Here is a 68,862-nt window from a genome sequence, read left to right on the forward strand (position 1 = left end):
AGAAAGCACCGGATCTGGCCCGCCGGCGGCAACGCTTGGGGTACGCGGCCCAGGTATGCTCGGGGAAGACGGGCGGACTGCCGGCGTGGGCGATGGCACGGGCGGCGGGGGTGGCGCGGCGCGTCGAGCTGGCGCGGCCAGGCGCGGCCGCGGGCGCTGCCGGCCGGGGCGCGAGCATGGCAGCGGGGCTCCTATCACGAGCAGGGCGGCGGGTCAACGAGCCTTCTCCGTCAGCAGCTATAAGTTTCAGACCTTATTTTCATAGACAGACAGCCCTTCCAAAGAAAAGAAAACATACGCTAACTACTTAGACGCTGCCAGAAAAAAGAAAAGGGAAGAAAAGAAAAGAAGAAAAACTTACATAACTACCGCCGATGGAAATCAATCTTGTGACCAGCGTGTAGCGGGTCTGGCTGTATCGCGCGGGAAGTTATCGCTGCCTGAATGCGCGTGAAACAAAATTATATTTAATTCACACGGCTTGTTTAGTTTCTGAGAAAAAAAATTCACGACACTGTAACATTTTCGTTTGTTTGTGATAATCATTGTTTAACCATAAACTAATTAGGCTCAAAAGATTTGTCTCGTCAATTCGGACCAAACTGTGCAATTAGTTTTTATTTTCGTCTATATTTAATACTCTATGCATACGTCTAAAGATTCGATGTAACGGAAAATCTGAAAAAATTTGTAAATTTTTTTGGAACTACGCAAGGACAAGGCCGCAGTAGGAGATGGCAGCACCTCTGGCAGGCAGCACCAATCACATCAGCACAGGCCCGGTTCACGCTGGCAGTAGCTCTGGCAATATGACATCCATTCCAGCTACCACTTGCAGTATAGCAGACGGCAGCACTCGCAGTGCAGAGAAGGAGGCGAAGCAAAGAGGAACCCGCCATGATGCGGGGCGGAGAACCCTAATCCGCTATGGATCATAGCGGGGTACACGTCAGCAGGATCTGCTGCCGCATGCCACGTGGCAGCTTTATCCCGCCGCCGTGCATGGCGGGGTACAGTTCATTTGCCTCGCCATGCATGGTGGCGGGGCCAAACGGGTTAGTCTTAAAAATAATTTTGAAACCTGGTCAAATTTGAAATATATTTCGAATTTGGACTAAAAATAAAAAAAGTTCACCGAATTTTCTCCTAAATAACAATTTGAAAAAACAAATGTTAAAACCTAGGGTATTCATGTTAAAACCTAGGGTATTCTTAAACTTTGTAATAAATCCCTCCATGGCTCCATTCACTGAAAGTAGGTTAGTATGGTAGTTTGTTGGAATTTGAAATAGAAACAAGTCAAGCCGTCTATACAAAGTTGGCAACAAGCAATTAAGAAATAGTTTGTCATTGTTGTATGTTTGCTTTATGGATTTTGACATCTTCTTTTAATATAACTTCTCCATATCTGAATGTAATGTTGACCTTTACTTCTGCTTTTGCTGCAGGACCGACTGGTAGACATCGATGATGGGCCACGGGATGCAATGATCTTGGCTTGGACTGATTTATTCCCCTTCAATGATGAAGTAAGTAATTGTTTTCCTTTATTTTGGAAGTTTATTTTATTTTTCACCCAAGAGATTGTGCTCATGCTATCAATTAAAATATTGCAACTTATGTAATATTGTAATGTCAGCATCCTACTAAATTTTCCCTTGCATGACTAGCGACATATGTATTTATTTGAGTTCCAAAAAAATGTATTTACCTAAAACTTTTGCTGTTTTGCATTCCACATATGGCATGTCATACTAGGATGAGTAACTCTTTGATCATTTATGACAGTAAATTCTACATGTGCATTAAAAATGTCACCTTTATATAAATTAGCATCTCCATAGGCCTATTAATTTATGTGAAAGCATTTAGGCCCCTAGTGAGTTTCGGTGATTAATGACAATGTTGATTACTATGACTAACGTGTGATTTGCAGCGGTAAAATCATTTGAGTTAGGTCATGGTATTGGTGATCGATGGACTAAGTTGTTCATGCCGACTTAATGGTGGAAAATCGTTTTCGGTTTTCAAAGGATTATTGGACATCGTCAAGACTAGACTAGGTCTAAGTGCCATTTGGAGTTGAAGAGCACTTAGAGTAGTTTAGGACTTTGTTTTTTCTTTAACCGTACTATTAATGGGGGCATAGAACGGGAAGCTTGACCTAGACAAGGCTTTAGGTTTAGGTGTGGTGCACACTTGATGAATCTAGCACTAGGCAGCTCAGAGAAAGTCCTTAGATCCTGAGAATCAAACTTCGTTTTGAAAAGTTCGTGATTCGACGAAGTATTGGTTGAGGAGAGGCACCAGACACTAGCACCGGATGCTGCAGTGTCACTGTAGGCACATCCCGTGTATGCAGGTGTTGAGCCAGCGTGTCGAGAGCCTAGGGTTAGGCACCGGACGCACGCACCGGACCCTACGGGGTGCGTCCGGTCCCTTACCCAGAGAGGGTGTAAAACTAGTTTATCATCGGACGTGACCCTGGTGAGGACACCGGACGCTTGAAGAACGTCCGGTGAGGGGAGTTTTACAAAGTACAACTAGCCGTTAGAGTTACACCAGACTCTTTGCGGAGTGCGTCCGATGCAACATAAAGTGCGTCCAGTGCACGCGATTTTCTGTTGATTTTGTGTGGCCGACCCTTGGACTTGATGAGGAGTATTTATACTCCTCCACCTCATCCAAGGTAGGTCTCTTGCCTATTTGTTCAGTTGAAAAACACCTTGTGGTGCAAAGAGAGAAGCAAGAGCCTAGAGATGATTGAGAATTAAGTGATTTCTTAAGAGATCCTTCTCTAGTGAGTTCCAAGAGTTCAAGTGTGCATCCACCACTCTCTAGTGCCTTGTTTGGGTCAAGTGAGAGTTCTTTGTTTGTTACTCTTGGTGATCGCCATCACCTAGACGGTTCGGTGGTGATTGGAGGCACGAAGATCATCCGGAGGTCTTGTGAGTGGTTCATGTCAAGCTTTGTGAGCGGTTGTGGGCGATTCACCGCAATGGAGTATCAAAGAATCAGCCCGTAGAGAGCATTTGGTCCTTACACGGGCCAAGGGGGAGCAAGACCCATGTGTTGGTGCTCCAACGAGGACTAGTGGAGAGTGGCGACTCTCCAATACCTTGGCAAAACATCGCCATGTTTCTCTTCCTCTCATCCTTTACATTCTAGCACTTACTTTGAGTACTTTACATTCTTAGAATTGCCATGCTAGAATAGGATTGGAACTAGGTTGCAAAACTTTTATTCGGTAGCTCCCTAGAGCACACTTAGCCACAAGGATTGAATTGAGGCTTATAGGTTGCTTAAATTTTTAGAGAAGCCCAATTCATCCCCTTTCTTGGGCATCTTGATCCTTTCATTATGAAATGCTAATAAAAAATATGTATTTTTCTTATTTAGGAAACTTCAAAATTTCTATCTAAGGTTACTGATACAGCAGTGATGGGCCTCTTAGCTCTCACTACATTCAGTGAGACGTATCTACTATATTGAGTGAAACCAAGATCTGTATGCATCCCCACCACTACTGGTTCCCTAGGCAAGAGCAAGACCCTAAGCTGGCAGCGTATATTCTGTTTGGTGTGCTTCCATTTGTTGTTTTCCCACTCACCGTTATCCTGACGGTCTTGCGAGAGGAGCTAAAAACAACAGGCATGCCCTAAGCTTCGTTGCCACGCTCTGCCTATTAGAGATCATGTTTGCCCTTATTGTTGGTGGTGGAATGACAATCTGCATGGGAGGACAAAGTGTTTTTGCCAGACAGCTGAAGCCCCACCTGGTCGGGGAGAAGATGGTTTACTACCTGTTTGATCACTAGTGATAACGAAGACATGATATCATAGATAGGCCATTTCTTACCTGACAGTAACAGATAATCGTGGTAATTCCAAGGAGTTATTATCCCTCGATTCGTAAATTTCCTCAATGTTCCTTTACACTTTGTTAACTGGACCAGTGTTGCTCAAATGGTTGATCCGCATGTCTGACTATTGTACTGTGGATCAAAGAAAAATTGTTCTGAGAAGGCACAGGGTAGATGAAAAATTGTTCTGAGAAGGCACAGGGTAAGGGTAGATGAAAAATTGTTCTGAGAAGGCACAGGGTAGATGACAGATGCTGAAACGGAGGAACCAAAAACCATGAAAATGAAAAATCTGCAAAATATGCATGATTTCCATCTGTGTGTTGCAGGTGCAGATAATATACCATGCCTAGTTCATTTAGAGGCATTTAGTATATCTTAGATCATCCAAGAATTCATGGAGTCAAATATTGTCTTTTTGCATCCTGAACTGATGAAGCAAATAGTCTATTGGAGGTTTAATGTAGCATATCTTGGTTCTTTTTTTCTCCTCCTTGATTTGCAATCTTTTGTTGATGTAAATAAATAAATAAATAAATAAATAGATCTTGTTATGATCGATGCGTAGTAATTTCACCATGCGGTACCATACTCGGTCGGCCGATCAGGTCTCGCGCCATACTCGGTCTCTATTAAGGAAGATTGGCTTGCGGTACCATACTCGGTGCATCAAGTATGGTACCGCATGGTACATCCTCCCATGTCGGCCCCGTAGTCCCCGTCCTTCGCAGGCAGTGCTCGCAATTGCAACAGCATGCACCCCCTGTTCTATTATGCTTTTGTCGCCTAGTCTTACTACGCAGATGTCTTGGAGCCTTTTCACCATGCGGTACCATATCTTGATCCGTCTGATCCTTCTTACTGGCTTGAAAAGAAACATGCCATCAGCATCTCCCCCCAGATGGTAAGAGCACTCTGCAATGACATCTTCGATCTCATAAGCAAGACTCTATGGCCTCATCGATGTCCCTGAGTCTCTTGGCGGCACACAAGAAAGCTTGAACATTTTCGAGCTCCCCCTTCACATCTCGTATTTCATGAAATAGGCCTTTTAGGGTATAGCCCTCCACCTCAAAGAATGAATATGCAACCTCAATAGGCATTGTTGATGGGGAGAGGACGCTGCAGACGTCAGCAGCAGACGTTCGACGACAATGATCGTTGTGGGCACCATGAATGTCATGGCGGCAACTAGAGCTCACGCCTCATCCGGAGCCTGTCACGTGCGCCCAAGGGGCGGGAGTAGGAGCGTTCAGAGTCGAGGCATGGGTCTGCCGGCACCGGAGCCCCGAGCACGGAGGTCGCCACACCCTTTGGACAACGTTGTTGCTGACTGTGGCACCTGCTTCTATGCCCCAAGTGACCTTGCGGATGACAACATCAGGGCCAAACACTTGGCGGCCCGGGGACTCGACAGCAGCTCGCCACAACCACTGACCCCGTCCGCCTGAGGGATGTTCCTCGATGGTCCCATGGTCAGAGCAGAGAGCGAACGCCCTACTGCAGGCATCACATGCACACGCAATCAGATCGACGACCTAGAATAGCGCATTCAGAGTCCCCAGCAACATGCATGCGCTGCAAGTCGCCTGACTTCGGAGGTGACACTAGCAACAACCATCGCCGAACCCCCAAGGTGCGTGCAAACCATAATCAGCTGGATGATTCGGTCGTGATTCCACCACCTGCAGCCTCTCCAACCTGGGAACCAGCCCCCCAACATGACAGCTTGTCACACAGCAACACTAGCCTGATTCGCTGTCGGCCACTGCTCTTATCTTATGCTCGTCTGACCCAGACAGCGACCCTCACCTCACAGCCCCCTAAGGGGGAACACAACAGCGCTCCCACCTCGTGCTAGAGCGGTGCTTCCGCCCAGGACGTGTCTACTCTAGGTGGCTTCGTGCTCCACCCCCACACCGACCAGAAGCGCAACCAGAGGGGAACGTGCAGGTGGTGCGGTTCCGTCCTGGATTCATCTACTCCAGATGCTGCGCTCAAGGCCCAAGCACCACCTGCTTGTGTCATGGGCACATGGCAAACGAACTCCAGCAGTAATGTCTAGAACAGGCCACCACAGTATTGGAGGTATAGGCTGCTATTGGCACTACGACTGATGCTACAATGGACGTGAAGGGGCTCTTACATCCTCTACCCCAACCCATCTTGCAGGTTCCACCGCGTAGAGCCAGCCTACCACAGTGACACAAGAAGGCCGTGGCTTCAGCACGCAGGAGCGTGCACATAGCAGCCATGAACTGACCCAGAGGTGACACTCAAGCAAAGGCTCGACAAGTGCTCATGAAAAGGTTGGGCATCCTCGAAGATGAAGGACTTAGCAACGACAATCTGCTGCTGAGCTACTTCAACTTGTTCAAAGGGCCACTCACCGATGTTATCATGAAGGCTCTGATGGCTTTATGCGGCCTCGACACAGCCGCTGCAACAGCCACTACACAGGTTTAGAAACCTGGTTGCCAAGGGTCACCCAATGTAGTCTTGGTGTCGATTACTTTGCAGGAGGTCATCTGGAGTTAGCATGTTGAATTTTTTTTTTAAAAAAATAGAGCGTTTACATTTTGCACTGTAATCTAGCCATGTCCCAATTCGAGAGGAGGGAGAAGGCGAGGAGCATGCCGAGAGACTTATCTCATCACACGTAATAGCTACTAGCAATTGGAGCACCCAATTCGCCATGCAATTAGGGCCTTGTTTAATTCTAAAAACTTTTACAAAATTGATAATGTAGCACTTTCGTTTGTATTTCACAACTATTATTTAGTTTAACTGTAATTTGTAACACTATACTATAATTACATTCTTTAACATGAGAAAAGAAAAAGACGAGCAAAAAAGGATTTCACCTGTAGAGGCGCAAGCCCCTTCTGGTAAAGAAAAAAAAAAGAAAAAGGATTTCACATTCCAGCCAAAAACCCTCGCGCGGTGCGTGTGTGCCGTGCCGGCCTGGGTGTCGCGCCCGCTACGTTACCTGCTGCGGTCGCCTCCCCACTCGCAGCTACAGCTCCCCAGCCTCCCACGCGTGACCGTGAGAGGGGGGGAAGGGGGTATTTAACGGACGGCGGGCCGAGGATGCGAGCTCTCGCGGCAGCAGCAACTGCAGTGGCGGCGCCTACCCCCGCGCGCCTCCGTTTCCGTCTCCCGCTCCTCCCCCGCGCCCCGCGCTCCGGTGAGTTCGCTTCCCCCTTCGCGCTCCTCCTCCCCGAGCCCGCTGCTCCGACCGCCTCCGCTCGCCGCGGAGGAACAAGGGGGAGGGGATTTTAGGGTCGGTCTGGGTGTGAGTGCGACGCGCGGTCTGGGGTTTAGGGTTTGGTGGTCCGGGTGGCGTTAGATTCCCGTGGATTTTCGAGAGGGCGCTCGGGAGTTGGGGGTTGGGTAAGGTTGGGGGTTTATAGATTTGCTCTGTGTTGGGGCTCCACCCTCTCATTCCCGTTCGCATCAGCGGGGATTAGTGTAGCGTCAGTACTCACGTGCGTTTCTGGATGTGTAAATTGTTAGGTTCATCACCAACATTGCTTTAAGTTATTAATAACTGCTGAGGGCGCTAGATTTGGATTGAATCAGCTGATTAGGAACATTGAACTTGTCACGCTTTCGGTTTTGGTTACTTATGCTCATTTCATTGCTTAATTAATTAATTAATTTGGACTTGTTTTGTCGTACGGTATCGGTTACTTGTGCTCATTTGATTTCTTAATTTGCTTCACATTAACCAGTGTGGGCACTAGATTTCAATTGTTAGTGGATTGGGATTCGCTGTTAGGAGCCCTGCACTTGTTATGCTTCCTCTTCAGTTCAGACTCACTGCATTGATTAATTGATTAATTTGGACTTGTTTTGTCATTCCGGTGTTGTCTACCTAGCCAGGTCATTGTAGAGCTGCTTCTTCCTCCAGGCTTGTGCGGTTCTCGTACAGTGCCACCACCATGGGAGATGAGACCTCGACCTCCATTGCTCCCCAGGAGCAGGAATCCACCGTGGTGAGTGCACTGAGTAGGCTGCTGCCACTGTGGTGAATTGCATCGCTTAATTCCTTTTCCAGTTTCCCTGCTTGATTTGGGTCTGACTGTGCAGCGGGCTGGGAGTGTCAAGCAACAGCTCTCCAGGCTTGTCCTTTCATCCCTCCGGGCTACCGTGCCTGATGTGGAGGTAGAACCCATGGTTGAAGTTTCAGCCAAGTTTGCTGACTACCAGTGGTACGTTGTTTGCATGTTGCCTTACCTGCTGCCTGCATCAATCCCTCATATAATCTTAGTATCTGTTGCTCCTTTATTAGTTGTTATTATAATTAGTGTTTCTTCCAAGTTCTCATCAATGGATTCTTGCTGAACCATGTGCAGCAACAATGCTATGGGATTATGGTCAAAGGTTAAAGGATCTGGAACTAGTTTCAAAAACCCTAATGCCATTGGGCAGGTATTTGTCTATCTACCTTTATTCTGTAATATAGACTTAAACTAAAAATTTTGTCAGAAGATTTGGAACTAATATTTCTTTATGACCTGCTTCAGTTTTTCATGCATGCTCACGCTCTTTTACCTTAACAATATACTGTTCTCTTCACATTTTCACAGGCCATTGCTAAGAACTTGCCTTCTTCTGATATTATTGAATCCACATCTGTTGCTGGACCTGGTTTTGTGAACATTACCTTATCAAACCGCTGGGTTGCACAGGTTTGACTGAATTTTTTTATCTACAAGTTATGCTAGCATTAGCAGTGCCATTGTCTATTCCCGCAAATTGTCAATGAGCTACATTATTGCAGAGAATACAAGACATGCTTGTTAATGGTATCAAGACTTGGGCACCAACTCTGCCAGTAAAGAGGGCAGTGATTGATTTTTCATCACCTAATATTGCAAAGGAAATGCACGTGGGACATTTAAGGTCTACAATTATTGGAGATACATTAGCACGCATGTTTGAGTTCTCGAATGTTGATGTTCTGCGAAGAAATCATGTGGGAGATTGGGGTACACAGGTAACAGGCCTTGTGTTGAGCGCTAAACATTTTATTACTTGCTTTCAGTGAAACAAAATGTTTTTACATATTTGTTGAGCTGCTTTAGTACTTGATTCTTGTGGAAAATACTTCTTCTGGTGCCCAACCTTTTCTATACCTACTTCTACAGCCTACAATTGCTTAATACATCTACAATTTTCTGTCCTCATTGGCCAAAAGGTTTAGTTGGCATTGGTTCTGCTGGTGTTGTGTTAATCACCTTCTGTTTTATAACTGGATACCCAGAGTCTGTTTCCACTTTGTGATGCAATTTATTTATTTCTATGGAAGCACCACCACACCTTCCTTAACATTATAATTACCTTTTTTTATATGTGTAGTAATTGCCATGTAGTTTCTGTATCCAGGCTTTCCTATTAACACATTTTCATTTTGTAAGAAGTAAAATCATGCTTAAATTAAAAGATTTTGTGTGTGGCTATGCTGTTGGAGAAGTTTGTGCCTTGGTTTCCTGTAGGTGCCCTAAAAGATTGAGACTGTTTACTGCAACACATGCAGCATGCTAACTAATGTTTCTGTTCATGCAGTTTGGGATGCTAATAGAATATCTTTTTGAGCAATTTCCTAATTGGAAGGAGATAGGTAGCCAGGCCATTGGGGACCTTCAGGTACACATTCGATGCAATGATGCAATTCTTTGCCACTTAGCTCTCTGCATACAAAACATGCAAACATGAAAGCCAAATTTGATACCAAGTTGACCACTAAGTTTTATTGTCATAAAAAATCATTAGGATAAAATGATAAAAGTATTTCTGTGAAATATTAACTCAAACCATATCCAATCACTTAACAATAGATCTTTGGTCAAAATTAATAGGCTCTGACTGTATTCGTGGTAGCACTTGTGAATACCACACCCAAATGCTTATTCAACTTTTATGCACAGTATTATTGCTGTGGTGGCTTATGCCTTGTCAGTGTCATAAATTAGTAAATTACTGTTGTGATTGTATTGTGGTGTCAAGCTAAAATCCACTACATATTTATGTCCTCAACGTGTGTATCTGGGTTAGCACATTGGATTTATCTTTTTGTTGGTAGTTTCTTGTAATAAGTTGAGCATCCTTCTACCTACTTCATAGTTGGTTGCCTGTTTTCCTTCATAGTACATTAAAGCATGTGTGTTCAAAATCAATGGATCCCTTAAAATAAGTTCTGGAAATTGCCTTTTTTTTTGCCATGACAACGTGTCTTATTCCTGCTATTGGGACTGACATTTTAACTTTGGTTATATGACACAGATTTTCTATAAAGCATCCAAGCACAAGTTTGACAATGATCCAGAGTTTAAAGCAAGGGCTCAACAAGGAGTTGTTCGGCTACAGGTGCATCATTTTGGATGTCGACTCTGGGAAGGTTGGCATGTTCTCATCCAAGTGTTGTATTATCTGTAGGGAGGGGAGGAAAAATATCGAGAAGCATGGAAAAAGATTTGTGACATTAGCAGGAGCGAATTTGACTTGGTCTACAAGCGCCTAAATGTGGTGCTTGAAGAAAAGGTACGATACATTGTAGTTGAAACATATATTTTTGATGGAAAGGTTGGTTGCCAACAGAATTTAGGTGTGAGGTGAAATTACTCTTATGGATATTTTAGGCTTTGATTCACATCTAAATTTGGGTTTCTAGCGTTGTCTTGGCAGCGTTCCTGTTCACATCAACTTCTACCATGTTCAGTTTTTCACAAAAAAGTACATGCATATCTGTGTTTTAACTGGAGCATTTGTATCCCTTGTTAATCAAAGTTTGATCATTTGGTATTGTTGAATGTTTATGCTATGTTGTCTGCCTCTTCAATGAAGCAGCTGACCAGGCCATTGGTTTAGGCTAATTAATCTAGCACCTTTCAGGGGGAGAGTTTCTATAATCCTTATATTCCTCAAGTGCTGGAGGAATTGAATAACAAAGGCTTGATCAAGGAGAGTGAGGGTGCCCGAGTTATATTTATTCAAGGTCATCAAATCCCTTTGATAGTGGTTAAGAGTGATGGTGGCTTCAACTATGCCTCAACAGACTTAACTGCTCTTTGGTAAGTGCTTGTGCTTTTGAGGGTTCATTCAGTTGTAGAACGTAAGCCTCTGGACGCAGTACATTCTGGTCAACATAAACCTCTCAACAGACTTAACAGGGAGTCGTTGAAGCAAACAGAATGTATTTGTGTAATTGATGCATCTAGTGTGGATTTAATATTTTGTGTCCATGGTTTTATGGAGGTATCGGCTCAATGTTGAGAAGGCAGAATGGATCATATATGTGACAGATGTTGGTCAGCAGCAGCACTTTGACATGTTTTTCAGTGTAAGCATGGAGTGGCTCCAATGTGTTTTCCATTTTCTGTGCTTTTATTGAATCTTCTACTGTCTTTCTACAGGCTGCAAAGATGGCCGGTTGGCTCCCAGATCCAAGTGAAAAGAAGTTTCCAAAAACAAGCCATGTTGGATTTGGTCTTGTTCTTGGTTCAGATGGCAAGCGGTTCCGAACCCGCAGTACTGAGGTTGTTCGATTGGTAGAGCTACTTGATGAGGCTAAATCTCGGAGCAAATCAGAACTACAACAACGGCTCACTGAAAATGGTAAATTGGACTATTTTTGGAACCTTATTGTTATCCTTCAGGTAAATATGATCATTATTTTTGTTCAGGCAAAATTGTTGACTGGACGGATGAGGAATTAGAGCAAACTTCAGAGGCAGTTGGATATGGTGCTGTGAAGTATGTTCTGGATTGTCTTGTTTTAGAAAGATGCATCTCTTGATTTGACTAAGATATGCCTAAGTATTTTAGGGATAATCCAATTTATCATAATGCATTTCTGTAACTTTACTACAGGTATGCTGATCTCAAGAATAATCGGCTGACTAATTACACATTTAGTTTTGAACAGATGCTGAGCGATAAGGTGCCAATCAGACTATTTTCATAGAATGCACTGTGGGAATTTTGTTAACATGATCATCATTATGCTCATGTTCATTCTCTATGTGAACAGGGAAATACTGCTGTGTACCTTCAGTATGCACATGCTCGTATTTGTTCCATTATTCGGAAATCCAACAAGGATGTGGAAGAGCTGAAGATGGTAAGCTTTATGTTTTACTCGTGCAGATACTGTCATTAATTTGGTGAAGGTTTAGCACCAATTCTCTTGGCTATAAGTTATGAGCTGAAAATTTCATACTGTTTTCCTCTAGAGCGGAGCCATTTCTCTCGACCATCCAGATGAGCGTGTGTTGGGGCTATATCTTATCCGATTTGCAGAGGTACCCTTCCTCACTATTAGTGAATTTTATTTTACATAAATTTGTGGAAGTCAAGATACCAATGCCATTGTTGAGTCGCTGGTCAGTTCTAGTTTTGATCTGAGAGCATACATGGAGGCATTCTTGGGTGTTGGGAATCGTTTTGGCTTTTTGCTGTATGTTTTTCCTCGTTGGATACTGCAAGAATGTTTTTTCTTGTTGTATACTCCAAGAGCAATTTTCTGTTTGGCTTTAGGTGCAATCTAATATAACTGAAATTACTACAGTTTTCCCTTTCTGATTGCCACTTCAATATGTTTCAGGTTGTTGAAGAGGCCTGCACGAATCTACTTCCAAATGTTGTATGTGAATACTTGTACAATCTATCTGAAATGTTCACAAAATTCTATACCAACTGCCAGGTATACTTCTTCCCATTTGCATCACTCTTACCCTCTTCAAATAAATCTTGTATTGTTTCTTGGGTATTTACTATTTAGATTGACATCAGCTCATACAAACTGCAAAAAGACCTGCTTATTTCCATACAACAGTAATACTCTGCTGATGACCTGATGCTATCTAACCACTCTCACTCTGCATTGATCCCAACAGGTGGTCGGGTCACCGGAGGAGACAAGCCGCCTGTTGCTTTGCCAAGCGACTGCTGTTGTCATGCGACAGTGCTTCAACCTGCTCGGGATCACACCAGTCTACAAGCTTTGATCGGATGCATGTTTGATTTATACATTCAACATCACTTTACGTAGAAACCCCAATTCATCATGGTTGCAGTTTTGGTCTTGTAACCTAGTTGAGGCAGTTAACATACTGTAATCCACTGTCCTGTTTGAAAACAGAAGCAACTCAAAAGGTTGTAGCGAAATCTGGTTGCAGATTTCCTATTGATCCCATGCGATATGTATTTTTGTGTTGTCTTGCCTGGTGGTAGCTCATCAATCAATGCTGTAAGGCAAGTTTAAGTTCTAATCCTAGACCACAAACCCTAATCTTAACGTTGTCTACTCCACCCTTGTTTTGTGTGCACCCAGCACCCCTGTTCAGGTAAAACAGGGTTTGGCTACTCCAAATTCTTCAGAAGACAACATGTTCACATTTCAGATTCCCTACAATATTCTCTATTCAAGTTGATGAACTCTGGTAGAGAATCAAAGAAACACTAAGAATAGCGGATTGGGGGTCTTTGTCGTTGCCAGAATGGGGATATTTGTGTTCCTCAGTGTTGAATTGCTATTATGATATCTGTTCTGTTCCTCGTAGTGTTGGATTACTGCTATGGAATAAAACAGCAAAAGCTAGTTGGAAGTTTCACTTTCACCTGATGGCTGTAACTTGAACCTGAACCTGCTGGCCATCTGGACCAGGACCTGCACATATATAAAAGGCTTGATTCTTTCTCATTGCATTTGCCAGCCACATTGCATATCTCTTTTGATGTTATCAATTCAAAATGGTCATTGTGTCACTGTAAACCATGGAAAGTTAGCACTTTCGTGGAATGTTTGTGTAGCTATTCAGTCTGACTAAGGTAGTGATAACCACGGTCAGTTGTCTAACGATTATGAATCCAACACAGGGTAAAAATGGTCAAGATATGAATGTCCAGAGAATTATTGGTAGCTTGCTATGTACCCATTTTAAATGCAATGAAACAATCTAGTAAGAACTAAGGAGCTGTTTTATGATAGTTGAACAGAATTCATTGAAACCATCTCGTACTATTTTTTTTAAAAAAAAACATGACACTAAAGGGTGATTAAGCAAATGTTGTCCACATTCTCAGTCAAATAGGCAACAGAATATAAGAAAATTGTCCGACAGAAGTGAAGGGAAATTGCGTAGCCTAGTAGTAAAATCGTTGTCGAAGTGAAACCATGCTACTTCCGTTAAACCACTGTACAGACAATTTAACTGCTTTAGAATAAAACAAAGAAAACCATGGTGCACAGTAAATGCTATTTACAATAAAATAAAACCAGTGTTTTAACTGCTTTAGAATAAATCGAATAAAACCACGGTGCACAGTAAATGTAATTTAGAATAAAACAAAACCAGTGTTTTCACCGTACACAGTTAATGCAATTTAGAATAAAACTACTCAGCTAGTGACTAAGATAGAACAACGTTGCCTTGCAATCCATCTTAGACACAAACTATTCATTACAATTTGCTCCCCCAAAGAAAAAGAACGTTGATCACAATAACAGCTAATTTTCTGGAGAAGGTTCCCTGTAAGTACTACCCAACTCTATTAGTAAGAACTTGTGACAAAAAAAAAACTCTATTAGCAAGAACTAAGAGCTGTTTTGTTATAGTTGAACAGAAGTCACTGAAACCATCTCGTGCTATTTTGTAAAAAATGAAACAGTAAGAGGGCGATTAAGCATTTGTCCGCATTAAGAGAGAGAAGCGAAGGGAAATTGCCTAGCCTAGTAGTAAATCGTTGTCGAAGTGCATCAAGCGGATGACGAGGATTATCACAAAGTGGGTGGTAGTTTACGTAATCACACATGTCTAGTGACGCAATCCAACAGTCTTAGTAAATAGAATATATTAACATAAACCTCACGGATTATTAAACTGACCAATTCACCTTTAGAAACGTTACAAAGGCTTCCCCTGCCCCTATTCCTCCGGCAACATACAGACTCTACCATAACTCTCCATGGCATGGAGAAACCACAACAAGGTTATATAATCAATATGTGTGATCTTCCCACCAACATTAGCATCACCATCGTTCGTCATATGTAAGCTTAATCGAAAAGATACAGTAAACATCGCAAGGCGGTATTGACCTTGCGCAAAGGAGTAGCTCGATCTGATCTCCCTGCTTGTTCAGTCTTCCATCCATGGCCGTCCTCCCGTGAGGAGGGCGGTGCTACAGGCCTAGAGCGGCCTAGGTCTTTTTGAATTGCAGCAGCTTGGGCACTTGTACTGCTTTATGCTCTCCGCCTTCGTGGGGGTGATCTTCACGCACTTGCCATGGTACCACTTCTCGCACACATCGCACCCGATCCAGAACTCATCTGCGCTGTATATTCCACCACATGTCCCGCACAAGGTTTCGCTGTGGTTGCCGTCGTCTTCATCGTAGCCCTCATCAGGCTCCCTGACATTATTTTCTAATGGCGGCTCACTTGTTTGCTGGAGAGACAGATCAAGCTCAACATCATAACATGACAATAGAAGAGGTGGTAAAAAAAAACACAGACGGAATCTTGTTACCTTTGCTGACAGTTTATTTCTACCACCATTGTCAGTACTGGATCTGTCCCTCTCCTTAGATTGTTTCACACCACCGGAGACGACTTCAAACACAGTTGGCAGATCATTCATCATGCTGAACAAACGCTTCCTGCTCATTTTGAAAGCAAAAGCATTACACAAATGATTACCGCAATATCAACTGCTCTAATCACAGTTAAATTATATAGATTGCAGTAACATCTGTTATTATTGTGCCATGGGCTACTGGATCCTGCTACAACAACCAAAAACAATTGCAAGGTAGAATATGAAATATTTCACTTCCATCTTAGTTCAAGGTCAAGGCTGCTTAATACCTTTTAACTTAGTACGATTGACTAGCCAAAGGTAACTGTAAGAACATTTATGAAAAAAACAATGCCACAACTATAAGATTGCAAGTTGCAACTGGCCAATATTAGGGTGCGTTTGGGAGGGCTCCTCCCCAGAGGCTCCTCCAGAGGAGCCGGAGCCATTTAACAGCTCCTACTACTAACTCGTTTGGTAGGTCTCGTCTAGAGGAGCCGGAGCCAGAGAGGAGCCCTACCAAACGGGGCCTTAATGTTGTTTTAAGTGTCTTACTGTCTACAACTACAAGTGAATTTACATGGTGACTAAGATCCCAATGCTCATCATGTTGTAAAGGAAATAATTCACTTGTACTCATCACTGACTGCTCTAAAAAACCCTTGGTCTACAACAAAGATTATTCAAATGAAGAACGTATCATCGGGAAAGAACAAATGAAATGCTGTAAATATACAAAACTACTCTAGATATTTTTAAAATCATGAAGTTTAGCTATACATAAATTTAGTTTGGCAACATTGCACAGGAGTTGAGCTGTTGGAACTACATACTATTTACGAAAGTACTTGAGTGCACAGCATTGTCCCAAAGTCCTCAAAAGAAATAAAGCAGTAAGACCAAACTAGGTTGCACATGTGAAGATGAAAACACTTAACTCATTAAATACTCATGGAAAATGTTGCTTCAAACAAATCTATGAAATATTAGCAGTTTGACAACAAGTCCAAAAGTTATATAATGTGAATGTAATTTTGAGTACAAACTAAAAACAATTGTACAAATGGAACTAAGCAAAGAAATTTAAGGATGAGCTGCTTGCTCCAAGTAAACTTCAGTTACCAACCCCATATATGATAACACCACCATTCCAGATTTTAATCAGAAATAAGCTAATTCATAGGACAATAAATTTGGGGGTACATAAGGTGGTGATTAGATGTGCAATGATTTGATTATATAAGAAACAATACAATATGTTGTCAGGTACCTAATAGTTGTGTCTCTTGTTTAGTAATCTGTGGTCATTATATATCATAGCAATGAATAATCAGGAGGGCTTGCTCTAGTTCTAGAAGTGGTTATTGACAATGGGAAAATACATATATTATAAGATAGATTTCATACAATTGTACCCCCAAAAAACACTTCTCTCTCCCTACACTCATCATCATTCTTTTTTTCACTGTTGGAGACTAATAAATGATCTTAGCAATGAGCAATTAACTCAGTCTAGCATGGGAGATACTGCAGAGCTACACAGTTTCAAACCACAGGACAATTTTGTCAAATCATACTAGTTAGCAGTTAGTACAGATTTGGCCTGTGGCTCTTACTAATTCATCTTTTTTTTTTGCACTTTCCTATAGCTCTCGGGACTAAAAGGCTTTACTACAGAATTAGACTGTCCCAGCCTGCTCGGGACTAAAAGGCTTTACTACAGAATTAGCCTGTCCCAGCCTGCTCGGGACTAAAAGGCTTTACTACAGAATTAGCCTGTCCCAGCCTGCTCGGGACTAAAAGACTTCACTACAGAATTAGCCTGTCCCAGCCTGCTCGGGACTAAAAGGCTTTTACTACAGAATTGGCCACGGTCATCAATAGCTACTTTGGCAGAAATATTAGTAAAAGCTTGAAGTAGAGTACTTAAGCAAACCACATAATCAGCACCATCCACCAAATCCAAAAGTAGCCACAATCTTAGTAAGTAACAAGAAGTGAAAGTTGGAAGAGACCATAATCAACAATTCACACTTCCATGCTTTTTTAACTAAAAATTTTGTATGTAACTAAGTACAACCATCACACAAAGCAGGTGCTCTTGTTGGTGACTGGTTACTGGAGCTTGCTCTCAGTCAGGAGACCCAGGTTTGAGCCCTGCATCCTCTTAGTTAAAAAGCAGGGGTACAGTCTGCTCCTACCCGTCTTTTTTTACAACCATTACAGAAAAAGTTTCAATCCCTTGAAGTCAGAGCAAGAAGTCTTTCAGGAATAAGAAGCTGGAATGGAAATTTCTCACATAGAGGTATCTTCATATCTTTATGCTGCAATAACTTGTATACATGGTGGAAGAAATTCATTACCCAAACTAGAATCAGCTTAAAACGATAGAACAGCTTCAAGCATCTGAATATTTCTGAGGCATATTTCCTTCAACAACATATGAACATTCTAATGACAATGAAGGGTCTACACTCTACACTAAGCTTTCCACATGAACAAACAACACTACTCTTCATTAGGACAGTATCAACATCTTAGGGAAGAACAAAACTTAAGTTCACACACTGACACACACACACATGCTCAGAAGTTTACATAATGCTAACTACAGGCCTACAGCACAGATAAACAGATATCCTCCCCAACTTCAGCAAAATGTCAATTTATAAGCTAGTATAACTTAGTAATTCGCATGACTATAGTAAACAATTCAACAGCATATAGCTCCTTAAATTGGTACTCCCTCCATGCCAAATTATACGTCGCTTTGACTTTTTTTGGTACATCCATTTTGCAATGCATCTAAATATAATAATATGTCTAGATACATAGTAAAATGGATGACCCAAAAAAGTAAAAGCAACTTATAATTTAGAACAGACAGAGGACATCGGAACAAACTCATTTGCTTTCTCCATTGAAAATTGGCAAATACTTCCACGAAACCAAATCTAAACAGTTACTTGTCAAAACAAATGTTGGATCCAAACAAGTCCGCACAATGACATGCATACAGAGAGTACAGCACACCATGCATATCCTGACATCCACTTCAACTCACAGAGTACTCCTGAGACAGCCCCAGCACATCTATGCATGCCATATGTGTCAATGAGCACATACAGCACACACCAAGAAGGAGCAAGTGACCGCAGCAAGGCAAGCATCGGACCTTACAGAAACAGAGGCGAAATTGGGGGGGGGGGGGGGGGGGGGGGGGGGGGGGGGGGGTTGAGGGGATGGTGTCGACGCGTCGTACCGATCATTGCGGTTAAGCCGCGCGGCGTAGTAGAATGCGACGGAGACGAGCCACGAGTCGGAGTGGACGGCGACGAGCGCGAGCCAGTCGCGACGGTTCATCCCGTCGCGCGCGAAGTTGATCCCGAGCGCCGGCTCCGGCAGCTCCGTGGGCACCTCCTCCGCCGGCAGCGCCACCTCCCACGCTTCGTTGGCGTAGCCGTACAGGCACAGGTTCTCCTTCTCTACACCGACGACACCAGCAACAGCCAGCCCGCATCAGCAGCAGGTCGGACCCAAATCAAATCGAATCGAAGGCCACGGCGCGGAGTCGCGGAGAGATCGCGAGGGGAAGGGAGGAGACTCACCTGGATCGCACAGCGCGTAGAACTCCTCGACGTCTGCGAAGCGAGATGAGAGGGGCTAGGGTTAGAGCTGGAACCTTCACAAGCGTGTCGGGAAGCAGCAGGAGCCGCGCGGGGGGCCAGTGGCGTACCGTGGGTGAGGGCGCGGAGGATGGCGGAGCGGCGGGCGCGGTAGTCCTTGTAGATGTCGTCGACGGAGCGCGGAGCGGAGCCGCTCCCGGCGCCGGCGCGGCGGTAGGAGGCGTCCATGGCCCCGCGGCGGCGGCGGTGGCGGCGGCGCGTCTGATCTCTCTCCGGCGAGAGCGAGAGCGAGACCGCGGGAGGAGATGACTGATCGCGATGCGGTCGGGAGGCGAGCAACGATAGTAGTACACCAGGACGAGTGCTGCCTGCCGGGTAAAAGGGGAAGATGTGCAAGATCTTGCGGGGGGGGTTTCTTTTTCTCGTGTGGGCCCCTGCGGATGTCAAGATTTATTTTGTCCTGTGATGAAAGGAGCAAACCTCATCTCTTTTTTTTTTCTATTTATGTAAAAGTCTACGAGAGCTTGGACAATTAAATTAAATTAAATAAAAAAATCATGGGCTCTATATAAATCAACATCTGTTTCACTTGAGCTTATCTGTCAAATCTATGAGACATTTAATAATATTTTTATCTCATAATAAATCAATCAACGGTACTTACATGGCTTATTAGCCAAGCGCGTAAGTTGAAAGCCTTCTGGTGCGATCACAATCATACTAGTAGGATCTTAAGCATAAAAGCCACACAAAAGGTACGACAAGATGAAGATTTTGACAACTATATATGGCTTCAAAACACGAGAAATCAAATTCAAATTTGTGGGACAGTTCAAAACCATGATCTGAGCCGGCTAGAACGTGTTCGTGTTTGATTCTTTTTCACTTCTCTTACTTATATTTTTTATGTTTAAGATGATTTTTAGGTAGTATCCAATGTAACGGCATAATTTTTAGTACACGAGGGAGGGTCTGAGTGTCCATATGTTACTCTTCTCACCACCTAACCTAGAGCGGCGCTAAGGCATGTTACATTAAACTTTTTCTTTATCTTAATACAAAGACGCGTAAATCTTTTGCTTGATCGAGAAAAACAAATTGATTTTAGGCAACACTTTTTACAACCAACTAGCACATGTAAATTGTTACTTTTGTGATTTATTATTTATTAAATTTGTCATAATACATCAAATCTGTGTCCTTGTTTAACTGTAAAAATAATTGTTAATTGTCTTTGTGCCAACACAAATCAAATTTTGTTGGGTTTAGAACCTTTCTAACGAGTTTTTTTATTTTTAGAATAAAAAAACTATAGATTATACTTACATAAATTGCAACTAACTAAACTATAATTTTAGTATAAAAATAAGAATATGTAATAACCGCTGCCTGAATGGAAGCAAATCCCATTCAAAGAGTACTAGATAAGCAAACGGTAAATGTGAAATTTAATTTAACATTGCCTCCATATAAAGGCCTTTTTTTTCCTATTTACGTGCCACATATGATTTTTGCAAGGTGTTTGATTGTCTATACTGATCCTGATCTTCTATGTAGCTTACTTCTGTTGTCATCTAGCGCAGTATGAGAGGATCTCGTTCTTTGAGATTGTAATATTCTTGGATCTAGTAATTGGGTTCAATGTTAATTTTGTGTAATAATAAGCAAATAATGATGTCCAAATCATTTGGATAACAATATACGTCCATTCAACATCATGTACAGTTTGAAAAGCATACAACACAAGCATTACAAAACGACACCAAATACATCCACAATACATATTTGTTTTCATAAAAGAAGAAACAACTGACTGATGATGAATTAGAAACATCTCTCTCGATCGAAATTTTAAAAGAAGCTCCACGACGACAAGACACGCATACATAGCGGCATGAATCCTTACTGTACTGTACGTGGTGGTGTACGTGGTGGTCAGAATGTCAGATGGCCCACCACAAAGCTGCCACGGCGGCGGCGGCCGCCGCGCAGGACGAAGCGGCGGCGGCAGCAGCAGCTCCGACGCCACCGCGCGCGCGCGTAGCCGCCGACGCCGTCGTCGTCGTCGTCCCCGCCGCGGTCTCAGCCGCGGGCGCGTCAGCCACCGCATCCGGCGCGGCCTTCTTCTTCTTCTTGCTCGCGGCGGGCGCGGGCGCGGGCGCCGGGACGGGCGGGCCGTAGAGCGCCCATGGCAGGAGCACCTTGTCGACCTGGTAGACGACGAGCCTGTCCCCGGCGTAGAGCGGCGTGCCGTCGAGCGTGGCGTTCACCACCCCGGTGGAGATGTTGACGTTGGTGCCGTCGGCGGTGAGGTTGAGCGGGTACTTTCCCCTCCCGGTGTCCCCCGCCTGCGTCCGCAGCGGGTTGCTGACCGTCTCCAGCTGCGCCGCCGCGAGCGCCGCCGAGACGACGTGGAACTGCACCAGCGACGTCTTCTGCTGGTCGGAGAGGGAGTTGAGCGTGCCCTTGGGCAGCGCCGAGAACGCGCTGTCGGGCGGCGCGAACACCGTGAGGCCGCCGGACGACGACGACTTGCCCTTGAGCTGGTTCGTGATCTGCTCCGCCTCGCGCGTGGATTGCAGCAGCTGGATGAACTTGGTGAACTGCCCGGCTTTGCTTAGGATCGCCGTGATCGTCTTCGGCGCCGCCGGGGCTGGGGATGGTGCTGTCGCTGCCTGGCCGTGCGCTACCGGCGCCGCGGAGGATAGGACGACGACGGCGGCGACGGCGAGGAGAAGGCCGGCGGCGTGGCGAGAGCGAGACGCCATGATGGGTTAGTTTTACTAGCTAGGATTAGGAGTACTAGCTTTTGTGTGTAGTGTAGCGTTGGATTCTTGATGTGCATATTGCAATGGAGGGGAGTGGGTTATATATATATACTCCCTCTATATCCATAAATCAAATCGTTTTGGACAAGATTTGAGTCAAATATGGAGAATATAAATTATAAATAACTTTTAAGTTGTTGAGTTTGGAAATGTGAAAACCATATGATTAGATTTGTCTTGAAAAAAATACTTTCATAAAAATATACGTATTGCACATTTTGATAAGTATTTTTATAAAAATAAAGAGTCAAAGTTATACTTTGGAGACTGTGTCGTTGTTCTAAACGACTTTCTTTTTTGGTATGGAGGAGTATAAGGAGATTGCCGAGGAGAGGAGTGAGAGCGAGCGAGGGGATGAAGAGAGAAATGGTGGTGGGAATGGGATGCCATGCTGCCATGGATCGGAGGGGGCGACGTCGAGCTGGAAGATGGCACGTTGATTAGCAGGTGGCGTGGGTGGTTTGCTTCAGTGAGCAGCAACTCATGGATCCACTGGCATGGCATTGTGGGGTTTGCACGGGGAATTTGGGAACGATCGGATCTCTCTCACCATCGGATTCCGCCTGGGAATTGAATTTTTGAAATTTAATTAGGTGGCGATGGACGTCGTAAAGACGGCTTAACTAAATAAATCGGGACAGTGATCGGATAAAGAGTTGCTAACATTTAACAACCTGCATCAGTGGAGCTTTCGGTCCGAGCTGTACATGCGTGGTGGTGGTGGTGAAGGTGAATGGAATCGAGAGAGATGCTACCCTGCATGCATGGTTTGCTTTGCTTGCTGGATCCAGAGGGAAAATGCGTGTAAGGTGGAGCAACGGAATGGAGCCTACTGCTGCTGCTACCAAGGAAGGAAGATTTTCTGTCACTGTGTGTATGGTGCCGCACGTACGTGGTGATGCTAGCTCCTCATGGCCGTCAGATCGTCATCTCCATCACGATGGGATAATTCTCGAGCACGACCTCAGACCCAATTTGGCCCAGAGGGATGATATACGGAGTACTCCCTCCATCCCGTAAGTCATTCCATGAATATTGGAGAATTAAAACATTTTCACGTTTGACCAAAATTATAGAGAAAAATACTAAGATTTGTAACGTAAAGTAAATATACTATGAAAATATAATTAAGAAAGAATCTAATGATACTTAGTTAGTACCATAATTATTATTATTTTATAATATAAATTTGGTCAAACTTAGAAAAGTTTGACTCTCCAAGATTTTGAAATGACTTACAATTTGGGATGGAAGGAGTATATGAGAAGAGAATGAACAATTCTCAAATCAGTAGTGAGATAAGATAAAATTTTGGGGCTAATCCAATAAACTATTATATATTGCCTAAAACTCGGCCGGTGGGGGAAATACCGCCCCCACGGTATTGCACTTAAGAGAGAAGATCTCAGTACCCCGACTGAGAAAACCTCCGAACCCCCGCCTCATCCGTACACAGAGAGACGTTACCCCGGGGTGGGGAAATACCGCCCCCACGGTATTGCACTTAAGAGAGAAGATCTCAGTACCCCGACTGAGAAAACCTCCGAACCCCCGCCTCATCCGTACACAGAGAGACGTTACCCCGGGGTGAGAGCCGATCTCTTTACCTGTGCTTTGGCCTGGGGCGAGCGAGGAGATTTTTTTAACCACAGCCTGAAATTCGCTCCCACGAGGATTCGAACTCAGGACCTGTGGAGTGCCGCTCGAATGTCTTAGCCACTAGACCAAGCACAAGAAAGTAAGAATCTTCGGAGTCATCTTAAATGGAGTTCTTCATCCAATACTCTCTTATATATCCAAATGGGCCAAAGAAAACTTGCGTTTACTAACTGCAATACTTTTATTTTTATATTTAAAGAGTGGTTACAGGGACAACAATTAGCGATTAGCAAGCATACAGCTGCTAGTCACGATCCAGCAACATGCAGATGCCAACATTGCATCCAACCATCTGGATCAGTAGGGTGGTGCATCCATCGGCAGCAAACAAAACTGCGCATACACCATGGGACGATTTTTGATCCGAGGCAAGCAACTTACGAGAGAGATCGCACGTATTATCACTGACATGAACACCGAACCATCCATGGAGCAGAGGCGAAGCTGGCAAGAGAAGCACCCCCTAACGGCCGGCCGGCCCCTCCATCGGCACAAAAAGACATCCGCAGAATCAAACCGGTATATATGTATGCGAACCAATGAAAAAAGAATGAAATGCTACCATCGATTAATTAGCAACTAGCTTGAGGATTATATTTTAGATGTCGAGTTCAAATTCAGCTCACAAATAATCCGTTCCAGGACCATTATTTACACAGCAGGACCAGATCAGCCAATAGATACAGTTTCGCCTGAGATGGGCTGAATGTGGCGGGGCAGGAGGGCGCTTCATTCGGTGCCTCCGCTGTCGTCTGCCGCAGAAGCTTTGCAGACTGGGCAAGCGTTCTTCACCTGCAGCCACTTCTTGATGCAGTCTGCGTGGTAGTCGTGACCGCATTTCAGCTTTCCGATAGAGTCCTTGAATTTGTAATCCTCCTGCAGCCAGCCACCGGTGTTTGATAAGCATTCGACTTGAAATAATAGATAACAACTTGAGATAATAGATAACAGGATTTGCAAGTGTAACATTAAACCAGCTATTGTGCAAGGGTTGTAATCTTACCAGGCAAATTACACATCTTGCGCTCTCAGTATCACCATGGGTACGGGCAGAGCTGCAGCAAGTTATCTCCATCACACAGCTTGAAAGTTTTTCATCAGCTAGGCCAGTGTTGACATTGCCTATTCGTTCTCCCAAAGCCAGCAGCTCCTGCAGATAACAGCATAGAAAATTACATTAGTTACAGAGCATACTCTGTGCTGGTCTGTGATAGAAAATATCTAGGTTCTTTCTTACTACCTCGTAACTCATATCATCAATGTCCAGTCTCATGTCCCAGTGAGGATCAGAATCTTCTCTCGATTCATGGATAACTAACTCATCCAGCATCATAAACCGCTGCACACATGCAACTGTATTAGTTACAGGGCAAGAATTCATGTTAGCGTAGTTATGAGATAATAATCAACACCATCTACCTCAGCTGCTGGTCCTCTCAAGTTATTTTCTTCAATAATCAGTGGACGAAAAGCATGGTACGAATCCCTCAGCCTTCTACTCCTTGCACTACCACCGGAACCTAGAGCCACATGCCCCAGATGTCTTGGAGATGTAGCAGCTTCAGCATGAATACTTGATGCTGCTGCTGAGGTAGCAGGCGGGTAGCTAGGGACAGCAGGCCGATAGCTAGGGATATCAGGCTCATGGGTGACTGTCACCGTGTTGTTAGAAGTCGCAAAAGCTGGGGCAGGATATGTGCTGATGGTGTTAGGAGGGGCTGCTCTGGGGGCATACCCACCATGCACAAAATGTAGACTATCAGAAGAACCAGGAGGTGTTGGGACAGGGGGGGCATTTATGTTGGTCCTCTGCGGAGCAGAATAGTATGGCCTCTCCCTGAAGACCATACTAGAGTTTCCATCGGTCCCTGCAGAACAGAAAGCTAACCTCTTGAATAACAACAAAATTTGAAAAAAGAAGGGAGCTTGGCAATCAATCATTTCATTTTGAACAGCACAAAAATGCAGTTGAAATTTGCTATGCTGCAACTGATGGTACTATAATATATAAAAACTATAAAACAGTTACTCCCTCAGTCCCCAAAATATAACCACTTCTAGGTTTGCTTTGAGTCAAAACTATGTGATATTATAGTAGAAAATATCAACATGTAGGACACTAAACTAGTGCTATTAGATCAACTATCAAATAATTTTTCAGAATGACCTTATGTCATATCCTAGATGTTAATTATTTTTTTATATATAAACTTGTCAAAGTTAAAATAGTTTGACTTAAAGACAAACCGAGAAGTAGCTATATTTTGGGCCGGAGGCAGTACAGTTTATAGCAACAAAATACTTGAATATAATATCAATCACGAAATTTACTAGAAGAACAGACATCAAAATTAACCTGGGGCTGCCACTCTTGGAGGTATAGAAAAATGCGCTCTATCTTGTGGCACTGCTGTACTTCGAGGATGACCAATTACATTAGTTTGGTGTGGTGGCCCATGAGTGCTGCTTGATGCGCAAGGTACACCTGGATTGTGTCCCAAATGGATGGGATTGTGATCATGGCGGCCTCTCACATTCCTCTGAGATCCTCCATGGCCACCAAAGGGATGATCACTCCAGTATCTCGAACCCATATTTGATGTTATTCGAGAAGGGCAGGGTTCAGGAGCAGGAATATGATTTGGAGGCATGTAGCGAGAGAACTGAGGATTAGATGAACTGCCAGCATAAGAGCTCCCAATATTGACTCCATCCACTGGATGAATAATTGGATTTCTCCGCTTCAGTGCAACCCTTCTGTCATCCATATGGGAACTCGGAATGAAGTTATCCTCAGACCTATGTGGATAACTCAAAGGCGGCGGATGATGAGTATTATGTGGTGCATAGATGCTGCTGGAGCTTCCAGCATGAGGATAGCCAGAATACGATGCAAGCATGGTTCCAGGAGCATCACTATGCTGAATATGAGATTGCCCAGTGTGACTTGAGGATGGAATGTCATTTGGTCTTATTGGTGCGCCCCCATAACCTGATGATAGAGCTCCATTTGCTGCATCAGTTCTAGAATGCATAAATAACTTTGGACCTGGCATAACAGGGGTGCAATTGGATGAGTTCACAATAATCGAAATGTACAATAAGCAATAAGTTAGTATGTTTGTGTAAGTCCATATACCAAAAGGCTGCGGTTCACTCTGGAACCTGTTCACATGATCCATCCTGGAGGCATGTGTGTTATTATGATGATGTCCCGCCATAACACATGAACAGAGGGATTTGATTTTGCTTAACCTGGAAAATTATAGGCTCGGCATTAGTATTCTAGAAAAACAAATTGCAGATGCAAATATACATGTAGATTTAGAAAAAAAATGTAAATATAGAGAGAATCACAAATACTTAAGACTTCCAGAACAAATTAAAAAGGATCATTCAAACCTTAGAACCGCAAGATGTGAGATTACAATCGCACAGGCTAGAGCTGCCAGTGCCAAAACCCCAAAGATTCCATCATATCCAGTGTCTTATTTAACTTTGGTACAACACTCACAACACAAATGAAATCCTCGTAATATCCAAGAAGGCTAGAAACCATGCTAACGTAATTAACTAAGTAAACATAAAACGTTTTGACCACAGTAATTAGTTTACAAAATTAAACTAGAGAAGGCATCATCATACTTGCATAATAGTCTACTACAAAATAAAATATATAGGGTGGAAACCTGACTTTTAGACCTCAATACAAGAATTAGAAACTTTTATAGCTTTGGTGATGGCAGTAACAGGGCCTGGTAAGTAATGAATGAGCATAGGATTTTCCCATATGATGAATAGTTCAAAATTCTAACCTTTTGAAACAACAAAATACTACTCTCTAATGTTTGGTTATCAAGTAGCTAGAGGACACCTATGTTATGCCAATAATGTAGATGCAAGTTGAAGGGAACCTTTATGGCTTTATGTATACATCATGTCATTATGGTGCATAAGATTATATACACACACACTTAGCTAAAGTGGCACTAACAAATTTTACCTTCCGTAAAGGTTTATTTGCACTCAAATAATGGGAGATGAAAGAAACAAAAAAACCAATCAGAAATGGAGACGGTCAATTAAAAGATTGGAGAATATTTATTGCTGTATTGTTGTTCATGAACAGTTTAAAAAGAATGTTTGTTTGAAGATAACAAAGAGACTAGTAGATATATAAATTGATAGTTTGATACTGCACCATTATATAAGATTACAATTTAACAGGATTTATACAAGATAATTACAAGCAGCATATCAAGACTGCATTGTCTTTTCTCCAAGTGATAGAAAATACTAGATGAGCAGCTATACAATCCATTGATATTACGTTTAAATTACAGATGATATTTGAATAGTTCAGTTATCAAGTATAAAATCCTAATACCTAACCTACAAAGATACTAGTCTTACAACATTAATTCAGTAAAGCAGTATACACCAGGACTCTGTACAAAATCAGGTGAAAGGACCAATTTTAAAAGGCAAAGAACCTATTGACAGCATCTGTAACAACAGGAATACAGTAATAGCCAAAGAAGTTGAAACAGTGTGCAACTAAATTATATGGCAGCAGTGCAGCACTTATCAAACAGTACAGTTCATATTACATTCTATTGAACATAAGAAGATTGGCCAGAATCTTCTAATTCTTTACATGGAATGAAAAGCCCGTCAAACAAGGGCTTTAGTCATGGGGAGAGAAACTAATAATAAATTGTACATGATTCTGTTAAACAGAAAGGAAATGGACATATAAGGCAGAAAGTATGGCACTAGCTATCAGCTCCAGAAGCCCCAGCAAATATGAAGGCAGGTAGATATAGCACTAGCATTTCAGGTACACACATGCCCATGTATGAATAACAGATGCAAACACAAGATTGCTAAAGGTTCCTCCTCAAAATTATTGTCCTTTTGTTCGTCTTATGAAATGCATCTTGTTCTTGTTTCCAACATCATCAATTCACCTATTTTCAACTAGCATCTTCTTCCAACAACATTGAATAGCTATCTGCAAATGGCATCCTCTCAGTGTGATCAAAAGAATTGTTACTTCATGGGCCAAGCTAACCTCGCCGTATCCAATTCTACATGGTAAGCTGATTTTTTACTTGGAAAGGATCTTCAGATCAACTAATTTGATGTGAAACAACTGTTTAAGTTCCTTCTCCCACATTTACGCCAACCTAAATCTACCATCCAAAATCAGGACTAGTGGGTGATCATGCTGCTCCAGCCAATATTTCCATAAACCTCAATATTTCTCTCCCTATAAGTTAACAGTGGGCCATGAAACTACCCTTCTCGCCTTTATACTTGTTGAACTTCACCATACAAACCACCAATGGGCTAAAAGTTCTAGGTGGTAGATGCTAAGAGTAGCACTGGTCCACCTTTTCCAGTCCTCAGAATGATATGAAGTTAGCAGCAATTGGCTCTTCCAAAAACTCACAACTGGAGGGCCTCTCTTGTTTCTTGGGCTGTTAAAAGGTTGTTACAATCTTGTAAGAGAAGCCATCATCTCAATCTAAGGGCAACACAAGCCCAACAGTGATGTTGAACATATGCTCTTACTGAGGACAAATAGTCCTCGCAAGGCATACGGATCAACTGGATCAGTTCTCCCATTTACCAAAGCAGATTCATCGCTTAACACTGAAAAAAACTAATCAAGAATCCCAAATTTTGCCCATTTGTTTGACCTTTAATGAGAGCTTGATTTTGGCACATCAAGATGTCAAACAAGAAAAGAAACTCCATTTTTTAGTGCAGTGTTCAAATAGTACCTGCAATGTCATTAGCCGAACAATTCAAATTATCAAAGTAATAAATGCAAATATCTGAAAAGACTGAGAGCTAGATAATTCTCCAGAAGAACTTCCAAGGTTTAGTTGGACCATGGAAGAGCTAGAGAGAAGGAAATGCTCATATCAAGCTACGGGGTGAATGTATATTTTTCCCCAAAAAAGGCGTGAATGTGGTACCCAATGAATTAAGGTTCTCATCATGACTTCATAGCTTTCTCACCGCCACAAATATGTAACTACAATATTCTGAAACTATCACTAACCTGAGTACCTGAATTCGTTGAAACGACAATTCCTCACCCAACCTAAAGCCCGTGATTGCCCCCAAATTGGAGTCAAACAAATAACAGAATCAATTCATGTCCCCAAAGATCGAACTCCAACTCTAATAAGCCTTATACATCTGCTTTCAAGAAGGTGACTATTGCGGAGGCCAGATCTCACTAAACCTGCATTCCCATAAGAAATAACGGTTTTTTGTGCCATTTCTGACAAAATAGAATACTGCATAATATAGTCTTTAAATACCAATAAAGATACCTGAAGATGCAGAAGACATGTCGATGTTCGAATTTCATGCATTACCATCAAAGCAAAGGACAACAGTGTTGTACCTTTAACAGATTCAATGCTTCTGCTTCTAAAGCAAAACTGAGTGTAGAACTTATATGTTCTTTGTCCGATGGAATTTAGATATTTCCAATACGGATTGAAGCATCAAAGAGTACCTTCAATAATTTAATGGCTGTAGGAGTGTCACAGGGAGAAGGTACATTATGCATATGATATATTTTTTTCTTGTAAACAAACATATTAAGAGATAATGAGATTCAGATTTGTAGTATGTCGGCTTTTGCTACTGGCTAGTAAACAATAAGGGAGATACAGAAAAGAATTACCCACTCATAAGCTTCAGAGGTCAAAATCATCAGTCATGAATGCGCTCCAAGGTGGATTGGAGTTCCTAAGCTACAGAGTAAGTAAACTGGGACAGGAAACATGATTCCTCAAACTGCTAGAGACCATTTAGTCATCCATACTGTCAGAGAGCTTCAACTGAAGAAGGATATAGATATAAGCTGATGCTGAACCATAGTAACATAATTTTGCAAATGGAGAGTGGTCAATTCATAGAAGGGGCATAAAAGAGGCAATGATCAAACAGATGATAACAAGGAGATAGCCAAGACACATTGATGTATGCTGATCACCTGATAGTAAGGATTGTTCGACACACCCAACCATGACCGTAGCACATGTTTCTGTACTGCCGTTCACAATGATCAGCAGCATCCCCCGTTTAAAGAGGCAGTGTTTGTCGGCCTAAATGACATAACCCAAGCCAGCCTAACCAAGTCAGACCCATGACCTGTCTGTAGAAGCTGTCTGAAGAAGCTAGAGTTTAGTGATGGATTTGGGTAACAACCAATTCACTGAAAGTACATAACAAGAGGGATTATATTCTGTTTATGGAGAGAACAGGGGGTTAGGTGATAGAGATGACGGGGAATAGAAATCAGAAAATATGAGCTGAAGTGAAGGGACCACCACGGATTAGGAGATCGGGGGCGCACCTCCAGGTCACAGCAACCGCCACGCTTCCGCAGGCAGAATCGATGCACCGTGCCGCTGAAATCGCACTAATCCAGGTAATTAAGACGGCGACGACCGAACAGCGACCCCAAATCCCCATCCATTACTTTGACCGCGACCCAGCAGGGACAGGGAGAACCGCAACCTAGCGCACCGATCCTGCAACTCCCCCCCTAAAATCCACGAGCATCCACCTACTGACCCACCCCCACACAAAGGGCGGGTTGTACCCCAAAAAAAAGGCCGATCAAACCACACAGTGCCGCCACCGTCGAATTCATACGAGAACCACGCGGATTAAGCGGGGTCTGGGGGCCGAATCGGAGGGGTATACCTTCGCGGACGGCCGATCGGCTGCTCGAATCGGCGCTCCCCGACCGATCGGAGCGGGAGGGCGCTCCGGGCTCCGGCTTTCTTCGCGCGAGGACGCAACCGCCCTCCAGAGAGCGGAGGAATTGCTCCTGTTGGTGAGGCTTCTTCCGGGGGGAAAAGGAAAGAGGGGCGGGGAGGCGGGGGGGCTTATTTATAGGGCGGAGCTGGAGGTGCGGGATTGGGAGGTCCGTGGGCCGGGGACGGCGGGGCCCATCGATCTGTGGCGCATGGGTGCGTTTTCGGTGCTCTTTTGGGTCGGGTCTGTGGGGCCCACTCGGAAGGTACGGTGGGACCGGACCGCGACCCTGGCTACCGGTGGAATGGAATGGAACGGAACGGAACGGTGCCGCACCGGACACGGCCAACGGCGGCGGTCTCTGGGCACGGAAGGAAAGACCATGGCGGCAGGTTCTCAATATTTGGAAGGTTGTGCGTTGTCTCGCTGCCTAATTTTTTTTTTGTCCTTGCATACTGTTAGACCAATCACACTGAAAAGATTTTATAGGGTTTTATGAATATTAAATATGCTAACATAATAATTATTAATGAATAGAGAGATTATGGAAATTTTTATGAGAATAGAGAGTTTATGATGATAAAACTTTTATACACTACCGAGACTGATCGTATACTATTTCTTGTTCCTTTCACTGATCTGTTTGTTTAGTTCCCCAAAAACCAAAAATTTTTTATGATTCTCCGTCACATCGAATCTTGAAATGGATCATTAAAAATAGATAAAAATAAAAACTAATTGCACCGTTTTTCTATAAATTGTGAGACAAATCTTTTAAGCCTAGTTACTCCGATAATTGGACAATGTTCGTCAGATAAAAACGAAAGTGCTACAGTATCCAAAAACTTTTTGGATCTAAACAAGGTCTAAAGAGTGACATTTCGTTTTTGTCCTAGGTTAATTAAAGTACCTATTGTGAGCATTTATGACACCTAATGGATTTAGTATTAACATATACGTATTCTATAATAAATCTAGTACTATTATTTATTTCCTATTATAAATATTAGTTCATATAAAGTTGGCTAACATAAAATTATTTGACTTAGGATAAGTTTATTATGAACCAAGCAACCTAGATTGCACACTCGGTTTTTTATCCATATCTCTTTCACCGAGCGCAAGTTCTTCTCATGCCTTGTTTAGTTCCACTAAAAAATCAAAAACTTTTTCAAAATTTTTCACCACATTGAATCTTGCGGCACATGTATAGAGTATTAAATATAAATAAAATTAATAGTTAATTACACAGTTTGTCTATAATTTGTGAGATAAATCTTTTAAAACTCGTTAGTCTATTAATTGAATAATAACTACAAAATATAAACAAAAGTGATACAGTATCTAAAAAGTTTTCACCCCAACAACTAAACAAGGCCCGAATGTAATCTAGGCGGATCGGCATTTTGGACAAGGAGAACAAGTGAATTGTATATTAGAGATGAATTTTATGCGGAACAAAATTCTAGAATGGGGGAATGAATAATGTGTACATCTCGAAAAAGCATGCAATTTAAGGTCTTGTTTAGTTCTCATCCAAAAATTTTTCACCCCATCCAATTGATGTTTAGATATATGCATGCAACATTAAATATAGATAAAAAAATAATTAATTGCATAGTTTGCTTGTATTTTACGAGACAAATCTTTTGAGTCTAATTAATCCATGCTTAGACATTAATTGCTATAGTTACACTATAATTAGACACTAATTGCTATAGTTACATGTGCTACAGTACCCAAAAAACTTTTCACGGTGTGAACTAAACCAGCCCTAAGTGAAAATTGTGGAACTGAAAGTTATGTGTACAACAAACGAAAAGTATACACCTCAAATAATCATGCATTTCAGGTAGAACAAAAATTCATTCAGGCGAGAAAAACTTGTACACCTAGAAATAGAATGCAAGGCAGGTGATGATTAATATATAAGCTTCAATTTCAAACGAAAATGGGCACCCAGGCTGCGTGCGGGGAAAAGGCGAAAAAAAAGAGAGGAGAAATCAGCTCTCAGGATGCTTTGCTTCATATCATCCGAACCTGAAACTGAAAGACAGTGTAGTGGGCTAGGAGGAGAAGGAGTAGTAGTAGCCTAACGGGCCACATCCATTCCTGCCCGATCCAGGTACGGCCCAATAGCTACTGCGTCAAGCCTCCAACGTGCCAATGCCGGCCGGCAGGTTGGCGACGCGGTGTGGCGAAATGCCGACGCGATTTGGCCATTTGATTTGTGATGACGATGAATGTCGTGATGTGAAATTTCCGTTGAAGGCTAGTAGTTTATAATTTGTAACACATTGGTTATTTTCATATTTGATTCATTCGTCATTTGGATTGTTCACACACGTATTCTCGATCGATACAATTCTGCCCAATATAAATTAAAAAAACACCAACCTCTATAACATCGAATCAGCGACGGAGCCAACGGTGGGGTTGGTGGGGCTCCAGCCCCCCCTACGGCCGTAGAACCCACGTAGCCCCCCCTTTGCCTCTCCTACAAATTTTTATCATTGATGCTCTTTAAGAAGGGACTAAAGTTATCTTAAAGTAGCAGAAGCCTCCCTAAATATTTTCCTAGATTCGTCACTGCATCGAATCAATATGAAATGTCATAACAAAGTATTTTTTAATTATATTATACTATGTGTCAATATAATTTTCTATAAACTTAGATAAAATTTAAGAGAGAATTGATTTTGGACTAAACTATAGCGCATTATTACTTCTGTAACAAAGGGATTAGTACCTAACATATTACATATGCAGTGCATGTTGGGAATGCTTACTCTAGGTTTTTTCTAGTCCTAAAAAATTGATAACGTAGAGAAAATAGAAAAAAAAAAGATTCGTAGAGCACATATTTACATGTTAACCCAAAATGAACTAGCTATACTGCTATAGGACTTGATGCTCCCAGAGTGTTTGGAATTTAAGTAGTCCTAAACAAGCGCAGCATTTATACAGTATGTATAGAAATATGCTTTTTTTTTTGAACAGATTTTTTTTTTCTTGCTGTTAAGTGTTTACTAACCTGCCGTTGTTTCTGCAACATAAAATCCGTGTGCTCGATCGATATTTTATTTATGATTTACTAACCTCCTTTTATACACTACACTAGCACCCAACGACAGCTATGGGCTCTACTACCTCGCCGCCGTGGTCCACGTCGGCGACCGGCGGCGCGGCAGCGGCAGCCGCCGCCACCGTCCGGCACACCGGGCAGGTCGAGCTCACCCCGAGCCACGTGTCGATGCACTCCACGTGGAACACGTGGCAGCACGCCGGGAGCAGCCTCCCCAGCTCGCCGTCCTCCATCTCTCCTAGGCACACCGCGCACTGCTGCTCGTGTAGCTCGGCGACGCCGCCGCCGCCTTCCTCCTTCCCCTTCCCCTTGCCCTGCTCGGACGACTCCCACGTGAACACCGGCAGCGCGCGCAGCGCCTTGGCGTCCAGCCCTGCCGCCTGCTGGCCGCACGCGCCGGCGCCTTCGACGACCTCCACCACGTAGCCGTCCGGCGGGCGGTGCCGCTGCTGCAGCACGACCACGCGGGGGCTGCTGCTGCCTTCCGCTTCCGCGAGGGCGACGCGCCGGCGCCGCTGCAGCAGGAGGCAGCGCGCGTAGAGGTGGAGCGCCGCGACGAAGGCGACCGCCGCCGAGAGCGCGGTCACCGCGGCCAGCAGGACGTTGGCGTCGTAGCGACCCAGCGACATGGCCATGGCCGGGACGACGGCGCGCGCAAGATGCAATGCAAGTCTCTCCCTCCGGCTTTGAGCTGAGTCACGCACACATGACGCCGCGGCCCGGTCCGGTGATCGGACGGACCAAACGGTGACTGAGCTATATATTTGCAAGGCATACAGGGACAACGCGAGGCGCATGGAATCGAGGGAAGTTTGGCACCGTGTCCAGGGCCCATGCCACCATTTCAGCAGAGTTTCTGGAGCACGAAAACGGCCCTGCCTTGTGTCCTCACATGGGCACAGTACAGGATTAGAGGAGGACATGACAGTTCATGGTTTGGCACGGTCCTGTACAAGTCTTCTAGTACAACGCAAAGCACTACTACTACGGTTCATTGGTCCCATCAGCCACAGGATCAACCGGTTTGACTGGTAATGGAATATGTTTCTGAATAAGGCCTTGTTTAGTTGCGAAATTTTTTTAGATTTCACTACTGTAGCACTTATGTTTTTATTTGATAAACATTATTTAATCATAGAGTAACTAAGCTTAAAAAATTCGTCTCGCGAGGTATAATTAGTTTTTGTTTTCATCTATATTTAATGCTCCATACATGTGCTGTAAGATTCGATATGACAGGGAATCTTGAAAAGTTTTTTATTTTTGGTGGGAACTAAACAAGGCCTAAGCCGTGGAATTGTTAATTTGAGCCACAGTCTGTATTCCTTATTCCTTGCAGTATAAGCTGCCATTTTTACAGTTCATTATTAGTAGTACATGTTTTTTTCTTTACAATGATCAATATGTTTTTTTTCAGAGAAAAAAATACACTGAAGTAGGTTTCACACCGTGTGGAGAGATAAAAAAAAGCTTCTGTGTTATCTGTACTTTCTGTATGATATGAAACAGCCAACGACCTGCTGCTTTTATGTATTCATTCATTCAGTCCATGAGTTTGTACCTCTTCTCTTCAACACCGAGAACGCCCATTTGTATCTCGATTATGGTGTGTAGTGGCATCTACAAAAGAACAATTGACATTAGTTCAGACATATTGCATGTTTCTTCTAGTGCATCTGTTACAATATAACATTGATCAAGAAGAGGAAAGTCAAATGTATCACCTCTATATCTGGAACTTCTCTCAAAGGCCTGTCCGCGAAATATGCATACAGTGCTCGCAGTACAGCCTAACAATGGGACAAAGAGTTCAAAACTCAGTATTTCTGCCACCGCACTCCAACTTTCCAGTATTGCATCAACTATAACAATTTACCTGGTGAGATATGACAACCACTGGTGCACGCTGGCGTTCTAGCTCAATGATGACGGGTTCCAACCTGAGGGTTATTATGACATCAGCTGTTAGGGTATAGTTACACGGGAACTGAAATCTGTCATGGTTTGACATAGAGAGAAACCAATTAATCTAGTACGAGTAGGAAACAAACTATGGAGATTTTTGTCTGTATAATTAGAAACTATAGTTTTGACCTCTGTATAACGTCAAGGTAAGATTCTCCACGGGGGTAGCGATATCTTAGCTTGTCCTTCTTGCGTGACCTGGTTGAAACAAGCATTCACAATTGTCTTTTGAGATCCAAATATTCAGTACTGTGCCAAAAAGAATACTGTTAATTTCATTTCTGTTTTTGCTTAATTTGTACAGCATGGAAATAATACATTGGTCTGACACCTCATATGAATGGTAAGTAAAGGATCCCATGCACATGGTGCCAATGAAAAAATTATTATACATACTCAAATTCCTCGGGCATATTTTTCTTTATCTCTTCATAAGTCATCCCATCACAAACTCCAGAATTGATCTCATCAAGAGCACGCCATTGTATCTACAAACAACACAAGTCGAACAATCTTGGTGTACTTACTTAGCAAGAGTTCTTTAAGAAGACTCCTAAATCGTCTAACCAAATACCTTAGGAAATCCAACAATTGGACTTGCTGTCAAAATTGTTCTCTGAAGGGTACTGGTCCATATCTAAATAATTGGATAGTTACAAATTAAAACCTCTCTTTCAGCCCATGTTATGCTGGTTAGATCCATCATTAAATCATGGGAAATTACTTACAGTTGCTGTTTTCTCATATTTGAGCCGCTTTTCTATAAAGTTGGCTAGTTTCTTTGCATAAAGTTCTCCAGTTTCACTGCACACCATAATCAGGCAGTTAAAGAGGAATTTATTAGCTCAATACAGAAATATAATTCCAATAAGATTGCCATATTTACATGATACTTTGTTTACCAGTGCAATAACTAAACATATATAAAAAATGAAAAAAATTACCAAGAATTTTAATATTTTACTCACAGAACTCAAAATGACATACTAAGTGCAGAAAGTATCATCTGAACGTGTTAAATTCAAACTGAGGGAAAACAAACCTTAGAACTGTATCACCACCGACTCTTCCTCTAACATTATGTAAACTCTCACCATGCCTGGTAAGCAAAATAGGTCGTGGTGTAAGATGAGAGTTCACCTGCAGTAGCAAAATGCAAGGAGATGTGTCACCAATTAGTTTGAATACACTTGTGGAAATAAATTTGAAGCAGACATTTAAATATGTGCATCAGTTTCAGTTAGAACATACTGATATTAAGCTTACACAGAAAGTGCGAGCAGCTATTTATAGTATGAGTCTAGAAGTACATACCAAGAAGAAGACAATCCTCCCAGGGAGATAACCGCTGATATTATTTACCTGGGTACAAGGTCAGAAAAGCATAACTTTCAAATGAAGAAACACTAAACAAAACATAGAATCTCAAGATTCGAAAACTGAAAGTATACCATAGCAAATATTATTGCCATGTTATGTGTAAATAACTTATCAAAATATGGGCTATTTTGCACAACATCATATATTCATATTAAAGTATTTCCAGAGGTATTCAATTACACATTTACACAAAAACTTGTACCCATGCCATTGATCCTTCTGCCACATAGGCACGTAGAAGTTCCTATGTAGATTCATGTGCTGTAGAATACGCAAAGGTATAGAAGAGCTTACCTGTAACTGACCATCTTGCCCCTTTACCATGTCAATCATTTTGATGTAAGAACCTTCCCCTACTGGCTCGTAGACCTACAAAAGGAATGCTAATTGATTCAAGACTAAATAGTTCAAAGAACTATAATTTTACATAGCATGTAGCACTTCATCCGAGCATAAATAGTTGAAACCTTTTCATAATTGATCAAACGTTCCTTGAAGTCCTCCAGTCCAGCTTCATAATCTGGCCTGCAACATTTCCACATGATTCAGGCAGCAATGTGCTTCTATCTAATAAAGGGTCAATGTTGGGAAACTCACTGATCAGCATAGTCTGGACTTTGTTGGATCTTCAGCCGTATATTTCTTTCGATTATATTTGGATCATTACATATTGTCTCCAGAAATATAATCTGCAGAAAGTGACTTCATTCATTATGAGAAGGTCAAGATTATAAACGCAAATGTACAAAATGCACCAAGGCACATGGTTAAATTATTAGATAGTGTATTCTGCTTAGTGATGACCTCCATAGATGTGAAATAATTTTAGCTGAAGATGCGTAAGTATGCAAAGATAAAAGAATCATACCCAATGTAAATACAAATGCTATCAATTACCTTACAGTTACCTTCAGCCATTTTCATTAGCATATATCTTCGCTTTCTTGTGCTGTTTGTTGCGTCAAATATACCAACCTAGAGACAAGTTGATCTGGTCAGATTGAATTCAACATTTCATTATTTCATGCAGTCTATGCAACACTAACTTACCTGACCTCCACCATTCATCCAATCTATCATGTCCTCCATCGCTAAAGCAGCCACCTGGTAACAGTACGCCAGAAGAATAATGTTGCAAGTTGAAAGTAATGTACTGAAACAAAGATACAGTTAAGTTTCAATATTCTACTTTTAAGGGTTGGTTGTCACAAAATCACATTAGACTTCTGAAAATCTAGGGTGCTAACTTGACATCCTGTCCGTGGTAGAACCTTCATGAAGAGAATCTATCGGCAAAAGCCTAAATCTGATAATTATAGCTAATGGCAAAGTGTAACCATATTGAAAAAATGCAGGGGACCTATTGCACTGACTACAAATCACAATTTTGAGGCATTTAAATACTACAACAGATTTTTATAGAAGCCATTAATAAACTTTTGCTCCATTGATTAGTGCTTAAATTTACCAGGGTAACCCTATAATATCCAGTTTAGAACCCAGAAGGTTTTGAGAAATTTCAGAAGACTTCAGAGAATATTGTTCAATTCCAGGAGTCTGAAAACTTTGTGTGTTCCAGATAGGGCCTGATACCTTTAGTAAGGTAGCCAGTTATGATTACCAATGCACTTTTAAAATGAGAGCAGTGAAAAGATCGCAAGGCTTTTTTCTTGAAAATATATAAGAGCATGTACTGGTGAATCAGAAGATGGCCTATGATGACACCTATTGAATGGTAGGAACACAATTTTGAAATACTTAGTAATAAATGCATAATAGTCAATAAGGTGTGCTAACCTCATTACGTGCCTCAATACCTTCAGGGTTATCATCACGGAAAAAGTCTGCAGGCTGGCAGCCAATAAAAATGCAAAAAAAAAAAATGTTACATCGGTCTAGAACAGGATATTAGTTTTACTGGCATAGGCTCAGATAATGGTATTGAAAAATCCAACAGGATGTGCAAGTACAGTACATGCATGCATGCTAAATTTATCCCTTTAAAATGCATTCCAAGCATGATTTTATACACTTATTATTAGGTGTCTAGTATTCTAGCTAAGAAACAGGAAACTTGACATGATATTTTTGGACATGATAACAGTTAACAATGCTTAGACTGCAGGTTTTCCACTAACAGAACTACAACAATTGTAGTTCTCACCTGATTTGCTCCATGCTTCAGACGGCGATACTGCACACACATTTTCAACAAAAGAAAGCTCAGTTAATTTTGCAAGAAAAGTAAACAACTAAACATATTAACCATGCAAGGCAGTTAATCAGAGTAAGAATATGGTTACCTTCCCAACATTGAAATGTCTAGTTTCATGACCCAACCAACGAAGGTACCTTGTAAGCTTAACCGCAGTGAAGGTTTTACCACGAGCTGGTAGGCCAACCTGATATGGGAGTAAATATTTTCAGATGGAGATCCAACTTTTGGAAACAAGCACTGAAGAAAAATTTAGGAACATGTTCAAGCAGATAAGCATTTGACCATTTATGCTCAGCAGCAAGAAAAATGTACTTTCTCAAGAGGGCTGGCAAGTGCTGATTCAGGATTGAAACATAAGAGATTTAGATTCTTACTTTCTTTAATACTCTGTTAAAATGTATTACAACACATAAGATTCCTAATTATTTGTTTTGTTCACTTATATGCTTTAAACGGGCAGTGCTTCAATCCTTTACCTAGCAGTGTGAAACACAAAATGCAAAGCATTTTTTTGGTCCTGTTCAGACACCCACCACCAGTACAACACTACTCAAAATTCAACTTAGTTTTCCATAGAAAACCCGTCTATTTAAATTCATCCAGACACTAAAAAGGACATGGTAGGTAGCAAAAGTGTAACAAGCAAAGTTTGCTTATCTTGTTGATAAAAGGATCACAAAGAAACAATCAAATCACATAAGAGATGAAGAATGTTTAAAATTATACCACACGATTTCAACTAGTATTTACCAAAACAATGGCCAGCTTCCGGTCCTCCTTTGACCCATGCAATCGATCAGCTACAGCTGCAGCTGCAACAGCTCCTGCTGCTTCAGGCATAGTCTGTAGAAATGTCAACAATAGTAAAAAATTAAAACACAAACTTCATTCTGAATTTTTTCTCAAACCACATCAACCATCAATGCCCATTTAATTAATTCAACTAGAATCATGTTGATCTATATCAAAATACTATCTCTGTTAGTCCAACAACACTAAACATATGCAGATTCATGCCTATTATCTATCCTTTTTACCTTTTTTTAACGAACACACAAGAGCTGTGCAGCATTATATTCCGTACAAGAAAAAAGGGGTTTTGAGAAACCCATACAACACACACCCACTCACTCTTAAAAGACAAAAACACATGCGCCTGTGATTACAAGAACACAACCTCGACCTAGCATATTAATCCTCTTCTGGCGCGATGGTAAGGACATGTGAGATACCTCAAGTGCAGCCATTCCATACAACTCCTCACTAATGAATGATAACACTCCAGCTAGACTAGGACAAGCTCCGTTGAAGACTGATTATGATGATTCCAAATTGACCATGATCCTACAATGCTAATTGAATTCAAACCTTTCTGAACCTAGCCTGTCATGTGGGGCGCCAGGAGGGCGCCGGACATGCAGTAGAGGCGTGGTTACCATGGCCAGATCAAGACCTCATGCCTTAGTGGAGAGGCTTCAGTCAAGCCTAATATTTAGGAGGTTTCCAATATTAGGCGCATGCAGCAAGAGTAGTCAAGCCTAGCATTTAGGAGGGTTTCAATCTCAGCCGCGCATGCAACAGAGGCATCTCTAGGTTGCTAGTGGCCGTGAGCCTATTTATCCTTTGTAACGCACTCAGTTTGGAATCAAGCAAGAACAATATTCCTATCCCCCAGTTCCCCTTCTTCAAGGACAACAGGGCGCTGAGGGGTAAACCTCGCCCCGAATCCAATTCCCCCAAATTCTCTAGTCTCCCTTAGCGCCAACTTTGCCCAGCCTTCCTCCTGGCAATGGTTATCCCCTCTATCCCCCAAATGAACTAAGGTTCACGACATATCCATCAACTCTTTATCCTTTTTACCTACTATTAGTAAAGGTCTAAAGGAGATAAACAATGCTAACCTTTGCTGATCCAAAACTAAACCCAGATGCCAGGGAGCATGCACTGGCTGATTTTGGAAGCATAGGAGAGCCAACACCCCTGTCAACGAACAGCCCCTTTTGACCATCTAGCTTTTGCAGTGGTGTAAAGGTGCCAACTGATTTTGATTCAATGAGTCCAGAATTCTTAGAAGAATCTGTTGCCCAGGCCTCAATATTCTATAGAAGAAACATGTTAATTTTCAATAGGATACATAATATAAGTAATTAAAAAGCCATGCAATACAGGTATCAAATATGTGCAAGTCAGAGCAATTATAGTTCATTGTATGAAATGATAATCAACTAAGGTCGGACTAACTCCATGATGGCAGAAGGATAAAATTCAGGTATATAACTTAGAATTTGTCATTTACACCCACTTTTCCAGATAACAGCCAACCTTCTTGTTGTTACTACGATCTTCTAATTTTGCAGAAACACTACTTGGACTTTGAATCCCATCACTTAGAAGGATATCATTTGTCCACGATGCCCCAGTTTGAATCATGGATGCTGGAGTCGCAGCAAGGTTTGCAGCATATCCATTTGGTGGTGCAGTCGGCGGGGACGGAACAACATAGTGTTCCAAGTCAAGTTCCAAAGTAGCCGCTGATCCTTCCTGTATTAAGTCAGGAAACAGAAACCTGTGAGAAACCACAACACAAAGTAGCTCAGCGTCAGCCCCCCACCCCCCACCCCACTAGAAACAAGAGTATAAAGAAGGTTGCCAAATGGTAAGGACGAAAACCAAACAGTAACAAAAAAAGAACCCGCTGATTTTCTTGCTATCAAATGTCAAATGACATGCCATTTGGACAAAGCAGATAGCCCCTTCTAATTGTATTGCTTTAGAGAACAATATATTGATAAGGCAGTCACACATGTTGCACAAAGAAGACACGGAACTTTGCAACCATATGCATCCACCTCAGGGAAGCATACGGTATCAAGCACAAATGCAATTACCTCAGTTGCATTAGTGGGCGCGACATTGATACTGATATCAGGTATCCCCCTGACTTTGGAAGGCTGAAAGTTCTCCTTGTACACCCTCCAGCTCGCAGCAAGTTCGAGCGGTGACACAAGGTCTGCCTTGTTGAACACCCTGAACTCGAGCACCTCATCATCTCCATTGAGCTTGAACAGCGCAACCCTCACATCGCCCTCGAGCATGCCTCCGGTGAGGAGACGCGTGGGCCCTTCCTCAATGATGCAGGGGGTTTCGGCGTCTTTGGGCTTCAGCAAGAACTTGAAGTCCAGTGTTTCTACAGCCAGGTCCACAGAATGATACATACAGAACAATCCATGTACGCTTTCATGAGAGCTTGACATTTCAATTCTGTAGGTGGATCAGAGAGATAATGGGGGAAAAAAGGTAACAAAGCACAACTATATTTAACAAAACCCAGGATCAAGTTATAATAAGTACAGGAAGATCGTTAAAGGTCAAACAAAAAGGTAAAGAAACAACTACTAGCAAACAAACGCTAACAGCCAATTTGAAGCCATACATAGTTCACTGAAAGTTAGCAGAACAGGACAGCAAAGGAGGAGGCAACGTACCATGGTCCGGCGGCACGACGAAGCTGAGCTCCCACATAGACGCGAGCTCCCTCTCCATGGCGAGCTGCAAAACACCAAACAGCAGCAACGGGATCATTTCAGCGGAGCAAAGATCACAAAGCATCGGGTGGGGTGGCAGTGCGTGCGTGCGTACGGCGCGGGAAGGGTCCCAGGTGCCGATGATGGGCTCGGAGCCGTAGACGTGCGGGACGAGGTCGCCGCTGATCTCCGCGTTCTCCATCTTGAGCGACACGTACAGCTGCGCCCCGCCGTGCCACGCCTCCGCGGCGCCGCCCTCGCCGCCCTCCCCGCCGGCGCCGCCCAGCCCCGCCGCGGCGGCGCCGACGCCCGAGACGGCGCCCACGCCGTCGATGCTCTTGGACCCCGACGTCCCCATGGCTAGAGCCTAGAGGCGTGACGTGGCGGCGCAGGTGGAGCAGCACGTGGGAGTGGAATCGGGGCGGTGGTGGCCGGTGGTGGTGGAGTGGAGGGGGGGGAGGTCTTGTAATGGAGGGAGGCCGTTGGCGTTTGGATTGGGGCGAATGCAACCGGGAGAGCGATGGGAGTGACCCGCAGGTCTCGGAGTCCGCAAGGGACGGAGCGTGCGGGGCCCGCCGGAGGGGATAAGGGGAGGCGTCCAACCTGCCAACGCCGGCATCCGAGCTGCTGCGGCGGCGGCTCCGCCGCGTCTGCGCGCGGCGTCCTGACCCCAGCCTGCTTGCTGCTCTGTTCTCCGGTAAGGCCTTGTTTAGTTCCGAAAAAATTTAGCACTTTTGTTTTTATTTGACAAATATTGTTCAATCATGAACTAACTAGGATCAAAAGATTCGTCTCGCGATTTATAGACAAACTGTGTAATTAGTTTTTGTTTTTGTCTATATTTAATGCTTCATGCATATGCCGCAAGATTCGATGTGACGGAGAATCTTGAAAACTTTTTGAATTTCGGGTGAACTAAACAAGGCCTAAGATTAACTCCTTGGCATATGTAAATCGTGATAAAAAAAAGTTTTATATAAATCATTGTATTTTTATAGGAAAATAGAAATAAGAGAAAAAATTCTTCATCGTTCCAATAAGGCCACGTTTACTTCCACCCAAAATCCAAAAACTTTTCAAGATTCTCCGTCACATCGAATCTTTAGACGCATGCATGGAGTATTAAATATAAACGAAAATAAAAAATAATTGCACAGTTTGGTTGAAATTTACGAGACGAATCTTTTGAGTCTAGTTAGGCTATGATTGGACAATAATTATCACAAACAAAGGAAAGTGCTACGGTGTCGTGAAAAAATTTCGGAAAGAAACTAAACAAGGCCTAATACTTTGCTTATGTGAGAGATGTGTACACTCTGTCTCTAAATAAATGTTGTTTTTCTCTGCACTGTAAGTTTAAATATTTATAGAAAATATTTGTAATGTTTATATATATAAATAAATCTATTATGAAAGTAAATTTAATAATTTATCTAATAATAGTAATTTATATCAGAAATATTATATTTATATATATATTTAGTTAATTTTTTTTAAGGACAACTATTTAGTGACGAAGGAGTACCGTACGAGCACTAATTTCCAGCCTTGTTTTCATATTCCCTTTGTCTCCTTCTCATAGAGCCGTTTGGTTCTCTCGCTAAATTTTAGCTAACTAAACTTTATACTTTAATAGTTAAACTTCTAAATACAATAATTAAAAAGAAGCTAAAATACTTTAATTCTATTAGTCATCCAAGAGTAGGTAAAATAATTTTAGCTAGCTAAAATGCAACTTTCTTTTCGATGCCAAGTTGCAATTCGCTTTAAGAAGATGTGAATGGATTATCTAAGATGTTCTAGACATTAAACGTACTCTCTCCATAGAATGTCGTTTTGGATAAGGTTTGAGTCAAACATTAAGAATATAAATTATAAAAAAACTTTTAAGTTGTTGAGTTTGAAAACCATATGAATAGATTTATCTTAAAAATACTTTCATAAAAATATAAATATATCAAATTTTAATAAATGTTTTTATAAAATAAGGAGTTAAAGTTAGGATAAAATCGTGCCGCTGTTCTAAATGACTTTTTTATAGATATGGAGGAGTATATAGCTAAAACAGTTGAAGTTTCTTTATTTATACGGGTCTCTGATTTCTATTAAGGCCCCGTTTGGCGCGGCTTCTCCAGCGGCTTCAGGAGCCGTTTGGAGCTGTTTTGTGCCAAACGGGGTAAAATAGAATAACTCCATCAATGAAGCCCCTAAAAACATGCTCTCACATAGTTTTGAGGTGTGAAGGAGTCAAAAATAGTGGCTTCTCCTGGCTTCACATCATCCTACGTGGCGTCATGTGAGAGCACATTTTAAAGAAAGAGCTGTTTTGCCAAACGGTTTGCCAAAATGGCTCCAGCTCCACCAATAGAGCTGTTCATGGAGCTGAAGCCCCTAAAAAACAGCTTCACTGATGAAGTGGAGCCGTACCAAACGGGGCCTAAGAGCCTGTTTGGGGTGGCTCCAGAGCCGAACTTCACCCCAGAGTTGGCTGGAGCTAGCCAAACACCCCAACTCCAAACAATATTGGAGCAGCCCAACTCCATGGAGTTTGTGGAGCTCTAGTTCAATTGTGTGGAGTACCTCATTTGCTACTCCAGAATCCCTCAAAATAGACGTAGACATGGAGTTATAAGGAAATTACCCGCAATTGCCATCCATTACACACTCCCACCAGGCGAAACGTTATTTTTTCTTTCTTTCTCCTTCCCCCCGCCCGACCCCGCGACCCGCCCTTCGCCAGTCCGCAGCGCCCGCCTCCCACGCGCGCGAGCGCCCGCCTCCCAGCGCCCGCCGCCGGGCCTCGTCTGGCAGCGCCGCCGCCCCCTCGTCTGGCAGCGCCGCCACCCAGCGCGCGGCCCCCCTCCCTCCTCCTCTCTTCTCCCCCCTCGGCCCTTCCTCCCCGCCGTCTCCCTGAAGGACCAGCGCCGGCGCCCCGTTCCCTAACCCTAACCCTACAAGAGAAGAAGAGAAAGAAGAGCACCTGGACCTGCCGGCGAGGAAGGAGCACCTGGACCTGCCGGCGAGGAAGGAGAAAGAAGAGCACCTGGACCGCCGCCCCCATCAACCTAGCAAGGTATACCTTCAGCAGCCTCTGGAGCTATTTTTTTTACAGAGAGTTCATGATTTGCACTAGATGGTCTGTAGTTGTCCAATTTTGGGATGAATTTGGTGCTATGTAGTTCAATTTAGCGAATTGTTTTTCCTATTCTGAATTGTTGTGTTGAGTTGGTATAGATGCCGGAAATTGACTGGAACGTAGAGAACACTCGGATCCTTTGTGCTTTGTTGGCTGAGCAAGTTGAGAAAGGAAATCGGCCAAATACATTCTTGAACTCAGTTGGGTATGCTGAGGTTGAGAAAGGGTTTAAAGATCGGGTGGGTATTGAATTGGTCAAGGGACAAATCAAGAACAAGTGGGACAAATTGAAGGAAGATTTTAAGGCATGGAAAAAGTTAACAACGAGGCAAACAGGAATTGGTTGGAATAATGGTACTATCAATATGGACGACGAATGGTGGAAGAAAGCTAGAGCTGTAAGTGTGTTGCTCTATGTGTCAATCTCTATTTAAATGGACTGTTATTATTTGTCCTAATATGTGTTACTCTCTTTTATACTTTCAGGATATTCCAGGTTGTGGGAAGTTTAGGAAGCATCCACTTCAAAATGAAGATGAGTTAGCAATTTGTTTTCGAGGCATTGTAAACATTGGTTCTGATCACTGGAACCCTTGTGCCAACACCTCGACAATGGCTGTGGATGAAGAAGCTGCTGTGTCTCGCCATGCCTCCGATACATCTACATTTGAAGCAAGCTTTGTGACTATGGACGCATTTCGTGATAGTTTGGCTACATCCATCGCATTAGCTTGGAATTAATGTAATCATGCTCTCAAACTATATGTATTTTGTGTTCTCAGGTTATTTTATTAAACTTGTAATGTACGATTTTTCCTTTGATGGATTGTTAAAGTTATTAGGAATTATTATTTCGGATGACAATCATGTAATATGTTGGATTTTTTTTAAACCATGTTGGAATTTAATTTTAGTTAACTAGTTTGCTGCTACTGGGTATCAATTACACTTGTAAACCAAGGGCAAAGTGGGCAAACAACACAGACAAACAGAACTCTGGAGCTCAGAGTATCATTCTAGCCAAACACTCCCAAAAGACAGCTCCAACTCCACTCAGAGCCAGCTCCAGCTGGATTTCTGGAGCAGAGCCGCTCTGACTGGAGTTGGAGCCACCCCAAACAGGCCCTAAAAGTGAGATAAGATTAGACACGTTGAATATTCTTGAAGTTGTCTACTCAACACTTGTGTTTTAGGGGCCATCTCACACCCGAGTGGTGGATGACACCTAAACACCTAATTATACAGAAACAAAATCGAGTATTTGTAATCCATGAAATACTCGATTGTCATGACCATTCAGGTCTGACTATGGAATCAAAATCAAATAAATTAAAAATATATAATCAAATTAGCCAGATATTTTATATGAATTGCAAAGTGAAAGATCTCTAAATAATTCAAAATTAGAAATATAGACAAAACCATTACAAAAATATTATTAAACTAAGGAGATATTTTCTATAAATTGCAGTTGGAAAGGTCTCCACATATGTTCAAAATTAGACATACATACAAACATATAACAGAATTTAATAAACATATGCTTGACCAAACAAAGGATATTCATATAGGTATCTAGTTACAACAATTATCTCTATAAAGTACACCAAAATAATCATTGCAAATTTAATATAAGTATAGTGTTAGGCCCGTTTGGATATATAGGCTAATTACTAGCTAGCTAATTGATAATTTAATATAAGTATAGTCTAAGTCTAGCACAAATTGATAATAACTATAATATTTTTAACAAACACAACTTCAATTCTATTAGATTCAATTTTAGGAAGAAGAAAGGGAAAGTAAAAGGGAAGAAAATGAAAGCAAAGGAAAGGAAAAGAAAGAAAAGAAAAGAATTCCTGAAAAACGGTTCCAAGCAGCGCCGGCAATGACTTGTCGATCACCCCTTTTTTGTTCGGAAAAAAAATATCCAAAAAAGAGAGAAGCAAATCCAATGGCTTGCAGTTGCAGGGAATCCAACAGAAGAAAAAAAATCATGTGCTTTTAGATGTTGAAACACTCGAATATTGTTTAGCTTTTTCGATATTCTTTTATTGTGTATAAATCAAATAGAGTACAACTCGATTTTGGATGGATAGTAAGATTAGGCTCATTGAATATTCTTTTTTAGGATGGACTTAATCACAATTTCTTTTTATCTTTGTAGAAAAGCACATAAACCTTTTGAAAAGACTTTTGTTTTTTAGGAAAACAGGAGGGATTGCCCCATACTGAATTTTATTAAATTGAAAACACCACAAAAGGTGCAAGGGTACAGCTCAAGGAACAAAAAAGAAAAAGAAGAAAATCAACAGGATTCACAAAGGCCTCTAACCACAAACGAAGAGTAGATCTATGCTTCTCCTTTGCTGAGTATAACCCAAGCAAATTCCTTCTTGAAAAATGCTTTACTAATAAGAGTTTTGTTCTAAAAAATAGTACATTTTTAAGGTGAAAAATGGCTCTTGATATTAATTAATTTTATGTGGCATAGCCAATACGTATTCCGATATTCTGTAAGGTTAGATGGTGATAGCTAATGGAATCCTACTCGCAGAAAAAAACAAAGGTAGCTAATGGAATCCATTCTTTATTATCCTGATATAAAAAGTCAAAAATAGTTATGAACTAGCATGCGTAACAATTTTGGGAAAAAAAAGTATCGTTGCACCTTTGTACGTGTCGGATGCTCCAACTAGGGCCAAGAATATACAAAAGCATATGCAATCGAGTCCTATTCCTCCGGAGAATCCCCCACTAGTGGCCACTACGGTTTTGGATTGCATTATTGAGCCCTTCGCCTTCAGAAATTATTGTGGGCTTGGATTCTTCAGTACAAACTTTCCAAATATGTCACTAACGTGGCGATTGAGTCGCTTCATTTTGCAAAATGTATCCACGGTCGCTTGTGAAACTTTGTTTTTTATTAATCCAAAATGTATCGACAAAAGACCCGGTGAGCTCTAAAATTCTTGCAACTTTTTGTATAGATACTAAAAGCTAAGAATGACTCATTTTGCTTCGAACTAGTGTTATAGTTTCTTTAGCTTCGATTTGAAACTAAAATCCTTTCTAACATGCTATGTTTAAGTTTTCGTTAAGTTCTTTTTTCGTGGATCCAAAATGAGGTATCTAAGGACCACTAATAATCTTATATTTTTTTTGGATGGATCCAAAAGTTAAGCATGACTCATTTTGTCTGAATCTGACGTTATAGCTTTTGTCGTTTTGAATTTAAAATTCTTTCTAGAATGCTCTCCTTTCATTCTAAGTTATAAGTCTTTCTAGCTTTTTTAAATATACATAATAAAGACAGACAATGTATCTATAAATTAGAACAACTTATAATTTAGAACGGACTAATGTTTGGTTCCGCGAATGACAACGTCAATGCCAAGGAAATGGATACCAGCGCTACGGGAATGCAAGCTTTGGTTACTTGTTTTGTTTGGTTGAGTAGCCGGATGCCCAAATTATTCCCGTGATCTGTTACCCATTAAAATCGAGCGCAACCTGATTCCGAAGGCGCGGATCCGTGCCCCGGCACCAATTTAGGCCCTGTTCGTTTACGTCCGAATAGGCCAAAAACGGCGTGGAATATATAAATTTGTGAACGGATTACGCGGCTAGGAATCGTTCCTGTAAAAACGAACGGGGTCTTATGTGGCACAATAAACAATCAGAGATTAACACGATTTGTTGACAGTGTGATCCGACCACGCCGATAACCAGCCCAACCAAACAGCATCTGAGTTTTTGGTTCTACTCACCGTTCCAAGCAACCTTTTCACTACTATGAAAACACTTGTTCATGCTTTTTGTTATTTTATTTAAGAGGTGGGATGCCAATCGCCTGAACCTATTAATACATTATGGTCATATGGACATTTTAAGAAGGCTCTTGTATCACGCGACCCCTTGCTTACCATTGCGCTACATATTCACTCGTTAGCGAGTATAGGATGCTATCCTTTTGTATTACCATTTAGGAACTTTGAATGAAATCGGGCGCGCCTATACGCATATGCTATAAACGTTGGGGAACCTCCTTTTCTAAAAAAACTTTGAATGGAATAATTTGGTCGCTAAATGATTTCAAATGAAAATTGTTTTAATTATAAAGTTTTAGTTCTTATCAAACAATACAACTTTGGTGGATCTCAAAATTTGAGCACTTCAAACAAATACTTGAGACTCTAAATAACTTCTAATAAAAACCTTTTTTCAAATAGATTGCATCAACTACTATAACTTTGGTATTGACCATGCATGCCAACATTTGAGGTTATCTAGAATTCCAAATTTTGTTTGTTTTTTCTTCAAAAACCTCTTTCGTAATTTAAAGCACACATTTGGCACTCTAAACGGCTTCAAATTAAAAACGTGCCAACTGTAAAGTTGTAGATCGCATTGAGAAGTACAACTTTGTTATAGACCATGTCTCCATCCAAGGTTATTTTTAAAGTTACAAATTTCAGAGCATATGAACTAAAATTGAAAATTTTGGACTCTAAACAATTTCAAATAAAGAAATACTACCTTTGTTCTCTTTTATAAGGCACGTGCTCATGTTAAGATTCAAACTTTAAAACTTTGACCAATAATTAGGCTAATAATTTCACTTTATATGATTAGATTTGTAAGTAATTACACTATCCAATAATCATAAGTTCATAATCATAAACAATATAACATAGAGTAAATAAATGGTTAAAGTGTAATCTAGGAGACTGTGTTATCCCAACATGTGTCTTATAAAACTGAATAGAGGGAGTAATCAGCTACAAAGTTGTCAAACACGTAGAGATCTACAATTTTGATATAAAGTCTGTCTTCATCAAATACTATATGAAAAATTATAATTGTTTTGAGCCAGCTATGTCTAAAGACAAATAGCTTAAGAGTATTGTCTCTGCTAAGAGATTTGTTATTGTGCTTGGATGTGGTTCCTCCGAAAAGAATTATCACTAACCATTGATCAAGCCAGAAAAAAAGCTTAATTGTAATTGAGGATATCATAGTACTTTTACTCTGGCTATTAACTCTAATTAACAGTCATCTTATTTTGTCACATGAATATGAGAAACACGGCTTATCAACTATTGTACGGTGTGTTGATAAGTTCAAACTAAGAGAGCCGGTCTCACGCCTGCCCTAGGGATGGGGACGGTGCTCCAAACGAGTACTCATAGTTCTTCTCTAGTATAACTAAATGAACTAAATGAAAAAAATAAAAGAAAAAAATATTTATTTAGTTTATTTAATTAGATTAGAGAAGAACCGCAGATATCTATTTAGAGAGTCACCGTCATCTTTAGTCTGCCCTGGTGCTCGCCTTGGCGCCGGCCGCTCTGAGGCCTGTCTTTCTCAGGGCTCACGGCCACAGGAGCAGGGGCCTCAAGTGGTCGTCACCGCTTGCAGTAGGATCTGGCCGGGGAGCATCATGCATGTACACCGACAGGAATGACCGGGATCATGCACCATTGAGGCTTTGTTTAAATGCACCTAAAAAGCTAAAACTTTACAAGATTTCTCATCACATCAAATTTTATGGCATATGCATGGAGCATTAAATATAAATAAAAAGAATAACTAATTTTACAGTTTATCTGTAAATCGCGAAATAAATCTTTTAAACCTAGTTACTTTATGATTGGATAATGTTTATCAAATAAAAACAAAAGTGCTAGAGTGTCAAAAATCCAAAAACTTTTTGGATGTAAACAAGGTTGCAGCTCGTGTTCGTGCCAGCCGTAAAGGTAGTTTAATCAGGCAAGGAGGGCTAAAATGCCTGTCTTGCCTGTATCGCCACTAGCGATGCAGATTTCTGTGGGTTGACCAGTTAGACCCAAATAGTGTCGTCGGGTATCGGTCACCTAGGTAATTAACCCACTTCAGCCCCATGCCAGCCTTCCCCTGCGGCACTGCAAACATCTTCAAAAGAAGAGAGTTCAGTAATGAGTTGACTAACATGCCTAACATGGCTCCTAGATCTTCCAAACTCAGGCAAGATTGGAGGAAGGCGGTATACATGTTAGCAATCTTTCACCTGAAATAATGTTTGTAGATAATTTAGAGCTTGAAGTTATGCCCTTCAAATCTGCTATTTGTGTGTATGCCACAATAATTTGCATGTGCACCACTATCCACGATATTCCTGTGTTGCACACACTAATTTCACTGCCACACACAAATTTTGAGAGCCAAATGGTGCACTCTGGCCCAAAAAGAGAAAAGTTGCTTCAGAAAAGAAAAAAAAGGAAAATTAAAAACATACCTTATCAATATGTGTTTCTTTGCCTCTCTCCTTCCTCCAAATATGATGACCTCAAGTGAGTCTTTGGGCTGATTTGAGGGTAGAGACCAACCGGAATCTAGCGAGCTTTACGGCGACATACCACTTAGGTGCGCCAGGCTATCATGAAGACGTTTCTTGACAAGACTAACAAATTTGACAATGCGAGCCACCAAGGGCGTAGGGAGAGGGGGGTAGCCAGGAGCTAAGCAATCAACCTTTTTGTAAAAGAGCCCTTATAGATTTGGGCAACTTACAAAACTAATTAATTTGTGTGCATACCACTACCCTCTCCATTCCTGTGTCACACACACTAGTTTCACTGTTGCACGCAAATTTTGAGAGCAAAATTGTGGACTCTATTGCCTAAAAAGATGTAAGTTGCTTCAAAAAAGGAAAAAAAGGAAAGTAAAATTAAAACATACCTTATCAATATGTGTTTCCTCTTCCCTCTCTTTCATGTGAGTGTTTAGGCTGATTTGGGGGTAGGGACTGACCGGAATCTAGCGAGCTTCGAGAGAAGCCTACATCGACATACCACTTAGGCATGCTAGGCTGTCATGAAGACAATTATTGTGAAGTCATTTCACATGGTAACAAATCTGACAATGGGAGCCACTAAAGAGAGAAAAAAAGGTGGAGGCATGGGCAAGAGGATTGTGAAAAATGGATGCAATAGGTGTGGAAAGAGGTTACTGAGGCAAAAAGGCAAAAAACTCACCGAAGAGAGCAAATCGATGTCGACAATCAATGTGGAGAGAGGGTTATGGTTAGTGTTGTGTTGTCAGCCTTGTGGCATGCTCGGGGGGTGGGGCAGCCAAGCTGAAGCAGGCGTTGGAGGCATAGATGGATGGAGGACCTTGGCAATGGTTGCTGGATGATGAGGTTGACCGCGAGGCGGTCATCGGCACGATGGCAGCTGCCATGTATGGGCCAAAGAAGGCGTCACCGCAGCTTCTGCAACACAAGCATGGGGTTGACTAGCGGCGGCAGCGAGAGGGGTGGGGGTGGGGACGTGGGTATTTGATGGTGTAGGGTTACTGAAAACCGATGAGTCAGGGTGGGGGCATGGGCGGGCGAGGGTACGTGGGGGAGAGGAGTCGCGCGTGCTTCTTGTGCGTGGATGATGGTATGGGATGTGTCATGTGCCCAATATGGACCCCTCATGATTGGCCTAGTGGACCTAGCGAAGCCCAACACGAGGCCACAGATGCCCTAGGGTGCCTCCTACATACGACTTGGGAAGGGCGTGGCCAGGGGAGGGCACAGCCAAAGGCGGGCCACCTCCGCCCATAGAATTTCCCAATATTCGGGAAGATTGAGATTAAATAGGAAAGATGGAAAAGTGTAGGAAAATTAATAAAGATTTGCCTAGAAAAAATAGATTAAGATTTATTAGAAAATAAATAGTTTTGCTTGTAAAGAAAGTAGTTGAAGTCTATAAGGACACTTTCCGTAGTTCCTTAGAGAATAAGTATAGATTGCTTGAAGGTCAAGTCCAATAGGGACTATAAATATAGGAGCATTGTAACTATTCTAATCAAGCAAGAAATAAAAATTTGTTGTTTGTGTGCATGCCACTATAATTTGAGTGTGCACCACTACCCTCTCCATTTGTGTCGCACACACTAATTTCACTATCACACACAAATTTAAGAGAAAAATTGTGTACTCTATGGCCCCAAAAGAGAAAAGTTGCTTCAACAAATGAAAAAAGGAAAGAAAAAAACCTTACCGGACCTAGTAGGGGATTGATACCTTGTCCCCGTCCCCGACTTCACTTATTTTCCCCGCTCCCCGTCTCCGATCCCCGGCTCGGGGACATGTTTCTTCCATCCCTGTCCCCGATTGTAGTCTCGGGGCCCCAACAAGTGCCGCATACCCGCGAGCTGGCACACCCCCGAACCACATGATTGGGAGAGCAGTTGTAGTCTGAGGGCCCCAAGCAAGCATCGGCAAGGGAATCTGATACTGTATCAAGGATCATCCGTATAGACTAGAGCATTCGCAAGGGAGAATCAACATGAGGATTGGAAGATGTAGACAAGGAGAAGAAAGAGTAAGAATCAACATCACCATGAGAGGAAGAAGAGGAGAAGCAAAAGCAGCACGGGCAGTTGAAACTGCGGCATTGGCCCTCGCCATCATAGCGTCGAGTGGGACTGCGACCCCACTCCGCCGAGCGACACACGAAAGCAGAAAAGTGGCGGCTAGTGGTGGGAAGGGAGCAATGTGATGCTAGGGTTATGCAGTATATATATCACGTTTTGGGCTTGGGCCAAAAGTTTTCTTACTAGGCCTCTTTTCTCAGGGCCTCGACGGATTTTGGGACGGTGAGCTAGATCTCATTCCTGCCCCCGCTTCACCCGATGGGGCTGACTTTTAGCTCGTCAAGCTCCTCGCGGGGAGCAATTTTACCCCATTTTAATCCCCTAATGGATGAATTTCCCATCGGGGATCTGGGATCGGGGCCCGTTGCCATCTTGAATAGGACTAGAACGACATTGTGGACAGCCCAATGTTGGAAGGGTAAGGCCTAGAACAATACCTCGTAGTAAGGAGGCTGGGTGAAATTGGGCTTGTTTGTAATATTTTCAGTTTTTCCACCAAATCCAAGCTTATTATACTACCCGTTGTTACAAATGACAAATTTAATCCAACTTTCTGAAGAGATCCTAATGACAAATTGATAAGTGATGGTCACTGCTACTGAAGTAACACTCTGAGATCGAGTTATGGAGCCAAAAGGAAATATCACTCAGGGTGGAGACAAGGGGAGCGGGCAGGGCCTGGCCCCACCCTAACGTTGCAGAACCTTTATTAGTACATCTCATTACTTTTCATTAATTGCTAGAAATTTTAAGTACACAAACCTTCTCAATAAATTATCGATTGTTTTTTTCTCAAATACATTTCTTGATTGTTTAATCTTAAGTGTCTAAATAAAATAAAAATGATTTGAACCGTTGATCTATAAACAATGGTCCTTTTTTATCTTCAATCTAGACATTTTTGTTTGATAACGGAAGATTTATTAAATTTTCATGAACATTACATTACATCAGCCTTTACCTCAAGAAGCACACAACCATCAAAAGAGGGAACTCAACACACTGACTATCAATCCGTAAATTAGAATGTCACTCATGTGTGGCCTCTGGGAGAAGACAACCTAGAAATTTAGCATTTTTTTGAAGATACGAAGAGACTAAAGATGATTTATTATAGATTTTTAAGCATCAAAGTTAATAATTTTTAAGCCACCATCAAAATCAACAATGCCAACGTATAATTTTGTCGACATTCGATGAACTGGCCCAATTATCAGGGGCGGAGGCTCATGGAGGCGAAACTGGGCCTCCACCCCCCTTCCTCTATGCTTTGGTAGTTATTAATCCTAGCTTTGGTAGACTGTAATCTCATAGATGCTTATACACTGCAGCTATCTATAACTCTTATAAAGCTAAATCCCACTAGATGAATTCTCTCTTCATGCAAGGTGTCAACATCATTCCCCACTAAATCTTTTATCTATTCATACAAGATGTCCACATCATTCCCCACTAAGTCCATGTCATTCCATATTAATTATAAAAAATAACCATGTCATCTATATCATGTGAAATACTTTAAATCTTTAATATATTCACATACAAGTCATGTACATATACTATTTGTTTCATCACCAATTAATTTCTCTATAATGTAACCAAATATTAGCTTTTGTTTTATTAGCTTAGCAATTTTTTACTAGATCTAATACAATAAAATACATGCAAGTCAAATTTATATGTGTACATACATAATAGACTAAATACCATATAGTAATGCTATGTATATAATGATTTATTTTTAAGAAAATTCCGCAGCAACGCACGGGGAATTCACCTAGTAGCTATATATGAAAAACTTTGATAGCTAGGAGCAACAATAGTTTTTTTCAATTTGCCCCTCCTTAATTTTGGTCCACCCTCCGCCACTGCCCCTTATATCTTAATCCTGGCTCTGCCCCTGTTGTCAGCTCCCAAGATGGTTCTTTTCATTCATATTATTTTGGTTCTAGGGAGGGATCGGATCTTCTTTATGAGGGTAAATAGTTTTCTGTGTGCTTTGCATTTATTAGAATGTTGTAGTATACTTCCTTCGTACCAGTAAAGAAAGTTATTTTTTGTAAGGTTTGGGTGAAACATTAAGAATATAAATCATGAATAACTTTAAGTTGTTGAGTTTGAAAATGCGAAAACCATATGAATAGATTTGTCTTGAAAAATACTTTCATAAAAATATACATATACCACTTTTTGATAAATATTTTTATAAAAACAAGGAGCCAAAGTTAGGATTTGGAGACTAGGTCGTTGTCCTAAATGACTTTTTTACGGGTACGGAGAAAGTAGCTAACTGTTGGTAAGGCACATTTCAAATGGATAGATTTTTTTTTCACCACCTCTAGTAAATTAGTTGTTCGATTTGCCTCTGTTGTGTTCCTCGTTCTCGAGCAGCTCCCGGGATAATGTGTCTCCTATGTGGTGTGCACTGACTGAGAGCACATAATTCAAGACGATTTGTGCCCAAACCACTCAAAACGATGTGGTTTAATTCAAGTCTATGAACTCAACTAGTGCACTATATTTTCTTTCTTGTTGGCTCCACCAGTTTCTACAAACCATCATACTCATACCTATTTGATCACACGTAACCTAAATATCTTGCATTCTGGGTTTCTCTGTCCTTAACTCCTTATGTACCAATTGACAGTATTCATTCCCCTAGCACATGACAAGCTTGTATTTGCACTAAAAAAACATAGCCTATTATGCCTAGGGCTAATCACAGATCGGGCACAGATAATGCAGCAGTTAGGTTTGTAAGGTGCTAGGCAGGAAGTGTAAGGAAAATGGACCCCTTGGCCCATTTACTTTGGATTTTGGTGTCTGATGATCAACAAGACTAGACTAATGATTTTTCAAATGTTTATTTTGTAGTCCAAAAGATTGCAACTTGACTTGAACCAAGATCGGAGCTCAAAGAATGTGTTGAGTACTCAAAGAAAAGATATTAGAGGAAGTGTTGGAAGAATAGAAGAGAAGCAAGAAGTCCAAGACACGAAAATGATGGAGCCAGACAAAGAAACGGAAACCGACAGCAGAGGGGGTGGCATCAGACACCAAGATGTGCGCTGCCATGGGCTGGTCACCTCCCAAGGGTGGCGGTGCACCGCCTAGGGGTGGCAGTGCCAGCCTAGTAATGGCTAGTTTGAAAACCAGCCATTGGAGAGGTCACCGTCCTAGGGATGGCGATGTGGCACCGCCCTGTCCGGTGCACACATAGAAAAGTGTAGGGCTTGGAGGCAATAGCTATATCTTCACTTGGGCTATATATATGACTCCAACAGGGAAGATAGGAGGGTGTTGCTACACCTCATTTGTGCTCTCCACTTGAATAGGGCTTAAAGATCACAAGGTGATTGACATAGGTGCTTTATGAAATGCTTAGGTTAGTTAGATCACTCTCATATGTGCTTGCTCTAGGCTTAGGACTAGTTGCTTACTCTGGGTGTTCGGTTAACCGAAACCGAGCGGTTCCGTTCTTCGGGTAATTAGCTAATTCAGTTACTTAGAAACTCGGCACTGATCGGTTCTTGATAAAACTCGGAACCGAGGTTTTTCAGTTTCGGGTAATTCGGTTTGGTTTTGGTTCTAACCAAAAGGAACCGAAATTTTCAGAGAATGAAAAAACAGCTGATTCAAATACAAATTTCAGCAGCATTTCCTCTCATTTTCATGCAACCATCAGGACAATTTAAAGAGCAATGAAGAATGAAAACAGTAGCACACATATATATCATAGTTCTCTCAAATGCTAAGGGCTAAATGGCTAATGGGCTGCGCTGTTTTCAATTTTCAGTACACATTTCCTATGGGGTGCATATATTTTGGGTTATTTTGGTTAACCGAGGCCAGGAACCGAAATAACCGTACTAAATTTGGTTCCTGAGAAAGCTGGAACCGAACAGGAACCGAAATCGATCGGTTCGGTTAGTTCGGTTTCGGTTCCCGGTTCTTTTGGTTCGGTTTCGGTTATTCGGTTTTTTGTGCCTAGAGTGACTAGTTGCTAAGTGATATTTGCATACCTCCTGATCAAAGGTGCTTGCGCACTGTGTTTGTACTCAGCGGGGCATATAGTCTTGCTCTTGCGAGAGTCCAGGAGAGGCTTGCCAAAAAGCACACTAGAGACCTACTTGCACGTGGAGAAGACCTGGGGCTATCCATGGAGGTACCCAACTAGAAGCTTGGCCCTTGCGAGGGATTCTTTGCGAGGGGCTCCAACGAGGACTAAGGCGAAGCTTGAGCGCTTCTTGATACCTCGGTATACCAGAGTGGCCAGACTTTGCATCTCTATCGCCTTTTGCAGTAGAGATAGCAACACACTTAGGTTTTGCTAAGGTAAAAATTAGTGGCCGTGGTTAGAAGTAGAATTTTAAGTTGCACTCACAGCCCCTTCTTAGGCGTCAGCGTCACAGTCCTTTCACAAAGGTGCCAAAATATAATGCTACGCGTGCTTTGCATTTCAGTTCACGAAAATCCCATCCTGATCCCTTCCTACATTGTGTTTAGTAAGGCTAAGGCTAATACTTTCATGCAGGTAATCTTCAGGGCAACATTCTAGATCCGTCAGTGGTTCATACTGCATAAAGAGGAACGTCCTTTTTTCAAGAAATGATGCAGAAGATGAGAGACGTTGATTATATCTATCTTTGCAAAGTTTGGTTAGAACTTCACAACCGTATTGGCGTTTAGAGTTTTCCTTTTAGTGCCGAGCTCAGTTAAGCTAAACTCTGTTTTATTTCCTATTTGGATTGTTCACCTTATGGCGACACTCAGCTGTGTATCCTGAATGGTAGAGGCTAGAACTTTGTTCCCTTATTTTTTTACTAAAAAAAACTCAGCATACACATTACCATTCCAATACACAATGCGCACTCAGCATGACTGTGAAAGGCGATCTGGTTACATATCCATCGGCCTCATGGCACACTTCCTACCATCTGCTCATGGATCCCTCCGTATCAATCAACATTTGACCATGCAAAGAGTACAAGCATCTAAAATACCTGTGTAACAAACTCGCAGATGTGATGTGCGCGACCAGCCATCGTGGTATGTTCTCCATCAATCTGAACCCCAAGCCTCATCACGCATTGCTTGTCTAGTGGCAATTCTGTTCTTCCTCTCTCCCTCCTGTTTCTTCAACTCGTCAGACCCAAAGTTTGTGAACTGCTTCAATCCCATCCCATGAGCAATTAGCCTTTGAGCCGTTCTTGCAGATGTCTTTGGTCTCGGCTTGGGCGGATCTAGGTCTGCAGCAAGACACGAGAGCAACTTAGAACAGAGTGTGCAGCAATTCTAACAAGACCAGATAATTAAGATGTGATAATCCACAAAGCATGCAAAGAGAGGCAAGCAGGTAGAAAGGAATCATCACAAGACACAAGGTGTTACCTCTACCATCTATTTTTGTCAATAGGTCATCATCCTGCTTCAGTGACCGTACTTTGTATCTTGGAGGTATGCAAGCTTGAGCCTCATTAGCTGTATGTCAATATGAAAGAATAAAGGGATCAGAATAAATGGAACCAAAGCTACAACAACAGCAACAGTGGATGGCTTCACTGTTAATATCATCTCCATCAAGTTCTAGCCTAACAGAATGGAATACCAGCAAAATATTAAAATGCAATGTTCCACAAGCTCACAGAATACGAGTAGACAAAATGACTTGTAAACAAACTGACATGTGAACTTATTCAGATTTTAGGGGTGGAGATATGGCGAGACCACCTATCATTTTAACCTACAAGTTTCTTCTCTCAGATAAGTATACTTGTCTAATCCATCATATCTCAGATAACTGATGTCAGAACATCATGTCCTACGATGGTACCATACACAAGCAAAGTTCCAAATAGCTGCAAGAACCAAATTACCAGCTGATGGAGTCTGGAAAACAGCAAGTGCAGAAGTATCATTAATCCAGCGAATGGCAACTCCATGATCCCCAAACTTCTCAAAAATCCTTTCCAGATCTGTTGTCCGCGTGCTTGGTGAAAAGTCATATAAAACAAGGACATGCCTTGTCCCAAACTGTGCAGCAGCTACAAGGCCAAGCTAAGTAATGAAGCCCTCCATTTAAAATTCAGCATGAACAATATAACCATGCATACAAAAATGGTATCTTGAATACCTGTAGCAGCATTGTTCTCTGGCCCATTCACATGATCCTCTGATCCAACCGGAGGATTAGACCATTTGTCATCCAACTCTCTTTCCGAACCACACTGGTCACTGTACAGAACACTCTTATTGTAAAGAAATGAGCCCCTCCCCCTCCTTTTGGGCCCTGAAGATGGGGTGCTACTTCTTTCTGAGGAGCTGCAAGAAGATACTCTAGCTCCTTGCTCAAGAGAGCGCACTAGTGTGTCATCAAGGGCGCCGCTATCTGCAATAGCCTCCCAATCTGCAAGGATCGAAGGAGGAATGCACGATCTCAATCTCCCATGAGCTGTGTCCACAAGTTCAATAGCACAAGCAAGTTGTAAAAAGTCAAAAATAATACCATCCTCCCCATCTTCATTGTTTTTGTCAGTATTAGCTGAGACTTCTGAGTCTTTTGAACCCGTCGCGCACTCTTGTGATGAACATTGCTCTGGCAGCTCCTGATCCCTTCAGAGCACATCGTTTGACACAAAACAAATATATAACTAATTAAGAAATAAAGAAGAGGCACCCAAGCAGGAGATTGTACATGACGTCAATTATTGTGAGGGAGTCAAACTAGTACATCTACCCTATTAATTCACCGTCCTTTTCTTTCCTAGATCCACATCAAAAAAACGTCCCCCACTAAGGAGCCTCATATTCATCCACCCAGAAAAATGTACCCAGAAAAATAACACCTTTAAAACAGACTGTCTAGATTACTTCTAATCTCTTCTCTCTCTTTACTCACTCAAATCCAAGGGTCAAAATTACATGTGTCAACCTCCTCTGCCCCTCCCACCTCCACATCCGCGCTCAGACTCGATTCCTAGCTGCCTTTTTTCTTCGAAAAAAGACTGAATCATCATCCTCCGCCCGTCTTTGCCCACACACGAACGCGAGATCCCCACGGCGGACGTCCTCCCACCGCCGCTTCCATACGCCACTGTGGGCCACGACACGGTCAAACGCCAGTGACGATCACCGGCAGACGCACGCGATGGGTCTCCCTCTGCTGTTTCCATCTGCCATGGCTGGCCACGGCACGGCCAAAAAGACGGCGACGGCGACCGAGGAATGGTCGGGATCCAACAGCTTCGTCGGCCACGGGCCACCACGGAGGCGTAGTCGGACGTCCGGGCAAGCGTGGTGCTGGTTCAGCCTTCTCGGTTGATTCAATCAGATTTGTCGCCGGCTCGCATCACGCATTGCCTCGTCATCTCTGGGCATGGCAACCCTCAGGTCCAAGCACATGCTCGCATGATAGCTGATGCCAGCTGAGATGAAGGTGTCGAAGGTGCTGCGCAAGTTGGCGCAGATGGATTCAGGCGTTCGGCTCCAATGCCATGACCTACACAGGGTTCTTGTGCCTCTACTGCAACACCGCCACCTCCTCGCCACCTTGCCTGCTCTGGAGACGGACCCATCCCAGTGCCTGTGCACCTCCAAGGTCATATTTAATTCTTTGGATGATCCGATCTTGCAAAATCAAACTGCTGTGCGAAATAACAATATATTTTTGTATGACTAAACGGTTGCTCTCAGATTTTTAGAGAAAATATTAAATCCATGGTGATGAACAAAAAACAAGATAAGGCTACCCAGACCAATTTTTCATGGCATGTGCATTCTCAAATGCCTTTTAACCAACAGGTGCTGCAAAAGTCCATAGTAGATGTAATTTTTTTCTACCATGTTTAAGCAGGCACTGCCTACTCCTACAATTGCTGTTGTCAAGGAGGTTGCTTTTGGTGTCGGGTTAGAATTGGCTCTGTCATGTGATCTTCGCATATGTGGTAGTCGTTCTAATTTGTGTCCATCTTATGCTTGGGGGAACAACTTTTGCTTATTTCTTTCACCAAATGACTGCATTTTTTTCTTTTCAAGATGATGTCAGGCAAGGATGCAAAATTCAGTTTTCTTTACTTTGTAAGTTCTTTTTTATATGTACTTATGATGTTCTCTCAAATAAAGTTGGAACTGCAGGAGCCATGTGAATTTAATTATAACAAGAAGTGAAACCTATTCCCGCGATACAATTTTCTTGCCTTAATGCATGCATTCCAATATTCATAACAAAATTAAAAATTTCAGATTAATGATGCGTGGAAGCTGCAACTATATTAATGATGCGGTGGAAGCTGTAACTATGGGTTAGTTTAACATCTTCAGATTTGCTTCCTGCTGTTACGACTTCTTCTTTTTTTCCTCAAGGGCACCTTTCATATTCTTAGAAGGGTCATGTATGTTCACATCGCAGGAGTAGTAAACTAATGTGTTCCTGCCAGCGAGGCTTATCAAAAGGCTCTTGAACTTGCGTGGGAGATAAACCAGAAAGTAAGAAACATCTGGACAGACTACATGCTTTATTTGAAAGAAGAATAAGCAAAGTTATTGTCATCGGAGAATTCCCAGGAGATACTTTCTTTGTCTGTGTTCATTAATTTGCTTAAATTGATTTGCTGCCTACTCAAAGTTTATCAACCAGGAAGTTGCGAGTTCATAGCCTGTGTTGCTTTCTTTGCGGTTGGTAATGGGTTTCAGGTTGTTGGTGAAAAGATATACGACAAAGGAAGGAGGGGTGAAACAGTATACAGTATACAAGTTAGACATTGAGTATAGTCTTAATTTCCTTTTTTCAACCGCTTCCGATCTTTCATTATCAACTCTTTCAAGCGCATGCATAAAGTTGCTAATAGTCAGTATCAAACAAGTTTAATCTCTACGTAGAGATTATATTTTCATAGTGAAAGTGATCTATGTTGCAAACAACAAACTTCTACTTGGATAGCTGTCTTCATATTCCGAGCCATGGTCATATTTTCTAGAACAAGTTGTTTCTAAGAGTTTCTTTGCCAGCCAGACTACTACCACAAATATTTTTTGCCAAACGAACAAGGCGGATCTTTTTTTGTCTTTGAGGAGATTGAAGTCAATTTCACTAAAAAAAAATTCTGATCATATGTTTATATGCATAGTTAAATGGTAACCAGCTAAGTTTTATGTAGCAAAGGGCGAACTGTTAATTTGTATGTTTGAATGTTACCGTAGCGTTAGCACGGGCACTCTACTAGTAACTAGCTAGTGTCCCTGGTACTACTGTTTTAGATATGTCCATTCTTCCACTGAATCTGGTGTTAGAAGTACTAGCAGCCAAGAACCCAAGCCCCAATATAAACACGCAGAGAAATGGGGTAACTACAGAGTACAGTCCCAACTGCAAAAAAATTAGGAGTAATCCAGGACTTAGATGACCAACCAAGCAATTGCCCAACGGTAACTCTAACAGTTGGCCAACAAAGCAATAAATAAACAGTTGAAACGTGGCCCGGAGCGAAGGCCTTCCAACCACCAACTGCAAGAGCAACAAGGACAACGAGAAGGGAGAGACAAACCCTAGGGTCCCAGTCCAAGGGGCCGCGGCTCGGGACCGAAGTGCTATGGCGCGGGCGCGGAGCTCGTCGGCGCGGAGGGTGTCGCCGCGGGAGGCGTGCAGGCCCGCCAGGTCGCCGAGTGCCGTGGCGAGGCGGAGGTCGGTGGCCGGGGCAGCGGCGGAGGTGGAGAGGCCGGAGACGACGGACTCGAGGAGGGCGATGGCGGCGTCGACGTCGCCGGCGTCGACCAGGTCGTCCACCTCCTCCGTCCAACGCGGCCCGTCCATGGCTGGCGCGGCTTTGAGGGTCGCCGGAGCTGAGTCGGTCGCAGTCGCACTAGGCGGAAGAAACTTCCATCTTTTTTTCTTCTTCACACTAAGGCCTTGTTTAGTTCGCAAAAATTTTCAAGATTCCTCGTCATATCGAATCTTTGGTCGTATGCATGAAGTATTAAATATAGATAAAAATAAAAACTAATTGCACAGTTTATCTGTAATTTGTGAGATGAATCTTTTGAGCCTAGTTACTCCATGATTGAACAATGTTTGCCAAATAAAAACGAAAGTGCTACAGTAGCCAAAAACAGAAGTTTTTGCCATCCAAAATTTTTTGAGAAATCGACACTGTAGCACTTTCGTTTGTATTTGACAAATATTGTCCAATCATGGACTAACTGGACTCAAAAGATTCGTCTCGTCAATTCCGACCAAACTGTGCAATTAGTTTTTATTTTCGTCTATATTTAATACTCCATGCATGCGTCTAAAGATTCGATGTGACGGAGAATGTGAAAATTTTTGCAAAGTTTCCTAGGAACTATTGTTCACCCCAAATCCAAAAAGTTTTTAAGATTCTCATCACATCGAATCTTGCAGCACATGCATAAAGCATTAAATATAAACGAAAACAAAAACTAATTACACAGTTTGTCTGTAAATCGCGAGACGAATATTTTGATCCTAGTTAATTTATGATTGGACAATATTTGTCAAATAAAAACAAAAGTGCTACAGTAGCGAAATCTGAATTTTTTTCGAAACTAAACAAGGCCTAAGGCCTTGTTAGGCAAAAATTTTCGATTTTAGACTAACTAGTTTTTTTTATATTTAATACTTCATGCATGACGCAAGATTCGATGTAATGGAGAAATTTTTTAAACTAAGGTCTTTCTTAGTTCACCCTCAAAAATTAATTTTTTTAAAAAATTCTCCATCACATTAAATCTTACGACACATGTATGGAGCATTAAATATAGTAAAAAACAAAAACTAATTACACAGTTTATCTGTAAATTGCGAGACGAATCTTTTAAGTCTAGTTACTCCATGATTAGACAATATTTGTCAAATAAAAACAAAATAGAAAAAGTCTACATCACCCCCTAAACTATGGGGTGGTGTCGACTTTACCCCCGAACTATGAAACAGTCTAATTTACCCCCTAAACTATCCAAAACCGTTCAAACCACCCCCTCGAGTGGTTTTTATGGCGGTTTTGCTACAGTAACAATGGTTTGCTATGGTTTTGACTTTTTCTTTTTTCCTATTTGTTTTCATATAATCTTTGAAAAATTATAGTAAATCACAGAAAAATTATAAAATAAAAAATATAATTTTGTTGGACTCCACATGAGTAGATCTACGCAATGAATATATAATATGGTATACTTTAGTACAAATTTTTTCTGTAGCTTTAAATGAGTTAGAAAAATCAAATTTTATCTCTAATTAATTGGAATAATTCATAGCTGCAGCTTCTGTGGCCCAATTGTGGTGAAATTTTTATGGTGGACTAATTATTCAATGCTTGAACTATAGTAAATATTTCATACTCATCGGATCATGTATAACTTAGTTATAGATTTATTTATATTTAACAAGCATAAACCTGAATAAACTTAGTTATACATGATCCGATGAGTATGAAATATTTACTATAGTTCAAGCATAGAATATTTAGTCTATCATAAAGTTTTCATCACAATTGGACCACAGAAGCTGCAGCTATGAATTATACCAATTAATTACAGATAAAATTTGATTTTTCTAATTAATTTAAAGCTACAGATAAAATTTGTATTAAAGTATACCATATCATATATTCATTGCGTAGATGTACTCATGTGGAGTTCAACAAAATTAGATTTTCTATTTTATGATTTTTCTGTGATTTACTATAATTTTTCAAAGATTATATGAAAACAAATAGGGAAAAAGAAAAAGTCAGAACCACGGTAATGTAGCAAAACCGCCATAAAAAAACCTCCCGAGGGGTGATTTGAACGGTTTTGGATAGTTCAGGAGATAAATTAGACTGTTTTATAGTTCAGGGGATAAAGTAGACACCACCCCATAGTTCAGGGAATGATGTAGACTTTTTGCAAAACGAAATGCTACAGTGTCAAAATCCAAAATTTTTTTTGCAAAATTCAGATTCTCCGTCACATCAAATCTTGCGGCGCATATATGGAGCATTAAATATAGATAAAAATAATAACTAATTGCATAATTAATCTGTAATTTGTGAGACAAATCTTTTGAGCTTAATTAGTTTATAATTGGACAATATTTATCAAATACAAATGAAATTACTATAATGTTTATTTTGCAAAAAGTTTTAAAACTAAACAAGGCCTCAAAAGAGAGAGAGGAATTATGCTGTGCCTTCGCTGATGTGGCATGACACGTTTGCAAGCCATCAACTCAGAAACTACATGATAGTTTTTATATTTATATAAATTTCAATATTTAACTTTTAATACGCTTACCTCTCTGCATTGGACATTCAATTCACAGACCTTTACAAATTTAACCTAGACACAATGGTTTGGATATGAAAGGCTCCTCTCATTTTCGCATTTTTTTTTTCTCACCAAGCCGGTCACGTAACAAGACCAAACTGCCCCTGCTCAGGGGTCTATCCAAAGGATACGTCGCTCGCTCGGTTTCGCACGTTTCTTTCTTGCAAATTGACTGCGATGAGTCTCTGCGAACAGCCTTTGTCAACTATCACACCCAAAGTTATTATTTTGAGATATAAATAGAAATACCAAGTAAACTGAATTAATCTTGATGATGATAACTCCTTGATGCAAATTATTAATGGTTTGGGATCTTTTACTCACCATAGTAATTAAGGTTGTTCTAATAAAATATTGTTCTATCTGGTATTTTGAAAGACACTAAAGTTTTTGTGGTCTCCTGAAAATTAAAATGCCTAGTCTCCTAAAGACTTTTTTGTGGTAGTGATAGGAATAGCTAGGTAACACTGGATCTAATTTCTCTGTCCTCTGTATAGATATAGATCTAGATCTTGATAAAAAAACACCTAAATTATAGAATAGCGAGAAGATCGAGGGTTTGAGAGTAAGGATCAACCTCTTGCGGTGCCTCCTTTAATAAATCTAAGGGCAAAACCTTTTCCCTAAAAAATGAGGAGCCACGAGGAAGAATGGTTGTTACGGCTAAATTTATAGCCTAAATTTAACCGAGACGAGTACGAAAACCGCGTCAGTTAATCGCCTGTAGTTGAGGCAGTTGCATTGTAACAAACGCCTTGGTTAATACCGAGGCGGTTGCTGGCCTGGCTACCCTATATGGAATAACCGAGGTGAGCAATCAAGCCAATCGCCTCGAAACCCCAAAGTGAAACGTTGTGTAAAATCTTTTATATAGTAATGGATCATGCACAGTCCCTTGTGGCGTTATACACCTCTGGTTCTTCTCTTTACAAGAAACAGCTATGAAAAGGATATGACATAAACCAAGTGATGCAGAATGTACCTCTGTGACAGCCAAATCAAGGCCTTGTTTAGTTCCGAAAAGATTTCGGATTTCGGTACTGTAGTATTTTTATTTTTATTTGACAAATATTATCCAATCATAGACTAACTAGGCTTAAAAGATTCATCTCGTGATTTACAGGTAAACTATGCAATTAGTTTTTGTTTTCGTCTATATCTAATGCTTCCATGCATGTGCTCCAATATTTGATGTGACGGAGAATCTTGAAAAATTTTGATTTTTGGGATGAACTAAACGAGGCCCAATCCAATTTGAATATTCGACATAAACCTTGGGTGGGGTATGTATGTAAAAAAAAAGTGGCATTAAGTTAGGGTGCGTAGGTTCAGGGTGAGATGGAGGTAACAGATCATGATGATGTTCCATTTGGTGCAACGTATTTTAGGCCTTGTTTAGTTCCCCAAAAATTTTGTAAAATTTTTCAGATTCCCCGTCACATCGAATCTTTAGACGTATGTATGAAGTATTAAATATAG

The 68,862-nt window shown here is 41.8% G+C and overlaps 8 protein-coding genes across 29 annotated transcripts; 2 read left to right on the top strand and 6 right to left on the bottom strand.

The window, feature by feature from the left end:
- LOC110430625 (arginine--tRNA ligase, chloroplastic/mitochondrial-like) lies at positions 6,891-13,485 on the top strand. Of its 2 annotated transcripts, none has more exons than XM_021448463.1 (18): positions 6,891-7,049; positions 7,748-7,860; positions 7,955-8,076; positions 8,221-8,296; positions 8,455-8,556; positions 8,649-8,864; positions 9,434-9,514; positions 10,151-10,234; positions 10,304-10,408; positions 10,760-10,938; positions 11,123-11,207; positions 11,281-11,482; positions 11,551-11,620; positions 11,738-11,807; positions 11,898-11,987; positions 12,100-12,168; positions 12,471-12,569; positions 12,763-13,485. In XM_021448463.1, the coding sequence occupies exons 1-18, from the start codon at positions 6,953-6,955 to the stop codon at positions 12,871-12,873; spliced, it is 1,971 nt and encodes a 656-aa protein (XP_021304138.1). In that variant the 5' UTR covers positions 6,891-6,952; the 3' UTR covers positions 12,874-13,485. The 2 variants fall into 2 exon arrangements, with proteins under 2 accessions (XP_021304138.1, XP_021304139.1); XM_021448464.1 differs by having other exon boundaries at positions 6,915-7,049; positions 7,744-7,860; positions 12,763-13,163.
- Positions 14,702-19,447, bottom strand: LOC8071208 (PHD finger protein ALFIN-LIKE 1). The gene is made up of 5 exons (XM_002440616.2): positions 19,181-19,447; positions 19,053-19,085; positions 18,707-18,929; positions 15,397-15,526; positions 14,702-15,315 (listed from the first exon to the last, which is right to left on the bottom strand). The coding sequence occupies exons 1-5, from the start codon at positions 19,296-19,298 to the stop codon at positions 15,058-15,060; spliced, it is 762 nt and encodes a 253-aa protein (XP_002440661.1). The 5' UTR covers positions 19,299-19,447; the 3' UTR covers positions 14,702-15,057.
- LOC8071209 (fasciclin-like arabinogalactan protein 11) lies at positions 20,743-21,910 on the bottom strand. Its single transcript, XM_002440617.2, has one exon. It carries the CDS (start codon positions 21,836-21,838, stop codon positions 21,014-21,016), a length of 825 nt encoding a protein of 274 aa, XP_002440662.1. The 5' UTR covers positions 21,839-21,910; the 3' UTR covers positions 20,743-21,013.
- Positions 24,098-31,457, bottom strand: LOC8071210 (probable E3 ubiquitin-protein ligase HIP1). 20 transcript variants are annotated; one of them, XM_021446748.1, is made up of 11 exons: positions 31,295-31,457; positions 30,916-31,154; positions 30,579-30,753; positions 29,908-30,423; positions 29,631-29,816; positions 26,697-29,346; positions 25,914-26,606; positions 24,977-25,425; positions 24,798-24,896; positions 24,561-24,707; positions 24,098-24,433 (listed from the first exon to the last, which is right to left on the bottom strand). In XM_021446748.1, exons 6-11 carry the CDS (start codon positions 26,776-26,778, stop codon positions 24,287-24,289), a joined length of 1,617 nt encoding a protein of 538 aa, XP_021302423.1. In that variant the 5' UTR covers positions 26,779-29,346; positions 29,631-29,816; positions 29,908-30,423; positions 30,579-30,753; positions 30,916-31,154; positions 31,295-31,457; the 3' UTR covers positions 24,098-24,286. The 20 variants fall into 20 exon arrangements, with proteins under 20 accessions (XP_021302423.1, XP_021302422.1, XP_021302425.1 ...); XM_021446747.1 differs by having other exon boundaries at positions 29,908-30,753; positions 30,942-31,154; XM_021446750.1 differs by lacking the exons at positions 30,579-30,753; positions 30,916-31,154 and having other exon boundaries at positions 29,908-30,112.
- Positions 34,414-35,553, bottom strand: LOC8071211 (RING-H2 finger protein ATL63). The gene has a single exon (XM_002440619.2). It carries the CDS (start codon positions 35,354-35,356, stop codon positions 34,466-34,468), a length of 891 nt encoding a protein of 296 aa, XP_002440664.2. The 5' UTR covers positions 35,357-35,553; the 3' UTR covers positions 34,414-34,465.
- On the bottom strand, positions 35,731-43,878 carry LOC8071212 (6-phosphofructo-2-kinase/fructose-2,6-bisphosphatase). The gene is made up of 23 exons (XM_002440620.2): positions 43,636-43,878; positions 43,482-43,545; positions 42,885-43,183; positions 42,319-42,537; positions 41,898-42,095; positions 40,747-40,839; positions 40,082-40,180; positions 39,943-39,972; positions 39,576-39,629; positions 38,829-38,882; positions 38,676-38,753; positions 38,376-38,467; positions 38,246-38,303; positions 38,073-38,147; positions 37,713-37,760; positions 37,441-37,538; positions 37,127-37,202; positions 36,973-37,035; positions 36,795-36,886; positions 36,528-36,596; positions 36,310-36,373; positions 36,158-36,223; positions 35,731-36,053 (listed from the first exon to the last, which is right to left on the bottom strand). Exons 1-23 carry the CDS (start codon positions 43,876-43,878, stop codon positions 35,976-35,978), a joined length of 2,310 nt encoding a protein of 769 aa, XP_002440665.1. The 3' UTR covers positions 35,731-35,975.
- LOC8071213 (L10-interacting MYB domain-containing protein) lies at positions 46,285-47,770 on the top strand. Of its 2 annotated transcripts, XM_021448388.1 has the most exons (3): positions 46,285-46,593; positions 46,755-47,054; positions 47,143-47,770. In XM_021448388.1, exons 2-3 carry the CDS (start codon positions 46,755-46,757, stop codon positions 47,395-47,397), a joined length of 555 nt encoding a protein of 184 aa, XP_021304063.1. In that variant the 5' UTR covers positions 46,285-46,593; the 3' UTR covers positions 47,398-47,770. The 2 variants fall into 2 exon arrangements, with proteins under 2 accessions (XP_021304063.1, XP_002439343.1); XM_002439298.2 differs by lacking the exon at positions 46,285-46,593 and having other exon boundaries at positions 46,628-47,054.
- LOC8080925 lies at positions 59,853-64,960 on the bottom strand. Its single transcript, XM_002440621.2, has 6 exons — positions 64,605-64,960; positions 61,568-61,674; positions 61,196-61,468; positions 60,939-61,106; positions 60,454-60,543; positions 59,853-60,311 (listed from the first exon to the last, which is right to left on the bottom strand). The coding sequence occupies exons 1-6, from the start codon at positions 64,868-64,870 to the stop codon at positions 60,124-60,126; spliced, it is 1,092 nt and encodes a 363-aa protein (XP_002440666.1). The 5' UTR covers positions 64,871-64,960; the 3' UTR covers positions 59,853-60,123.

This window comes from Sorghum bicolor, chromosome 9, assembly GCF_000003195.3.
Source record: "Sorghum bicolor cultivar BTx623 chromosome 9, Sorghum_bicolor_NCBIv3, whole genome shotgun sequence".
In the NCBI taxonomy this organism is placed as follows: Eukaryota; Viridiplantae; Streptophyta; class Magnoliopsida; order Poales; family Poaceae; genus Sorghum; species Sorghum bicolor.

What these genes read in the sequence shown, in the direction of transcription:
- LOC110430625 (XM_021448463.1), top strand. Translation starts at nt 6,953, where the DNA reads ATGCGAGCTCTCGCGGCAGCAGCAACTGCAGTGGCGGCGCCTACCCCC. An exon ending in AGGAGCAGGAATCCACCGTG is followed by an intron (nt 7,861 to 7,954) that starts GTGAGTGCACTG and finishes CTGACTGTGCAG; the next exon opens with CGGGCTGGGAGTGTCAAGCA. An exon ending in ACAGACTTAACTGCTCTTTG is followed by an intron (nt 10,939 to 11,122) that starts GTAAGTGCTTGT and finishes GGTTTTATGGAG; the next exon opens with GTATCGGCTCAATGTTGAGA.
- LOC8071208 (XM_002440616.2), bottom strand. Translation starts at nt 19,298, where the DNA reads ATGGACGCCTCCTACCGCCGCGCCGGCGCCGGGAGCGGCTCCGCTCCG. An exon ending in CTACGCGCTGTGCGATCCAG is followed by an intron (nt 18,930 to 19,052) that starts GTGAGTCTCCTC and finishes TCGTCGGTGTAG; the next exon opens with AGAAGGAGAACCTGTGCCTG. An exon ending in CGGCTTAACCGCAATGATCG is followed by an intron (nt 15,527 to 18,706) that starts GTACGACGCGTC and finishes CAAAATGAGCAG; the next exon opens with GAAGCGTTTGTTCAGCATGA.
- LOC8071212 (XM_002440620.2), bottom strand. Translation starts at nt 43,878, where the DNA reads ATGGGGACGTCGGGGTCCAAGAGCATCGACGGCGTGGGCGCCGTCTCG. An exon ending in CCTGGGACCCTTCCCGCGCC is followed by an intron (nt 43,546 to 43,635) that starts GTACGCACGCAC and finishes GGTGTTTTGCAG; the next exon opens with CTCGCCATGGAGAGGGAGCT. An exon ending in ATCGTAGTAACAACAAGAAG is followed by an intron (nt 42,096 to 42,318) that starts GTTGGCTGTTAT and finishes TTTCTTCTATAG; the next exon opens with AATATTGAGGCCTGGGCAAC.
- LOC8071209 (XM_002440617.2), bottom strand. Translation starts at nt 21,838, where the DNA reads ATGGCGTCTCGCTCTCGCCACGCCGCCGGCCTTCTCCTCGCCGTCGCC.
- LOC8071213 (XM_021448388.1), top strand. Translation starts at nt 46,755, where the DNA reads ATGCCGGAAATTGACTGGAACGTAGAGAACACTCGGATCCTTTGTGCT. An exon ending in GGTGGAAGAAAGCTAGAGCT is followed by an intron (nt 47,055 to 47,142) that starts GTAAGTGTGTTG and finishes TTATACTTTCAG; the next exon opens with GATATTCCAGGTTGTGGGAA.
- LOC8071211 (XM_002440619.2), bottom strand. Translation starts at nt 35,356, where the DNA reads ATGTCCTCCTCTAATCCTGTACTGTGCCCATGTGAGGACACAAGGCAG.
- LOC8080925 (XM_002440621.2), bottom strand. Translation starts at nt 64,870, where the DNA reads ATGGACGGGCCGCGTTGGACGGAGGAGGTGGACGACCTGGTCGACGCC. An exon ending in AGAGAACAATGCTGCTACAG is followed by an intron (nt 61,107 to 61,195) that starts GTATTCAAGATA and finishes TTGGCCTTGTAG; the next exon opens with CTGCTGCACAGTTTGGGACA. An exon ending in GACAAAAATAGATGGTAGAG is followed by an intron (nt 60,312 to 60,453) that starts GTAACACCTTGT and finishes GTCTTGCTGCAG; the next exon opens with ACCTAGATCCGCCCAAGCCG.
- LOC8071210 (XM_002440618.2), bottom strand. Translation starts at nt 26,778, where the DNA reads ATGGCGGGACATCATCATAATAACACACATGCCTCCAGGATGGATCAT. An exon ending in GAGTGAACCGCAGCCTTTTG is followed by an intron (nt 26,607 to 26,696) that starts GTATATGGACTT and finishes CTGTTATGCCAG; the next exon opens with GTCCAAAGTTATTTATGCAT. An exon ending in TCCAAGAGTGGCAGCCCCAG is followed by an intron (nt 25,426 to 25,913) that starts GTTAATTTTGAT and finishes TCTGTTCTGCAG; the next exon opens with GGACCGATGGAAACTCTAGT.